The following is a 71,723-nucleotide window of genomic DNA, read 5'->3' as shown; positions in this document are numbered from 1 at the left end:
CTCTGAAGGATCCCGGAGGACCCAGACAATACATCAAAATAAAATGCAAGAACTAAACAATCAAAATAAACAAAAGAGAAGGCCATAAATGAGAATTGAAAACAAAGGGAAAAGACTCAGATCAAATTATGCTTCAAAATTGTTTAAAAGAAGGAAAAAAAGTATGATACAATAAAAACCCACAAAATTTCATAACTTCAATGGCTACTCTTCTAGGTTGCCAAGGAAGATAGGTAACATCAATTCTTCTAGATTGATGGTTGCAACTCTTCAAGGATGCAAACAATAGGGGAAAGCTCTTACTCTTCAAGGAATGAGTGAAACTCTTCTAGGTTTCAAGGAAGAACTCTTCAAGGTTCAAGGGAAAATGCACTAAGCAAATTTTCATTCAAATATTCAACTAACTCCATTACATATGTTTGATACTCTTTAAATAGAGAAATACATGAGAAAATTCGTTCAAACTAGTCCACTAACTAGTTTAGGGACTCACATACCTCATTAATAGTTTAGGAACTCTAAACACATTAACTAGTCAAAGCTAGCAAACACAGTCTACCAAAATAGCCATAACTCTTCAACCACTTAGCCAAATTAGGACCATGAATATCTGTTGGAAAGATAATTCAAAGACCTACAACTTCCTAGTTAAGCATTTTCTCTGATTCGTCCATCTAGAGGTCCAAAAATGGACTCCAAAAAGTGGTCAGACTCATTAATGCGGGACTCCAGCTCGATCAGCGTGTCCATGGTGGTCTTTATGCTTAATGGATTCAAGTTGGACATATGCCTTGTGTTGGGCTTGGATGCGGGCTGACCTTCTCACTTCCTTAGGATGGTTCATCTGGGCTTCAAACTTGTCAACCTCATGGGTGTGGGCTGCATCATTCCCCCATTGTTTGAAAGAATTCGTCTCTGAATTCGAGGTATCATCATCAGTGGAATTTCCCATATAAGGTGTCAAATGGCGGACGTTAAACACATCATGTATCTTCATATGGGAAGGAAGCTTGAGACGATACGCATTGGGATTGATGCGTTCAAGTACTTCAAGTGGACCAAGCTTTCTATCACTAAGCTTGTTGTAGCTTCCAACGGGGTGACGTTCTGGTGGCAAGTAAGCCCAAACAAAATCTCTGGGTTCAAATATGACTTCATGACGCCTCTTATCAACAGCCTTCTTATAGGTCTCAGATTTACTTTCCAGCTTACGATGAACATCTTCATGTATAAGCTTTATTTGAGATACAAAATCTTCAACTTGGGCAATGGGCTTTTCAGCAAATGGAATAGGTGCAAGATCTAGTGCTGACTTGGGTTGTTGCCCATAGATAACCAAGAAAGGGCTGCAACCTGTAGAACGGTTCACCGAACTGTTGTAAGCAAATTCTCCAAGTGATAGGCGGTCTTCCCAAGAGCGGGGATTGTCATCAATCAAGGTTCTCAACAAATTTCCCAATGATCGATTTACAACTTCGGTTTGCCCATCAGTTTGAGGGTGGAACACAGTGCTATACTGCAGTGTGGTCCCAATACTCTTCCATAATTGACGCCAAAAGTGACTAAGGAACTTCGTGTCTCCGTCTGAAGTGATGGTATTTGGTACTCCATGCATTCTGAAGATTTCTTTGAAAAATAAGCTAGCAATGCGTGAGGCATCCATAGTCTTTCGGCAAGGTATGAAATGTGCCATTTTTGAAAATCTATCAACGATCACAAATATGGAATCCATTCCTCGGTGTGTCCGTGGCAATCCAAGGACAAAATCCATGGATATATCCTCCCATGGTGCATGTGGTATAGGCAAAGGCAAATAGAGACCGGCATTTGTAATTTGTCCCTTACCAATTTAGCAATTTCGGCATCTCATAATATAACGATGTACATCCCGTTTCTGATGTGGCCAAAAGTACTTTGCTGAAACAAGCTGGAGAGTTTTGTCACGACCGAAATGACCTTCATTATGTATCTCACCAATCACCTTTTGCCGAAGAGAGCAATCTGGTACACATAAGCGATTTCCTTTGAAGAGAAAACCATCACATAAGGTGAAATCAGCAAGCTTATCATCTTGAGCATATGATATGAGTTTGGAGAAGTATTCATCTTCCATGTATAGCTGTTGGAATGAGTCAAAGCCGAGCACAGTAGTGCGCATGGTATTGAGCAAGCTTTTCTTTCGGCTGAGAGCATCGGCAACCTGATTTTGTACACCCGCCTTGTGCTTGATGTTGAAGGTGAAATCTTAAAGATATTCCGCCCATTTTGCACGCCGAGAATTTAGCTTTTGTTGACCTGAAATGTACTTCAATGCTTCATGGTCAGTGTACAAAATAAATTCTCTATGGATTAGGTATTGCCTCCAATGCTCAAGTGTGCGAAACAAGGCATAAAACTCCAAATCATAGGTACTATATTTGAGTTTGGCACCATTCAACTTCTCACTGAAGAATGCAATGGGACGTCCTCCTTGACTTAGAACTCCTCCTATGCCGGTTCCGGATGCATCACAATGAACCTCAAAAATGAGATCGAAGTTGGGAAGCGCAAGGACCGGGGCTGTACATAACTTTTCCTTGAGTTGTTCAAAGCTTCTTTGGGCTTCAATGGTCCACTCAAAAACACCTTTCTTCATACAAGAAGTGAGTGGGGCAGCAATAGAACTGAAGTGTGCAATGAATCGTCGGTAGAAGGAAGCTAGGTCATGGAAACTTCGAACTTCATGCACGTTTATTGGGGTTGGCCATTCTTGGATCACCTTGATCTTGGCATCATCAACTGAAATCCCTTCTCTTGAAATGTTAAATCCAAGGAATAGGATTTGTGGCACCATGAAGTAACACTTTTCAGGGGCTGCAAATAAGCGTGCTTGCCTTAGCAAGCGTAACACATCTTGAAGGTGCTGCAAGTGCTCATTAGTAGTCTTACTAAAAATCAAAATATCATCAAAATAAACAACCACAAAACGTCCAAGATACGGCTTTAGAACCTGTGTCATGAACCTCATGAAGGTAGAAGGTGCATTAAACAATCCAAATGGCATGACTAGCCACTCAAATAGTCCATCTTTGGTCTTGAATGCCGTCTTCCATTCATCTCCGGGCTTGATTCGGATTTGATGATATCCACTCTTTAAGTCTAACTTTGAGAAGATGGTGGCACCGAAAAGTTGATCCAAGAGATCATCAAGACGAGGGATCGAAAAGCGGTATTTGATAGTGATTTTGTTGATGGCTCTACTATCAACACACATTCTCCAAGTGCCATTTTTCTTCGGCACCAAAAGGGCTGGAACGGTACATGGGCTGAGGCTCTCCCTTATGAAACCTGTGTTCAATAGTTCCATGATTTGCCGTTGTAGTTCTTCATGCTCCACTGGACTCATTCGATAGTGAGCTAGGTTGGGTAAAGATGCACCAGGCAGCAAGTCAATTTGGTGCTGAATGTCTCTCATGGGGGGAAGGTCTAATGGAAATATATCTTTAAATTCTTCCAAAAGAGGCTTGACTTGGTTCGGAATGATTGGTGCAACCACATCTCCAATATCGGACTTGTTAAGTAAGATGTATATAACACTAACCCCTTCCATAGCACTCTTTATATCTTTCATCACAAGAAAATTAGAGGATGTGGAGTTTTCAACTAAAGGAGTTTGAATTGGTTCTTTACTAGGTGCTAAAGTAATCTTATTTCCTCCATAGTCAAAAGAGTAAGTGTTGCGATACCCGTCATGGATTGTTTTCTTATCAAATTGCTATGGACGGCCAAGGATGATATGACTACAATCCATAGGTATAACATCACACCATATCTTGTCAAAGTAGATGGAAGCAATAGAAAGATTGACAAGACAACGTTTGGAAACGGTTACCTCCATACCTCGCTTTAACCAAGACATCTTGTAAGGGGTTGGATGTTCTTTCAACTCCAATTTCAGCTTGCTTGCCGCCGTCTCAGAAATTACATTTTCACAACATCCGGAATCAATGATTAATCGACATACCTTTCCAGAAACAGTGCATGCTGAGTGGAAAATGTTGTTGCGCAACCAACGATTTCCAGCTTCTTGTTTTGGAGTTAGAAAAATTTTCCGCATTATAAGGAACTCACCGGTATCGGCATTAAGCACTTGCTCATCCTCCAAGTTACTCTCATCATCCTTTGGGTCAATATCAGTTTCTTCCTCACCCGGATCATCAGATTCATTTTCCACAAGTAATGCTTTACCCGCTTGTCGCTTCCGACAATTGCTAGCACGATGTCCTATCTCACCACATGAATAACAACGCATACCGGTTGTAGAGCTTTGACCGGTAGGAGGGGGTTGATTAGAACCCTTGGACGGGACAGAGGCTTTGTTAATGCTATTGGTGTGTGCAGTTGTGTTTCCGGCTTTGGTGGTGCCAACCGAACCTTGAACTGCTCGATTTGTGAAGGATGTGGCTTGTTACTTTCGAGAGCGTGAATGCTCCACCTTGAGAGCTCTTTGGTGTGCATCTCCCAAATCCCAGATGTCAAGAACATCAAGGGTATCTTGGATATGAAGTTTAAGGCCTCCCAAATACTTGTTCGCGAGCATCTCCTCCGGATCTTGAATATTGTTGCGAATTACCAACTCATTGAATTCATTGGTGTATTGTTCCACCGATCGCGTACCTTGCCTCAAATTTTGGTACCGTTGGTACAAATCCCTCTTATAACCTTTGGGAAGGAAGTACTTGCGGATCTTGTCCTCAATCTTTCTCCATCGAGTGATAGGATCCTTACCAGCAGAGTGGCGGGTTTGCTTCTCACGTCTCCACCGAGCTATGGCCTTGCCTCGGAATCGCATGGCAATGATGCCAACACGACGCTCTTCCGGGACATTTCTATGATCAAAAACTTCATTCACAAGTGTTAACCAATCAATGATTTCATCAGGGGAATTAGTTCCTATAAATTCTGGAATGTCTCTCTTGATTTCCTTTTCCCAATCCGGTTCTCGAACACCTTGTGTGTGGGGTTGAGAGCGCCTACTTTGTCGCAAAGATTGAACACTTTCTGAAGAAGAAGAATCACCATTGGTTCTTCCGGATCTGGAATGGGGTGGAGGATTGTTTGCTTCAGCACGAAGACGTTCAACTTCTTGAGTCAAATCATTTATTTGTTGTTGCATATGCTGCTGCAAGTTTTCAGCAAGTGTGTGTACTTCATCCAAGGGGATTGTTCTACCACCTCGACGTTGGGCTTGTCTTGGAGGCATTGTCCTCTCCTCCAAAGCTCTGATACCAAAATGATGCAAGCCTCTCCAAGGCTTCTTGGACTAAGGATCGGGAGAGTGACAGACACACACTCAAATGCTCAAGAATTCGGATTCAAGAAAAACAGATTTGCGCAAGTTCGGTAAAATGAGCGTATCTCCCTCGATATAGGTCGGAATGACTTGATTCAAAAGCCAAAATTTTAAGGACTCAAAGATCTACAACTTTACTGATAAAAGTTTGCTCAGAAAAATACTGGAAAGGGCTTGAAATGGTGATGGAAGTGGATGAATGCGAATGGACAGGTTTCTGGAAATAGAGCGGGGCAAAATAGAGAAAGATAACTTCAATGGCTACTCTTCTAGGTTGCCAAGGAAGATAGGTCACATCAATTCTTCTAAATTGATGGTTGCAACTCTTCAAGGATGCAAACAATAGGGGAAAGCTCCTGATCTTCAAGGAATGAGTGAAACTCTTCTAGGTTTCAAGGAAGAACTCTTCAAGGTTCAAGGGAAAATGCACTAAGCAAATTTTCATTCAAATATTCAACTAACTCCATTACATATGTTTGATACTCTTTAAATAGAGAAATGCATGAGAAAATTCGTTCAAACTAGTCCACTAACTAGTTTAAGGACTCACATACCTCATTAATAGTTTAGGAACTCTAAACACATTAACTAGTCAAAGCTAGCAAACACAGTCTACCAAAATAGCCATAACTCTTCAACCACTGAGCCAAATTAAGACCATGAATATCTGTTGGAAAGATAATGCAAAGACCTACAACTTCCTAGTTAAGCATTTTCTCTGATTCGTCCATCTAGAGGTCCAAAAACGGACTCCAAAAAGTGGTCAGACTCATTAATGCGGGACTCCAGCTCGATCAGTGTGTCCATGGTGGTCTTTATGCTTAATGGATTCAAGTTGGACATGGACCTTGTGTTGGGCTTGGATGCGGGCTGACCTTCTCACTTGCTTAGGATGGTTCATCTGGGCTTCAAACTTGTCAACCTCATGGGTGTGGGCTGCATCACAAAACCCACTAATCTCCAATCACAGGGATTATGGATAAGAAAGGAGGAACATAGAGTTTCACTTTGGCTTCATTGCATTAAGGATTGGCCTTATAAGTAGTACTTTCGAAGTAACCCCTATTTCTATCAATCCATGCATTATTGAGGACATTAACGACTCCATCTTCCTTGCACGTGTAGGTAGCTTTCATGTTAATGCAGCTTTTTGGTCTGAAACCTAGAAGGAAATGAAGCAATCTCGTACCGACGACCCATATACTAATTTTTATGCAATTACATTGTATCATCATCTGTTACAAAAGATACTAAAGATGCTGCATTTCTTCCAGGCATTTCCATTACACTCCAAGATGCCAATGTCATCATCCATGTGACATGCCTATACCATATCAATAAAGATACAGATGCAAGTGGTAAGCTTGCTCGTTGGACTGTAATTTCACTCCACAAACTCAATAAAAAGATGGATAGAAGGATGATCACTGTGAAGATGATACATAGTCGAACAACATGATCTTTGCAAACCCACAATTAAATGAATAAAAAATGGAACCCTCAAATGAGACGCCCACCTTCAACTGAAAATTGAGCTTCAATCCCAAATATAAATCATGCAGGTTTAAACTTTTAATGCAACAATTTACACCGTGCTAAAAGGATTGAGAGGGTTGGGAGAGACTCACCTGCCGACCAAATTAGAAGAAATCTAAATCTTCTGCCAATGTCATCGTCCAAGTGACATACACAAGTACTATAACAATAAAGATACAGATGCAAGAGGTAAGGTCACAAAAGTGCATTCGTTGGACTGTAATTTCACCTCACAAATTCAATGAAAAGATGTATGGAAGGATATCACTGCGAAGATGATACATAAATTGACAACATGATCTCTGACGAAGGTGGGTGTCATCCTTTAAGAACCCTCAAAGGATGACACCCACCTACAACTGAAAACTGAGTTTCAATCCCAACAACCAAAGACGAAGGTGGCTAGATAGAACCAAATCAATCTTATGTAAAAAGAGGATAGTAATATGATCATTTCAAGTCAAACATATTTTTTTTTGTCTGATACACACAGGATACACACAGAAAACTGGAAGGAAATAAAATAAGCAATGAACTCGCATGTATTGCTAGATATGTTACTCTGCTGAGAAACCATTGAAATTGTAAAACCAAAAACTATTCCCAAGGTTCTGCTATTCCCAAGGTTCTGTTCTTTGGATGTACACACAATTGCCATTTGGGGGCACAACCTTCATTGAGGATTTCTAAAATTTGGAATCAGAGGCCTTGGACTTGTATATTTGTGGACAAGCCTTAAAATCTTAAAACTCAGCATTGCCTTGATAAGGCTAGGATCCAACTTGGTTATAAATTTTGTGCAGCACTCCATAAATATTTCAAGTTTAAAAGCTTCTTCAGCACCACTTTTATAAAGATTACATTTAATACCCACTACCCATGGGCATTTCCCATTTTTTAGATGAACTTCATGAAAATTTCATCCTCCTTTCAAAGCTGCTAAGAAGAAAAGGGGAAAAAGTAATAGAAGTTTCCACAAACCATTGTCTATTGAAAATTATGTCACTCGAAAGTCAGTACCCAATTAAAAAACATTTTAATATTTTCATACAAAAAAAATTCATAACAAATTTTCTGAGCATGTAATGGTTTGTCAGAAAAAATGAAATGCAACATAATTTTCCAGGAGTTCAAATTTAATACCCACTTACTGTAGGCATTTCTTTTCATGACATGAATATTGCTCGTCCCGACACTTGAATGATACATAATCTCTTCTTATAAACCACATATTTTGACATCTGGATATTGCATTTGGCGTTTTATTAAAAAGACAGACATTTGAATTAAAAAAATTAATTAGAAAATATAAACTAAACAAATTAATTTAAATGAATTTAAATGAACAAATAAGAAACTTTACAGGAACTTAATTGCAAGGAGAAAAAAAATCTGTTGATAATCTTTATAACAAGGAAAATTTTCCACATCCATAAAAATATCAAATTATCGAATTTACAAACCTATTTGAGCACGCAAATAAGATCCAAATAAATTTATAAAATGCACAACGGCGAAGTTGTCCAACCCATCTGAATACTAAATTGAAACTCTTGGTCAAATCCGAATATTTGGTGAATTAAGGATACAGCCCATGGATTTTCCTTTTGAAACCAAAATCCCCACATTCAGATAATGACCAGAGTAACAAAAAACAACTAAACTGAGATATATGGAGCAGTTGCACCTTGGATTTTTAAATGCCCACCCTGTTTGGGTTTCCACATAAACATGAAAGTCAACTGGTTCACAGAAATGAAGTGGATAAAGATGGAGAGAGAGAGAGAGAGAGAGTACGTTGAGCAGTTTGGTAGAAGCAAAAATCACCAGAAACCGTATTTCCGAAAAGATTCAGGACTTCTCCTTGCATGTTCTCTAAAAAGCAGCAGACGGTATGCAGCGAAACCCCACTTGGCAAAGCATCCATAAGATGGCCAGACACCTGGTGGGACGGTTGATAAAGTCAAGAGAAGAGGCCAGCGGAAAGAAGGTGATTGGTTGAGAATGCGGTCATTGTTTGGACACTTCTGCAAGGGTAACTGGGGGGACAAAATCACGAAAATAGTATAGGGTCTAGAGGCGTGAGATTGTTTTCTATGAAATAAAGGATGAATCAAAGGCAGTTTGAGGGACAGGTGGTGGGAGAAATTCGTCTCATTCCGACGCATGCTGGGTTTGAGGGACAGGTCGTGGCAAAAAGCAAATCAAGTGAAATGACCAACATACCCTGTAACAATAGGGTATAGAGGTAACATATTTTAAAGCGTAGGCAAACCGGCTGACAATTTTTTCAAACTTCAGGCTTTAAGAGCAGTAGTATAGATGATCGAGACGTGTTATTTCTTTTAAGGGGCATTTACTGTCCAAAATACCCTCACAGGAAAGGTTTACAGGTAAAGGCATTTTGAGTCACGATACACTTTTATCAACACACTTAGTCTGATACATGGCGTCGTCCTAAACCTCATAAAGAAAAATCTTAAATCTCATAAAGAAACACACTTAACTCATAAAGAAATCAACTATGTAAATACTTTACTTTATATCTAAGAATTGCAATGGGGCGTAAAGTACAATTATGTTGTTTAATATACACCTTTTACCATCATCGTCCAATAACCATGTGCATTGTGTTGACCTACTGACTGCTTGGTCAGTCTGCTACCACATATTCATTCAGTCCAAAGATATCAAGTTCCAGAGAAACAGGCCAGTAGAGGCCCGTCCCTTTCAAATTCTGATTAGAAAATCCCTTGAATCTACATATTAGATGGGGAAATGTCACTTTTAGCTTTGAGTACCGACTTGGAAAATAAGACATTTTATGAACTACAATCCGAGAAAATTGTACTTGCAGTCATTTTACTTCTAATAAGTACATCATATGAAAAATTAAACAATGGCAATTTCAAAATTAATGGGTTTTCCAGACAACCAGAAATACAGATTACCAACATCCAAGTCTACATAAAATACCCTAGTAAGAAATAAACAACCCCATGTAATGCACTGGAGCAATAACCAAGCAAAAAAAATTATTGAGGATACTTCTTCATGCTGGTTTTCCAAGTAGATTTTCAGTTCCAACAAAAAAAATAGTTGTCTTATACTATAGGTGGTACTCCTTGTCATATTTTCCCACCAGGAGCTTCCACTCAAGCCGAAAGTGATAGCTGCCATAATCCCAACATGAGCTTTCCCAACAAATGCAATTTAAATATATGTTAGAAACATGAATATAAAAATCCATCTTACTGAAAGATAACAAAAACCGTTTAAATCATTACTTAATAAACAGTGTAGTGTAATTACAGTCACTATAAATAAGAGTAACCCATTTTTATAAACTAAAAAAAAAAAACTCATAGAAATATCAAAAACCAAATAAAAAAATCCTAAAAATCCATATAATACTCTAAACAAGGTCCATTAAAATGATATTTATGAAGTATTTGAAGCATATGTGGCACACTTACAGCTAGGAGTGGTTAGCTTGAGTGTTCTGAAGCAGGAGAAATTATCTGATGAAAGGGCCTACAAACATGTAAATTATATCATATATAGAGGACCTCATGATCCTCCATCGTTCACTTTTAGTGTTTGGGGGGATTAAAAAACCATCTCCCTTTTTTTAATTATTACTCATTGTCGTTGTAGTCGTTTAGTTTAGGCATTGTGTGTCTGTTCGGGATGGGACCAAGACCATGTTAATATGCTCAAGATGTTGTTCTAAACGGTCTTGGTTTCACACTCATACCCCGTATAGGACTCAAAATTTGCCCTTTATAATTGATAGTAAAAGCAGTTCTCCAGTCAAAAAAAAAATCCCAATTTGGGTTGCCTTTGCGTGGGATATTGCTTTTTAACTTATTAACATATTTTAGTGGAGATTTTTGTCATTTTGGGCGTTTGCATATTGAAATAAGGAAAATGATATGGTAACCTAGAATTGTGTACCTGTTAGAGATCAAATAACTTTACTACAGTGGAAATTTTCAGTTTGAAAGGATGTCTTTACTAAGCTTGTGATATTGAAATCTAAAGGATACGGTTGGCATTGGATGCTCCTTCCAAATTGAGCTTAATCAATCAGCGGGAGTAGAAATCCAGTCCATCACATTGGTTTTGGGTCCAGATACAAAATCTTAACACTGCATTTCCTGGAGATGAATATGCAATAGATGGACGTCTTTGGGCCATTCTCTTGGGCCCTGTTTTCTTAGGATTTTGAGGATTGATTTCGAGTCCAAAGCCACTTCTTCCAAAAATTGGGTGTTTGCTTCGCAGTTGTAGAATTAAATTTGGACTCAAATCTATTTGACATCCCAGCAACACCGGGTTTCCTCTATTTTTTTTCTGCAATGAAGGATTGATTTGAGCCCAAAATTGATTTTACACACCAAACCAATCACTCAACTTTGCCAAGAATTGGTTTTGGACCAAAATCGATTCTCAAAACCAAAACAAACAGCGGTTTAAGAATCGGTTGATTAGATCTCAGACTAAGAACCTGATACTAGGGGTGCAACTCGGCTGAACCCGAAAAAATCATGGTTCGGGTTCGGGTTCAGGTGACGGGTTGGCCCGACTCGCATCTAAATCCCACATTTTCAAATTTTTTTAGGGTTTTTCCGTTTTGTTTTTTTAGAACATAAAATCCTGAAGGGGAAAGTTATCACTATAACCGGGTCAACCCGACCCAACCCAACTCAACCCAACCCGAATTGGGAAATAGGGTCGGGTCCAGGTTGAGATATTAATTTTTCGGGTTGGGTCGGGTTAGCCTTCAACGGGTTGAGAGTCAGGTCGGGTTAAGGTTGACGGTTTAGAGTTTCGGGTCGGGTTTAGGTTGGCTTCAACCCGACCCAACCCAACCCAACCCAACCCAATCCGAGTTGCACCCCTACCTGATACTCGCTATGATTCTGAATCTAGAGAGTTCTTACCCTTCAAACTTGCACTCTGACCAGACTCGTCAAGCCGCATTACAGAACAAAATCATGCAAAATTTCGTTCTAGGAGAAGAGTAGCAGGGGCTGCATACCATGGAAGTCTCAAGTGTGGTCAAGGCAAGGGAGTTCAAATAGAGATTGATGAAAAGCTCAAATACCATATGAGACTCAGCGCGTAAATAGAAGGTGCCCCTCTCATCCTACTCATCGAACTGCAAACATAGCAGGGGAAACAAACCGGAAAAAAGTTCTTAACGATGCAAGCTTCTATTGTCAATCAATAACTTAAAATTAATTTGAGATGCTTCTATGGGATATCAGTTACTGTCAAGGATGCTACAGAAGGATCCTCTGGTTCTAGACTGTTATGGATCATGGTCTTGTTTTTATTTTATGCAAGGCCTTTCCAAAAGAAAATGATCCTAAGAAGAAAGTGATGCAGAAGCATTCCTTCGCCCACCGGCCTTGACTTTGCTCTACTAGTGTAGTTGATGTTATCCTTTGTGTTACTTGTGTTAGGTGGCATTTTACATGTTCATTTGTGTCTTTGCATCTTAGGAAGGGTATTTTCGTTATCTTTCTAGTACTTATGGCATTTTAGTCATTTTGCATTAGAGAGAGTTGTATTAGTCTTTTTACATTATAATTGCCTATAAAAGGCCATTTCCCACCATTTGTAACTAGACCTTGATTTGAATTAGAATTGAAAAAAGAAGAAGAGAGTTTTCTCTAGATCTTGGATCTAGTGGACTTTGGAGAGAAATTCTCTTGTAAAAGAGGATTTTTCTTGTGGAATTTTCATCCAAGGGAGAAATTGGTCTTGGAGATCAAGCTCCTCCATGGAATTTTAGCTTTTTTTTTACCTTGAAATTCAAGGTTTCATCTATCTTTACTAAAATTCAGCATCCCCTTGCTGAATTTCAAGTTTTTTTCAACAAGAATCCATCAAGAAGAGCTCACAAATCCAAGATCCAGCCCTAACTTTCAACGTTGCCGGAAATCCAAAGCTTCCGCGCATTTTATCCGGCATCAGAAAGGAATTGGAATACCTAGAAATAACAGAAAGCCTTAAAAAATATTGAGTGCCAATGCCACATATAAAAAATTCCTCAATCTACCAAGAGCAATGTTGCCAACCCTATAATTCATGTTCACCAGCACCATAATGAAACTATTAGATCTCAATAGTACCATTTTTTTCAAGCTTTCTTCAAACAGGGTAGGTAAATTATCAGTGTAATTAGCACTCTATAGAGCTGTTGCTGAGCTTCAGTAGACAATGTAAGCTGGAAAAGCATTGACCACTTAAGAAGTTAGTCAAAAATCCTGTACTTCAGCACAGTATATAGTTAGTACAAAGGAGATATTGGATACTCTTTCAGTGTTCCATTCATAGAAGAATACAGAAGTCTCCAGCCAGCTATTGATAATGTGGCTGACGAGATCAATGGTGTTGGATCAAATGTTGACGGCTCTGAATTTCTGATAATGACACATGCAGTGCCAAAGATGTATATGTAGTCTCTATAATCTAATTTTGGATCACAAATCAATAATTCAACATTTATGTGGTTCGTCACGTTATGTAACCGTGTCCATGGACAAAGGCGATCAAAGAGCTTTCACTATTCAAAGACTTCAAAGTTACATGATATGGTCTACAAGACCTTATATACAATCCCGATCCTAATCTCAATACAAAAGCTTCACTCAAACACTGAAATCATGCGATTTCCATATTAGATAAATACACTTGTTCTATGATTTCCCTCTCATCCCCCATCCAGGACCTCTTTGTCTCAAATCACAAGCGTGACCCCTAAGCATATCACTCTACTAAGTACTGCATCTATAATATCTTGAACAAAGTTTTGAGTGAAGTTTCTCTATACGATCATTGCATACAATATGATTTTCTTATCATCAAGGTGGAGAGTGCATTTTGACTTAAGAGACATTCTTATCACCTCCAAAGACTGAACGGAGAGGCATGGCATTGACCTGACATCTTTTGGACAAGGTGTACGTCAAGACAAAAAGTATATAACCCCATTATCGATGGATAATCCAATTAAAACATCGTTTCAAGGGTGATGGTGGACGTTACAATTGAAAGAAGGAAATTGTTCTCAATTATACAAGATACAATGGTTAACAAAAACAGGTGAGAGACAAAGCAGGCGAGATACGTGTTATGATGCATTTTCTATTTGACTTAAAGTAAAAGGAGGAAATGAGATAGTCCAATGCATGTCAGGTATTGCTAGGTAGACCCTGGCAATCTGATCACGATGCAACTCATAGCGGAAAGAAAAATACATTTTTGATGGGAAAAAATCATGTTTTTGCAGAAGAAGATTTTAAGCCTAAATCTTGTAAAGATGAGGTTTCGACTCTTAATTTGCAAAAGATAATGAAAGAAAGTAAAGAATCAAGAATTGAGAATACATTAATAGTAAGGATGATTTTCAATCAACATCAATTCTCAACTCTAGTCTCTTTTCAAAAAAGCATGAAACTTTTGATCCTGGAAAATAATAGAAAACATGAAAATAAGCCCTGCGAAATTGAAAGTGGTCGCACCTGTGATAGTGATAGAGAAGAAAATATAAAAGGTAGAATGGATGTGAATGAAAAAAAAAGCTGAACTCAAATTCAAGTACTATTTTGAAATTATGTCTCTTGAAATAGAAGTTGTTCCTGCATCAAGTACGATTTTTGAAGAAAATATATTTAGGGAAGGAAATTTCATGACTTGAGGAACTTTGATTTTTCAAGATTTGAAGAATTTTATCCTATCTAAAAAGTATTCCTTGTAAATCAAACAAAAAGTTGGAGTATTTTTAAAGGATGATAGGGATTATTTCTTACAATTGAAAAACAAGGAGGAGAATTGATTTTTTACTTTTGGGTGACAAAGCAAAACTACAAGGAAATATCATGATTGGTAACTCCTTAGTTATGCGTGGTCGATGAAACCTTGAGAAATTGGAAGCGTCATTGCTTAAACTTTTCCGAGATGGTTAGTTATCATGAATCGAGGACTAAACATGGAAGAACAAACTTACAATGAAAGTCGGTGGTTTTCACATAGGCCTTGCAATAGTGGGACTACTAAAATTCAGAAAAAGTGAGACTTGGCACTTGAAGATTCAAATTGGAGGGCGAGCTCTCCTCAACCCAAGGATAGCTTATGCAAGCAAAGCTCATGAAGCCCATAATTCATCAAAAGATCATTCAAGAGACGAAGAGGGTCAACTGAAATCCAAAAGTAGGCCCGAAGGTGTGAGAACCATCGTGTTAACATCAAATGTAGTCCCTACAAGATTTCTTTTGTAGCTCCTGCATCAAGCTAAGACCTGCTTGAGGATATGATCCCAGCTCATGTGAATGAATAAACAGCTGTCAATATTCAGACAAAAGCTTATATAATTAACTGAAAGTGGAGAAATCTGGAAAAATAAAAAAGAAATGAATACTAAACCAGATTTTGGAACCTAAATGAACTGGTGTAGTTTTATCGAAGCTAGAAAGCTAAAAAGCGAGCACAAAGATAAAGTAACACCAGAAGGCCCAATTGATAACCAGATGAATCAGCCATAAGTACAGTTCCAGTATTCAAGGTTTAAGCAAAATATCAACCTTAATTATCTACAGCAGAACTACAATTACCTCGACTCGATAATGTATAGTATTTTATTGAATCGCATTTGTGGAAAAACGCGAGTGAGTGAAAATGTATAATCAAGTAATGAATCATCTTTGGTATCATGATAAAAAGATATAATCATATTTATCAAAACACTAATAATAATAAGCATTCATATTCAAATGTAATCCAATAAGTATGATCACCCCATGCCTCATGTCCATGGCAATTGGAAACACTTTCCGGTGAACATATAAAGAGAGGGAAGTGTAGTAGAACCACTTGACCCAGCAGAGTTTGCAAATGAAACAATGAATGATCAACATGAACTTTGGCAAGTACACATGAACAACCTAAATTGAGCACCAATAAATGTCCTATAAACAACAGAAGGCTAATTATGTAACTAAACATTGACAAGCCATGCAGTCAACAAAATAAAAGTTTCTCGGTTTCTTTTTTTACTCAAAAGTGACAATCTTAGTGATCAATAGACCTCAATAATTTGCAATGTAATGCCATTTCATAGGACACGAGAAAATGATTAGTGAATGTCCACTGTATCAAAATTAAACAATTATCAACATGAGTTATCATACACAAAGCATGCAAGCAAATCCTTCATGCTCAATTCTCTTATTTATTAATTATTCATAAGCCGAAGGGCTACCTCTGCGTTCAAAGGGTAGATTTTCTAACCATGAATCATCCAAGAGAAGGGATGAAGATTCCGACTCTGTGGGCCATTCAGAACTAACATCTATTTCATCATAAATAACAGGTCTACATTTCCCATCCCTACTATGAATGATGGCCTGTAATCGGAGATTGCAATGAATAAAAACCAAATCATTTAATTTTTCCTGCTCCATTCTGTTGTGTTTTTTCGTGCGTATGTTCTCAAATGTGCTCCAATTCCATTTGCACCAATAAGAACTACAAGGTTGGCTCAGTACCCGTATTGCAGCCCTTTGCAGTGTAGGGACTTCATAACCATATGCAGCCCACCAGTCACCTAAGTATAATAAAAGAATGACAAGTCAAATAAGTTTAATGCCGCTCCAAGAATCTAACAAATATGTTTTTATTAGCTATAGAGTTTAAGAGTCAATATGAAAATAAAAGATAAGATTTGGGATACATACCAGGGGAGTTCAATGTCCTTCCCATGATAGCAAACTCACTCCCTAGAGCACCTTGTGCGTTTATATACATGGGATGTTCCTTAGTGAATTCAATCTTATCCTTTTCTTCAGTAACCATTTTCAACATTGCTTCTTGAAAGCCACTTCTCATCTTCAGATCAATCTTGAAATTAGGGTTGTAGAAAATAGAAGGATTAAGGAAAGCCGCAGCTGCGTGTAGTGGGGAATGAAGCTGCATATTCCATCTCCTATCAATTATTTCCCAAATTGGCATATATTTTTCTTCAATACCTTTATAGAATACCTTAATTGCAACTTTAGCCCTCTCTATTCCCTCATATATATAGCCCATAGCTGGCATGTCCCCATCTACAATCCTCAAAACTTTAACAAGCGGCTCCGACACACTAACGGCTTCATGTGCCAACTTCCAAAATCTCTCTAAATACAATAATGATTTAATAGCCTGGGCATCAGATCGCCTACTATATATAGATGATAACCACTCTGAATGAGTAAACATATGCTTCAAATTGTCCTCTTGAATCACAATGGATCTCAAGGAAAGAAAATTTGCTACAAATCTAGTAATTCTTGGGTGTATTAATTCCCTCCCCCCTGTAAATTTTCTCATCATATTCAATATCCATGCATGGCTATATACGTACCTTGTGAGGCTCCTTGCCTCCTCCATGACTGTACTCACCCATTCCAGCTTACCGATATCCTCCAACATTTTATCAATGCAAAATGAAGCACATGGAGACCAAAATAATGAAGGATACTTGTTTAAGAGAAGCCTTCCAGCATAAACATAACTTGCTGTACTATCCGTGATAACTTGAACAACATTTTCCAAACCAACCTCCATAACAACCGATTCTAGCAACTCAAACAAGTAAGAAGCATTTTCTTCATGAGATGATACGTCCACTGACTTAAGAAATAGTGTCCCTTTAGGGCATGTAACAGAAAAAACTACAAGTGATTTGGACCTACCATCTGTCCAGGAGTGTGAAAAAATTGTGCACCCGGTATCTTGCCACTCTTCCCTAAACTTTTTATAGGTGTCATTTATTTCCCCTTTCACTTTTTCTAAAAGGGTGGATCTCAACCTTTCATAACTTGGAGGTTTATAGCCTACTCCACACTCCATTACAGCATCCACCATTGACTGATAATATACAGATTTGGAAGCACTAAAAGGAATAGAATTATGGAAGAAAAACAAAGCGATTTTTTTATCAGCATCCTCGTGTTTTTGCCTCTGAGCGTCATCCAAATTTGGCTGTGCACTCGGTGAAGGATGTGGAAATAACAAAGATGGGCAGGTGCTGCCACGTTGTCCACTAGATCCAGCATTGGGATGCAATCTACCACTAGCTGAAGAGCTATTTTGTGGACCATTTTGTATACGATCTATCTTTGGTTTCTTCGGAGTCTTCTGCTTTTTAGGAGCATTTAATATGCTTTGAATCAAATCCCTAACATCATTTGGGACATCGGTACATGGGACAATGTCTTTGTTCTTGATTTGAGCCAGATGAAACTTCATCCTGTAAACCCCTCCACTAAACTCCCGTTCGCAATAATTACATCTAACTTTCTGTCTTGTTGCATCCACCAATACACAGTGCTCCCAACAGGCATCTCTTCCTCTGACCATGGTCCTGAAATACATAACAAATTTAACTCCATCTTCAACTTTTAACAAGCAGCAAAAGTCAATCTCAGAAGGAAAAAGATGAGTGCTACTACTTTAAACAATTAATAATAAAAGAAATTCCTTCTACACCATCTTAAAATTCCCCCAATGATATAGAGACCATAAAATGATAAGACAACCTTTTGAATCAGGGCAAACTAACAGCTCACCACCAGATAATAAGACTAAGATATAAAATAAAAAAAAATTTGGGTAGGCAACAAAGATATAAAAACCTAAGTATTCGCAAGTAATAATCTTAAGAAATATACATGACACACACACATTCATGTGTGTGTGTGTGTGTGTGTGAATACACACGTTTTCCCAGTACAACAGCATAGTGGGGGGTAATTCACTATCAAAACTTCTTCAAAATTAAACTTCTACATCTGCAACTCCTACATAAAGCATGGAAAACCTTGTTCTTCCTTGCTTGAGAATATAAATATTATCGGCATGGATGGTGCTCTGTACTTGACTAAACTTATGCTAAATAATTTCTCTCATTTGAAAACTACCCCCTTGCAATTTAACTATCCCATTTGACTCTAACAACATAGCATCAGAGCATGTTGCTCTCTCCACTGTAGCAACAATAATTATCTTCACAACATCAATGTTTTCTGTAGCCACTAATCAAGAATTCCACTATTTCTTACGTCCTATAATCTCCAAAGAAATGATGAAGAAAGAAAATGTGCAATAATTAGAACATCATTCATTCCCAATGTGGTGACGAAAGAATTACATCATTTAAGTATAGATGTTGGAGTAAATTAGTTTTAACACTGAATTGTAGGGTTGTGCTGGTTTCATTGACAATAGATTGTGTATCTTGATAAATGACTCTTCAAAATGTTAGATTGTAAAGTCCAGAGATCCAAGACAATGATCTGCTTTTCCTTTCATACTTGCTATTATATCATGCAATTCTAAGTGTACTAGATACTAGATAGCACTTTTTACTATGTCTGCAATTGTTGAACCATAAATGATTAAATAACGCCAACTCTAACAGCTTAAGCTTTTGGAGTAATTGGTTGTTTCACATGGTATCAAAGCTAATGCCTCAAGAAAGGTCCTGGTTTCAAACCCCAACAGAGTGAATAGACCCGCCATTTCTTGAAATCTCTCTTCTGATTCAAAATCGTGGTGTAACGTAACTCCTTGATATTGGCCAACCCAAAAGAGGGGTCACATGTGCCACGTGTACGGCCAACACGTGAGGAGGAGTGTTGAAGTATAAATGATTAAATAACAGAAACTCTAACACCTTAAGCTTTTGGATTAATTGGTTGTTTCACAGCAATGAATAACAGAATTCTATTTCTGCACTAGATTTGGTGATCCATTGGGTAGCTGAGTAGTAAGCATTGGGATTTTAGGCTGGTAAAAGCAATCCCTAATCGAGATTTCCCAATTTATGTCCAAATCATCATTAATCTATCACTACTAGTGACAAGCAACATTTTTTTTTGGGTGGCAGAAATTCTAACAAATGCCAATTTCCATCCACAGATGAAATTATAGGGTTACTTGAATGAAGAAAAGGGGTCAGAAATTCAAATTATGTGGCACTAGCTTCAACAGGTTTTGCATCAAAGAAACGAATTAATCATAGATAGAAATATTGCATAGAATTTCAGACCAAGCCCTAATTCAAAAGCTTATGGAAATGTAAATGGATAAGAAGTAGAGATTGGGGAAAGAGAGTGACCTGATTCAGAAGGATCTGTTTATTGAAGCTCCTTTTATTGTCAGCGCTCAGAGGGAGAGAGCTACGAGAAAGATGGGGCGAGGAATCGGAATCGGAATCGGAGAGAGAAAGAGAAGAAGAGCCGAGGAAATGTAACACCACGGCGATAAATTACATATCACTCGCGATGCTGGCTAGCGAGGAGAAGGCGTGGTAATGAAATCGTCTCCACGTGCAAAGCGAGTCACTTTTCCATGGAAAATTCAATGAATGAATTTTTTCCATGTTTTCACGGAAAACCTAGTAGATCCTGGAATATTTTTTCCATGGAATGTAATTTTCCTTAAAAAAAATAAAATATCCCATATTTTTTCCTTGCATCCGGACACTCCACAATGGTTCCACACAATATGGGAACGATTAATGGTGAGGATCAATTCTAGGGGCCCACACGGGGAACCCTAAAAAAAGGCTTCATCAATCTATGGGATCCCTAAAATAGGCTTGATCAATGAAAAAAAACTTTGGATCATCTAATCAAGTTGTTCTTAAATGGCATTTGGCGGGACTTGTGGTTACTTATTGGACCAACAGATCAGACCACATACAAGTGGCACAGGCAGGGACAATTGAGTGACAACAAACCTTTGAATCATGGCCCTTTTATTTTCATACACTGTATATAAGAAAACTTGAGTGGCCATGGAAAAGCCCCAGAGTAATTTAAAACTTTATGTGTGAGTTTATTGCAGTTGTCAGGCTTTCACATACGCAATAGTACTATTTGCTTTTCAAAAAAAAAAAAAAAGGTTTATTGTAGCCATTAAATATGTTACAAATGTAAATTTCCATTTTGAATACTAAAACTCTCACCTTTTCATTCCTTCGGAGTGGTCAACCATGACCAAGGTTCAAAAATTTTGGTTTCGGACCTTGGAATTTTGAAATTTCGGTCGAAATTTCTGTGAAATATTAAATTAATTTTTTAAAAATAGAATTTTTGGGTCAAATTTCGGAAAAACCAAAATTTTGATCGAAATTCCAAAATTTCGGCCGAAATAAATGACCGTTTTGGATTTTGGTGGTTTCGTTGTCGGTCTCCACCAAAATCCGAAATTTCGGATTTCAGTTGAAATTTAAAACCATGACCATGACTTGGGTAGGGATCACCAAGTTAACGAAATTATTGAAAACAACTGGGATGCCAATCGATTAAAATGTTTTAGGGAAAAATACAGACACACTCCCTCTAGTTTCTAACACATTCAATTCTAACCCTAACTTTCAAAACGTGACCAGTATACCCCTGAAGTTTTTTTAACGTGACGGAGTAGACCGCAAGGCAGCAATGACCAAAATGCCCTCGTCTTCCCCAACTGAAAATTAGGGTTTTCAAACTTGAAAACTGAAAATTTAGGGTTTGACAAACCCTTGTTTATTTATCAACATAAACCCTCGATTTAGGAGTGTTATTTGTCTTCATTCACACTATCATCATGATTTTTGCACATAAACTCTAACATTTTAGGGATTTTTGTTTTGTTTTTATCAATGTTTTTTTCTTGAAATGTGGGTTTGATGTAGCCATGGGGTGGGGTTTCATTGTCTGTGGTGGAAGTGACGGCGGTGGGCGGAGATGGTGACAGCGGCCGTGGGAAATGGCTTAACCCTAATCCCTCTGCAAATGAGGGTATTTCTGTCCTTAAAAATATTAACCATTCTTAGTTTCAGTCTTTCCGTCAGGTTAAACTGACTGGTCGCTGACGGAGGGGGTGTACTTGTTACGTTTTAAAACCTTAGGGGGTGTACTTGTCACGTTTTGAAAGTCAGGATTAGAGTTGAATGTGTCAGAAACTAGAGGGGGTGTAAATGTAATTTTTCTAATATTTAATGGAACCGTGACGTTGTGCGCAATGCCTCTTCTCAAGAATAGTTTGAATTTCCCAACATGCAAGGTATTTTGGAAACTCCATCTCTGGAATTCTATGGAAATTAACCTAGATCAATCACCCATAAATTTAAACAGCCCTAACTATTGTTATCTTTTACTTCTCTTTTTTAGAGGGGACAAAGGAGATGTAGCTCATCGCATCAGCCAATATTTAAAAATGTGCGGAATTTTAGCGAAGGAAATCCTAGTCGATTCGGCAAGACGCAATCGAGTACTCAGTTGACGCGGTCATAACTATGAAGAGTCAAATAAATTTTTATTGACTATGTAGGGCAAAATACAGAAAGCGAGAGTGAGAAGGGGTTCACTCGGGAGAGTCTAATGACATGAGGGAGTTTTAACACTATGGTATCGCCCATAAATTTAGAGTGGGCTCTGCTACAAGGCATGGGAGGTACCTACTCGCTACTAGTTTGAGCCATTTATTTCTGCCGACTGCCACAACCGACAATTCACGTTATAAGGGGTGTGAATTATCCTACACTACCGTGGTTACGACTTTATCATCTCCCTTATTAAAAACCACGGTAATTTTTGTTTTCTAACCACGGTGGGAACGGTGGGTTTTCTTAACCCAATAGACACTAGTTTATCATTAACCCAAGAGAGGAGAAGAGAGGGAAGCGGGGAATGGTGACAATTGACGGAGATTGACGGAGACGAACGAGACCTGGTACCTTTTCTTTTATCGTTCTCTTTCCGAAATTCCCAGCGCTTTATTTGTTTTAGGGTTTAGAGGTAAGACGATTGTCTCTTCCCAAAATCTATTTTCTGAACGAATATCACCTAAATTTCACATATTTTCTCTGATTTTCTTTTCCTTCTAGAATTTTTAGGTTGTATTTTTAATCCAAAACTCTCATCTGGTTTCATGTATTCTCTCCTATCTTTTATATGTCCATCTCTTACGCCATATATACTTGAGATTTCGTGTTTTTTGCAGAAATTCCGTTCTTCTTTTCTCATTTAATGGATACATGTGCGTTGAATTGACATCTTCTTGCTTGAATAATTTTTATTTCTTGCCTTCATTGTTGAATTTAATTTCCATTTGCTTGCTAATATGAGCCGAAAGTAATTAATTAGACGCTGTAAATTAGGGCATGATTCCTGGATTCATCTACCGAATAAATTTCAATCCTTTTTATATCCGAACCCTAGGGTTCTTGATGTACTACCTTATCCAAGTTTGATCCAACCTGTATCGGTCATCGGTGTTCTGGTGTTTGTGTTTCCCCCTTATAATTACTGTTTCTGTGGTTTTTAGTAAAGATTCACGCGCCCTTTTTATGTGCTCCCTTTAAATTTCATTTTCATATTCGTAATTGGGGAATTTTAATCAATTTCACAGGTGTGCTCTGCGCTCCTCAAGATTCTAGATAGGTGGGATGAAAAAGTGCATTTTTTATGCAGCTGTGAATTTGTTATGCTTTGACTGCTTTTTGGTTATGTTCTTCTGTTTTATAAGAATCTGATGATTATAAAGATGGAACGAAGACACTTTCGCTGATGATCAAAGATGATTGAATGCAATAATTTAATTTGGAAATTGAATGCAATAATTTAATCTGGAAATGTGCATTTTTTTTGTGTTTTATTCTCTTATAAAAGATGGGTAGAAGAAAAGACAATACAATCACAAAAATAAATAAATAAAGGAAATGCTTTGCTTCTAAAATAATCTCTCTCTCTCTCTTGAATGATTCACACAATATTCTCTTACAACAATATCATACCAAATGAGGTGTATATATTTTTCCTGGGCCCCTATTTATCATCAATTTTGGACATGCATTGCCTCTGTGAATTGGTAAAGATTGTACCTGGACACCGGCATCTATTTGAGTGGGTGTTGCTGAGCTGTTAATCTCGAGGGAAGAGTTTGAACTGGGTGAATGCGGTGGACCACATTGATTATGCCTCTTTGATCCTTTATGACTGACATTAGCTCTCTTTCCTCATAAGAGGCCAAGGTCCTTGCGCAAGATTTTAGATTCACACTAGTTGATTGTTGAAAGATTGAAAGTAGTCTTGCTCAGCACAGGTTGTGGGGATTATAGTATGGCGAAGTTTCCATATGAGGTTCTACTCCGGAACCAACATCCATTGAGACATGAATGGTGTTTTTGATAGTTTGGTCAGTCACAAGCATCGATGTCTTGAATTAGGATTTGGGATCTCATTTACTTTTGCTGATTAAATTGTAGGTGTGTGGAAATTTTACTCTCTCTCCATCTGCAATGCACCCCACTTCACTCAAAGATCTGTTTTTCTTTTGTTGTTATCAAACTTAATTGTCTTTCATCTGAAACATATGCAAGTTCAACATCTCGCTGCATTCCTAAAATCAAGAGGCACAGTTTGATATTTGCAAAGTCTGTGTGTGTGTGAGGAACGTGTTTCTAGTCGGTCGGCTAGAAAACCTTCTCTAGTCCGCCGACCAAAAACACAGTGGGCCCATGTTGTTTGGATGATCCAAAGCATTCATTTGATGGGCCCTGGCATAGATAGGGTGTGCCCAAAAATTCAGTTGCATAGGATCATCCTAGCCCTTCGATTTGTGGAGGTTAAAAATGGACAGTGGAGGTTAAAAACACAGTGAGCCCACATTGTTTTGATGATCCAAAGCATTCATTTGATGGGCCTTGACATAGATAGGATGTGCCTAAAAAATTATCTCCATAGGATCATCCTAACCCTTCAATTTTTGGAGGTTAAAATGGACGGGTATAAACTCCACAAATCTGTCCATTTTCAACCTCCACAAATCAAAGGGTTAGGATGATCCTCTGCAGCTGATTTTTTGGGCACACCCTATCTATGCCAGGGCCTAACAAATGAATGTTTTGGATTATCCAAATAATGTGGGCCCACTGTGTTTTTTGGTCGGTGGACTAGAGAAGGTTCTCTAGCCGACCGACTAGAAACACTTTCCTCATATGTACATATATAAGCCGTATCTGAGCTAGCCACTATAAATACACCATCTCCCATGTTGTTTGACTCATCCAACCCATTAATTCCATAGCACTTGACATAGATAGGGTGTTAGTAAGAAACCATCTCCATACAATCATCCTAACTATTCGATCTGTATAGGCACAAAATGGACCCATTTTCTAGCCGTCCATTTTAAACCTCCACAAATCAACGTTTCCCATGATCCTATGGAGATGATTTCTTAGGACACCCTATCTATGTTAGGTCCTATAGAACCAATATCTAACATAACCCAAACAACATAGGCACCCATCCTATTCAGAGTCTCTAGCTCAGAAAAGCTCAGATACCATATATATATATATATATCCAAAACATTGCTGCCCAATCTGAACATTAGTATGTCCTAATATAATCCTTCCATGTCTTCAATTATAGGTTATGTATTTCTTTCCTTTACCACATTCCTTTTACTCACCCTTTTCCTTTCTTGGCCTCATCACCTTGCCCATTTCTCACTAGTTAATTAGAGTGTATTACTTTATTTGAAAACTCCAGTTCTCCTACTTGTTGGTAGTGACTTGCGTCATATCAACAAAAGTACAATACTTATTAGTTTCCTTTTGTCTAGATTAGGATTTTAGCAAGTTTAGATTGAAATTCAACCTGCCTTTCGAGTTGGCTGCACCATGATGAATTGTTACTAAATTGGTCAGATGCCCCCTTCTTTGAAGTGGTTTATGGTTATATTCCCAAGGCAAGTGGGCTTTAAAATTAACTAGCAACTACCATAACCCATAGGAAGATGCCCTTGTTCTGTCATCCTAGGTTTCTAACTTATCCAAGGGTTTATGATTATCCTACTCCCATACATTGTTCTATTTTGATTGTAATCACAGAATGTTTCAGGCCTCAAGACATTGCCTTGTATCACTCTTTTTGGTGCTTTAGAAATGACCAAAATGCTAACATGTGTGTTACCCAGACACCAATATTTGATTGAGTTCTGATGTCTGACACATATCAGATAATGGTACTTCTTACACATCATATCCATGCTGTATCCAATTCAAAACAGATACACTTTTTAATTGCTAACCAACTTCATTTCTAACCTTCAAAACTTTGGCTTATGCACCTTCATGTAATGCTTTACTAGGTCCATTCTCTTGTGATAACTCTAAAAAGAAATGTTGCAACCCCACATTTGATATATGCTAATAGTGGAAAACATAGTTTTTTTTTCCTCTTGGATAGCACCTAAATAGGTTATGAGTCTATGTTTTTCTTTCATTTGTGTAGATTCTTGTCCAGCTTATACACTAGAATTAAATGTCTTTGTTATACCGTTTATGAGTAGCCTCCAACCTAGCTCTGATCTTCTTCTTAGGGCCTCTTTCCAAAATTATTTCACTCCACTTCCATGCATAGTCTCCGATGAATAGCATCTGAAATCTTCACGGACCCCAACTTACCATTATGAACCTGATTTTCCATGGCAATGACGTGTAGTTGCAAGATTTTTCTTCAAACGTTTGAGCATTGCATTCATTCCACATTAACTACCTCTCGTCATTCTTGAAAAGAATCTCAAAATTTTCAGATATGATTTACTATTTTTCGAGATTGGACCGAATTCGTTTACTCTTGAAATATCAAAATTCATGGTAAGTAATGGAATTCTCAAATAATACTAGAGTCTTAGGAAGTTTTGATTGAACATCCTTACTATCTAACACACACTCATTTCCCTGTTCATTGCTATCTTCTATGATCTTTTGCAAACTAAGAAAAAAATCAGCCACTTTACAAGGCTTGGGTTTTAAATCTTCCATCATGGGTGAAAGTGTTATTCTTTCACCATCCTTTACAGAGCAATGCATTTTCTTTTCCCCATAGGTTGAGATCTGTATTTTTCTGTTCCCTACACACTGCAGATTGAATCCCAATCATATTGCCATGGTCTCCCGAGAAATATATGATACCCATCCATCGGTACGCATCACACCGTAGTTTCTCTTTTTACTTGGGTCCAATAGAGAATGTAAGTATGAAACTAAGCAACAAGTGGTTAAAAGTACCCCATCTCCCTTCATGAACCATTTTGTCTTATATGGTTGAGAGTGCTTTTCTTTCAATTGTAATTTATCTACCATCTCGCTCAAAAGAATTTTTTCATCGAATTCTCCAATAATAAGATGACGTATCTTTCCTCCTAATGAACACTTTTTTCGATAGTCATTTTTGTTCATTGATGTTCTTTGGAGGTGATAAGAGTATCTTTTGAATCAACAGACACTCTACTTTGATCTTTGATAAGAGAATTGTCTCCATGTATAGAAACTTCTACACACAATTTTATCATGGGATTTGGGTCTTCCTACTTGTATTCCAGAGTCTTGAATCCGTTGTTGCGCTCGAACAAATTGATCCTCATCATAATTTCTTCCTTGGTCTCAATCATCTTGAGCTTAATGTTGAACTTCATGCACTTGAGCCCCACTTCAATTCCTTCTCAACATATTCTGTGCTTCCCAATTTCCCTCCACCCAGTGAATCCCACAGCCTACATGAGAGAATCTAGCCTTTGCAATTCACTTTGGAGAATTTGCTCTGCCCGATCAAGCCTTTCATGTAGACAAATAACATTCTTCGATGCCAACCACATGAATCCACAATTGTTTTTCTAAATGGAACTTGCTATGATACCAATTTGATGCAGGTAAAATACTAAGAATCCACCAAAAGTGAAACTCTTTCTAAAGAACTGAAGAATCACACGAACAACCCAATAGATCTTCACAAACAACACTAGAGAGAGATCAAATGATAAGAAATTTGTTCAAAACATGATCAAAGAAGGGTAAAGCCCAAAACCCAAAGTGAAAACTCACCACTATTTTTTTATTGGAAAAAACTTTTCACTATTCATTAACCTCTTGAAAAGTACATTAAAACTTCATACATTTGTAGGCCCAAAACACCTTAAAATCGTAGTTTAAATCCTAACCATCAGTCCCCTAGATCAATTTTCATGATGAATGGAGTCTTGTAGGGCCCACTATTGATGTTAGCATGCTCTTTTGGATGCCTTTGGGCGCACTTTTGGATCTCAGTCGACTTTTCTTCTCCTCTTGAAACATCATTTCTTTGAACTAGACTTGTTCATGAACTTTGCTTGCATCACACGAGCATGAAGTTTTTTGGCATCATGTGGCCATCACAATTGTCCTATGCGACCATGTCAACCATTGGTTTTATTTGGGGAGGGTAGGTTGGGTTTTTTTGCAGTGCAGGCCTGCATGGTAACAGATTAAAAGACCTAGTGAAATAAAGGGACTCGTAACATGTAAACAAAGACTAGGGTAGATTGGTGAAGACAAGATAAATGCAAAACAAATGTTCATTGTTTTTATCTTTGTTCACGAGTTTTGCTTATTCATTACTCAACTTACCTGGCAGACTTATATTGCTTTTGTATAGGGTCAATGGATTTGGAGACAGAGAATCGCATCTCTGCATTACTGATGCAAGAGGCATCAAAACTGCGGCTACAAGCTGAAAAAGAAGGCGTTCATGCTTACCTTCTCCAGCCCAAAGTTAGAGGTCGACCCAACTCACGTTTTCTTACTGCAACTGTTCTTGGGGTGCAACAAGGTAAGTGCTGTATCATAATCCCTATCTTAAGGCTATTATAAGTAATTTGTAAAAGTTTCCCAAAAAAATGGCTGATACCTTGTCAATGAAGCTAGAGCCATCTATATTACTTACAAACTTGTACTATTTCTTAATCAAACTGTTGACATCCAGATTAAACATACCAGTCATGTAAAGATCTCTAGTTTTTTTTTTTTTCCCAGTGCAAACTGCTAACAAACTCTTACATGTATTCATCATATGTATATCCTGCCATACCTAGAATCAGTGCTGTTTTTCCTTATCTAGTACCAGTGTCATCCTCTGAACAACTATGTCATGATTTGTTCATTTCTCCATAAAGGGCGGCCCAGTGCATGAGGCTCCTGCCATTGCGGGGTCTGGGGAGGATTATATTTTCTTCTCTTCTTCTTGCTTGCTGCCTTCTGTTTCTTCTTGGTTGATGCTTCTAAAATCAGTTCCTCTTTTCAGCAAATCGAGCTGTAGAAGTTAATGAAATGTGGCGAGTTCGACAGAAAGAGCTTGAGCTAGACAATAGGCTGATGGGTAGATCAAGAGATCAGAACAGAGATAGGAGCGACAGGCATCATGGTGACACCTCAGAAAGAACTCCAAGGTGCGAGGAATTTGACAAAGATGCTTCGGGTTTATGCACATCAAGCAAGCGTGGAAATGAAGACTGCTACTCCGGTGGGGACGGCGGTTTGAGGGATGAAGAGGTCGAAGAATTTCTGCACTCAAGGTAATCAGTGAGTTTCTCAGTGTGTATCGTTGTGCATGATTGTGTCATTCTGCTCCCGCATTGCTTTCAAAGTGCTTAAGCTAAGAAGAAAGTTGTACTCATTGCAGAGTAAAGAGGGGTAGAGGTGCCATAGGCTCAAGGATGGACGAACCAGGCCCTTATCTTCTTCCTTCTTCATCCCAGAGTTCCGATATGAGGGTGGTGGAGGAATGGGAACAGCGTGTTTTTGGGCCAGAAAAGCCTTCTTTCCTGAAATCTCATCAACCTGCAGCAGAAAGTATGCTTCCTCGTGTTAGGAACAAGGTCAAGAAAGTGGATGGAGTGAGCTCAGAGAAGCGTCATTCAAAGGATGGCCACAGATCGGAAAAGGACAAGTCTCTGGATAATAAAAAGAAAGAAAAGAAATCCAAACATCGCCATCGCAGATGAAAAGACCTCGAGTTTTCATTGGTAGCAGAATACTTGTGATTATTTTTCAGGCTTCAGCATGCTTGGGTGCTTTGTTGCCGTTCGGACCAACAACTGCCTTATCATTCAAGTATGGAAGCTAAATCTTTCATTTTAGAATAACATCTGTACCTGTACCTTGCTGAGGGTTGCCAATATCAATAGAAGGGAGTGTTAGCCTGTCCTGATATTGTTAGTATTTTGATCTTACCTGATTGGCAGTTGATAGCTTGTATGTGAGGGGAAATGAGAAAAGGTGCTGACTTAAAAGTGTAACTCAACAGTGAAAAAGAGTTATATTGCAAAATGCAAATTCCTCCCCATTTACAAGCAACTTTAAAATGAATTTGAGCTAAGAAAATTTCAGCTTCCAATTTGAATTCCTGTCCATTCTTTTATTTTTCTTTCTCGTTTAGTTACTTATGTAATGATAACTCTAGCAAATTTGCTTGGAGAGAAAAAGAAGAAGAAAAAAGCCCTCCGGCTAACAAAATCGATCAATTCCAAAGTGGCACATGTAGCCTCAAAATGAGGTAATTTGGAAAGAGCATTATTTTCAGGCCCATTTTGCCTTGCCTATGAAACCGAGAATGAGAAGTAGAGGCATGTATAAGTATCAGCTCCCTTTCTCTTAAATCTGTATTACTGCAACTGTTTCTCCGCCGGGGGTTATAAGTCCTTGGTTGGATAACATAATCTTGAATAAATCCTTCTAGGGATTGGCTATGTATAGTGTAGTATTAGCCTAACTACCACTTTCCACCCGGGCGATAAATCGAGGGCGATTAATCCTCTCCGCCTCGCTCCCTCGCCTGGGAAACGAGGAACTGAGTTCCCGAGGAGTACGGCCGAGTCTACGACGGCGATTCATGCGATTCCGACGTTCAAAATATATCTTCCCCGCTCCTTTTTTTTAAACAAAAGCCCTTCTCACACAAACCTACGCACGGTGCGTAATACGCTCAAACCCCACTTTTAGGTTTTAAGTTTTTAACCACTTTTCTACCTCTCTCGTCTCTCTTTTCTATCCTGCGCACTGTGCGTCCCCTCTAGAACTCTCACTCTCTGCTGTCGTGGTGCATTCGTCTCCTCAACAAAAGCCCTCACACCACAAAATCACAAATCTCCATGCGAAAAATAACAAAACGAAATCCCTTCCCTTCCCTCCTTTTTTTCTCTTCCACAAATTTCTGCCCCAGCGACAATGTAAAAATTAAAAAAAAAAAAAACCCTAGATTGTATAAAACCCCACACTCAGTTAATGGATATCATCTCCACTAGGCCATCTCTCCACCATGACGCTCGTTCTGTGCCCGCGCATTCACCCTTCCCCCAAAAGACGTTCTTTTTTCCCGGCCCCACGAGGAGCCATGACCATGACGGTGGCCGAGAGGCGAGAAGAAGTGAAAAACAGCAGCGACGTGGCATTGGTTTGGTTCAAGCAGGATCTACGGACCGATGATCATCCTGGCCTTGTAGCCGCATCTCGGTATCGGACGGTCGTTCCTTTTTATGTCTTTGATCATCGCATCCTCTCCCGTAAGTTGATTGTTGTGATTGCTTTGTTGTTCAATCAGCAAGGTCGAATATGAAGTAAACCCTAATGCGGTGAATTATCGATTCACTGTAAGATAAATTGATGAAACTGGGCTTAGAGTAAGGATTGAGTAAATTTAGGTTTTAAATGTTTCTTTCCTAGGCGAAATCTAGTTCCATGGCCTTAATTGAGACAATCTATTTAGTTCATGACTTCTGGAAGACTCTTAAAACTCCAATTGATAAGAAAGAAACTCAAAGTACATCAAAACTTCAATTGATAAGAAAGAAACTCAAAAGACATCATTTTGATGTGTTAGATGGAATGAATCATACTTGGAAAGCAGAAATTTGAAAAACAGAGTGCTTGTTGAAGCGTATAGTGTGTGATTAGAAGTAGAAAATTCGAGAATTAAATGAAGTTTGTACTAACATCCATTTAACATTTTAAGGGACTGACTGGAATTGTTGGCTATTCACTACTCAGTGTCGCATTGTCTTTTTACTTTATAATGTGCCATGTAAATATGTGGTTATGGTTTTCTATTTGACCGGCCACCATGTTCTATTTAAGTCTACTGTCCTGCTTTAGGTCACAAGTGTATCCGATAACATCATTGAGAGAGTTCATGGCTAGCGCATGCAATGTATCCTTGATCTATTTAAGTACTTCTCCATGATTTTATTGATTTTAATATATTAAACCGGGGTCTTAGGGTCACCAGGATTATCATTTATTACATCAGCATTTTAAAAAAAAGGGGAAATTGTGCCCATTTGAGACAAACTGTAGAGGGTTTCCTGTAGATATGAAATCAAAGATTGTGATAGTTTCTTGGCCTGATTCTGTTTAAAGTTTAAAACCTTATTGGATTGCAGCTACCATCTGAATCATTGACCATGTTGATAGTTCAGTTAAATGTGTTTCTGTTAACTATGAGACATCCAGCACTGAATGTGTTTTCAGAAACATGGACGACATTGTTTCCAAACAATGCTGTTCAGAGTGTCTTATTGAATCCTTTCTGTAATTTGCTAAATAACTATTAAGCTTAATAGTTTATTGGATATTTATCCTGTTCTCATGGTGATTGTATTATACATCTGCATCCTGGTTAGCTTGAAACTTGACCTTCAAGCCTAAAAAACCCGCTTGTAGGCTTGGTCCTTTTGAATTGTCCAACGAACCACAAATGTATATGTTTTTTCTCGCCTAAAGGGCACTGAATATTTTGTTGACTAGGTCTGATAAATTTGGTCTATTCTCTTTATTTGAACTGTACACTATTGTATAAGCTTTATGTTCTCATTCACATGATAAAATTGTACTGTCAACTGTCATATGCTTTGTTTGAATTTTTTTACTTTTCGCAGATTTCCCTGATGAAATGCTAGAACTGGTTCTGTTTGCCCTGAAAGATTTAAGAAATTCACTGAAGGACCAAGGGTCTGATTTGCTGATTGGGTTTGGGAGTGCAGAAGATGTCATATTGAAACTTATAAAAGAGGTCGTCACACATAGGTTACTTTTGATATTTAAAACTGAAGCTATAATTGCATGCAAATGAGCCATTCTATTGTCTATGTATGAGCAGAACTTCATATATACTAGTCGCCTGGTTGAACTCATCACCTAGGATTGAAACAGGTGAAAGCAACCCATATATTTGCAGAAGAGGAGGTAGAGTATTATCTTCGTAGGATCATCGATATTGTTGAAGAATCTTTATCAACTGTACCTTTTTCGTGGGGAAGCCCTCAGTTTTTGTTTTGGCAAACTCCATTTTATGATATCAAGGTAGTTCATTTCAGTTGTTGTTCAGTCACCTGAATATGCTGTCAGCCCCATGGATGTGTAACCCCTTCATAAATATGAATGTCTACTTAGAACTTGAAGGAGCTACCTGCATCATACCGTGATTTCCAAAAGCTGCGATTCTCATTGACCACACCGCTTGTATCCCCGACCTTACCTCGGTTGCTTATTCCATTAGACAGAGGTACGCATCCAAGTTATTTAAAATTCAAATTGTATTCCTTCTGCAGTTTTTTTTTTTTGAATGGTATTCCTTCCACAGTTTTAAGATTGAATATCATTATATTCCAATTTTCTTATCAAATTTTCATGCAATAATAGGGAAATAATCATTATTAACTGTAATGATTGCTTTATGCTATAGGTACCCTACCTACTTTTGATGATGTGAAGAGATACATGAATGGAAATCCAGGAAAATTAGATGAGAATTGGACTTCAATCAAGGCAATTTCATCTGAAACCATATTAAGGAAGGAGCAGATCAGTGAAGCTGGAATGACAAGTGATCCAATTGAAGGTTTTGAAAATTCAAGCTTGGGAAAAAGTAATCAAATCATTTTGACTCCCGGAACTACCCAAAGGAAGAGGCTGGAAAATTCTGCTTTCCTGTCAAGAAAAGAAAATCTAGTGGGAGGTGGAACTAATCTTGTCCTGAATGCATTAGCTGCTTACTTGAGATATCTGGAGGGGACGGCTAGAGATGACTGGCAAGAGTATGTGATGATTCCTTGCTCATTTGACATTTGCCTCTGGCTTAGTTTAAGATCTTTACTCAGCTGGAGGCTTCATTTCTATTGCATATCTTCAACTTAGGTGATTTTTTTTTTATATCAAATTTAAGGACATTTTGTTGATAAGTTTATGTGTGTTGAGAAAATCAGCCAGGCAAATCCGTTCACAAATAAACAGAAAAGTAGAAACAAGCAAGCCACAAGATGAACACCTAGAATGACGTGCTTTGGCCACGATGCCTACTTCCACGGATGAGACAACGATCATCCACTATGACACTATGAGAAAAACAATATACAAGGATTACAATGGATTAACCCAAACCCACAAACCCACAACCCTTTCCTTGCCCTCTCAACCAATACCGTACACAGAGTAACCCAAGAAAAATCCCAAGAGAAAAACCTGAGAAGAATCACCCTTCTCTCTCACTTTCTCTCTTTCTCTTTCCTTTTCTCTCTGTTTCTCACGTTCTCACGCCCTTGTCTTGCCGCCACACTTTCTTCCCACTCTAGGTTGTAGGTTAAAAGTGCCATGGGTTTAGAAAACCTTATAAACCCTAAAATCTTGTTTCCTATTTTGCTTCCCACCTTAAATTAGCTATGTGGGAAATAGGGCAACTTTCCCTACAATGTGAAAATAAATTTTGGGACAACTCCCTTAGGTTCTGATTTCAAAGAGTGGGCTTCATTCCCATATAGACTGGATATGCGCAGAAGCTGCTGCTTATATTCATGGATGTATTATGTCATGGTTATTTTGGTGATTAAACAAATAGCCAACACTCACACACAACTAAGAAAATAAGGTTGGCCAGTGATATTGCCTTTTGAAAATCCTACACTGGGTAGTTAACTTGGACCAATGATACTAAGAAAAATAGGTTGGCCAAATGATACTGCCTTCGGAAAATCCTACACTGGGCACATAACTTGGACCAATGATACTAAGAAAAATTTGTTGGCCAAATGATACTGTCTTCAGAAAAATAGGTTGGCTATATGATACAGCCTTCACACACAACTAAGAAAATAGGATGGCCAAATGATACTGCCTTCAGAAAATTCTAAACTGGGTTAAACTGGGCAGTTAACCTGGAATCAATTCAGATTACAATCTACTTCATAAATTCTTGTTCCAAGACATGAGCTCAGATCTCACACTGTTAAATGAATTTCTGGATGGAGCTCAAGTTATATTTGTCCTAGAAAGCATTCCTGGTTTCTAATTTGTTTGAAACAACTCATTGGACATGGACATCCGATGAATATAAAAGTAGGTACAGCCATTTATCTCCCTCAAGTTCCAGCTAGAGAGATCATTCTAGAAGGAAGTTCAGTGTCTGCTCCTTTTTTTTCACATAAACCAAGAACGCCTAAACAAAACAACAATTAATATTCTAAATGGTTCCACCAAAAATAGCAAGGAACTCCAAACATCAAAATCCACCTCCTTCTCCTGCTAATCCTTACAGGATGGGTGGTAGTTGACTTGAGACAATTGACCTGTAGAGTAATCGGTACTTGCAAGGAATAGCAAACCTGAAAACAACAGTCCCATTCCCACATAAATCATATTGGATGGATAGTAGTTTTGACATGTAGGGTCATCACTGTTTGGGTTGCTCTTCTTTTTCTGTTATTTTTTTTTTGAATGACAAAGAATTATATTAATGATAAAAAAGAGAAAACGGGGAGACCCTGGCAATCGAGATGATCTAAGCTACATAAGCACCCAAAACAAAGCAAGGAACATACACCTCAAGGGGGAAGAAAATCAAAGATTTCTAGATCCGCCCTGGGCCAACCTTCCCTTGCTAATCTATCGGCCGCCAACCTCCTTACATGATGATATGTGATAGAGGAACCGTCACCCAATCTGATATTTTATCAATCCATCTAGCAAATTTCGAAGGAGGAGATGATCTACCCTCTAACCATTTAATCACATTTAAATAGTCTCCCTCTATTTTAACTTTATCCAAATAATCTTTCTCCAACATCATTATGCTTTGGCGCCACCCTCAACTCGGCCTCATTGGAGTCTGTAATCCCAATAGGGCCTGAAAATGCCCACATAGTGTTGCCATCCTCATTTCTTAGAAGACCTATCCGTGCCGGTCCCAGGTTACCCAAACTTGATCCATCAAAGTTCAACTTTAACATTTCAGTGCTGCCATTCAAAAAAAATAAAAATAAAAATCCACTACTAGGTGGCTCCCTTGCCTGAGAAACAATCGGGCTTTCCTCCCTGAAATTACAAACAATTGATCAACCGTGCCATAGGTCAAGAGCTGTAACAAATCGAAAGCTTGGCAAGGCTCTAGCCCAAGCAATTGTGAGAGCAATTACCTTTATGAAAAGAAAGTGTGTGGATTTCACCAATCCTCTAGACACCCGTGCATTTCTCTCTTTCCAAAGTATCCAGATTACGGCTAGCAGGATCATATTCCATAGAATCTTCCCTTTACTCCGGCATAGTGCCAAAGTCTATCCTTCTAAAAGCTTCGAAAGCTTAGAAGGGAAAACCCAAGATATTCCGAATCTACAAAGACCCCTGCTCCATACATACCTTGCTGTTTTACAATGAAGGAAGATATGGTACACTGTTTCTCCCTGTTCTTATTCTTTCTTCTTTTGTGATTACCACTTCGACTATGGTTGCTAAGCGGAAAGACGCAAAAGTGTGATTCACATGTACCCCAGAACACCCATGGGTAGCAATTATAGATGGAATTACCAATGCAGCACTTATTATTACCAATTCACCATGATACACACCAAGAAGGAAGTTGTCTCTTCATTTACATTCACCCTTGGTTAAGTTTTATTTTCTCTAAATTTTTCTACAAGCTACTAGTTTTATATTGTTTTTTTTTTCAATGTATGAGAATACTCGAATGTCTTAAGAATCAATAGTAGTTTCGTTATAAATAGAATTGGATAGAACATATACTGTCTAAAAGAAGTAACATTCAAAATCTTATCATCATGATAACCATTTTCTCTTTTTTTTTTCGTATCTGTTAAAAAAGAAAAAAAATACCACGTTTTATTTTGGAATGGAACATGAAACCCACTTCTCCATTCAATTGTTTCTCTTGAAAGACTCTTCACAAATATTCACAACTTGGGCAGATGCATTGTTATCACTAAAATTGTAAAGGGGGAAAATTAACAGGATCAAAACTATGATTGAGAAGTCAATTACATATATTTTGGAGCTTTAAAAATGGTCTTTTCTGCTTGGTACGGTGACAGGGTGCACGAAAAGTTGCGTAGTTCTGAAAGCAGGGATGGAGCTTCATTTGGTGCTCTATTTGGTTCTGCACTTTATCTTGGCATTGTATCCAGGAGGAGAGTACATTATGAAGCTATCAAATATGAGAAAGAACGTAACGCAGGCTTTCTATCTCCATTTGGATACTCAGCAGCCACTGTTGCCGCGGCAGTTGATGGTGTCACCTCAATGGAGGTACATGTGAGAGAACATTATTGAGGAAGGAGTGAGGTGCTTTATATCGGTGCTGCTTAGATCATTTGATTATTTATCCATTTTGTTTTAGAACTATATCTTTCACCACACCATGGTTTAATTTCCACATTATTTTCCAATGTCAAGCCTTCATTTAATGTTGCAACTGATTATTTGTGGCAGTGGTATTGGCTTATGGCTTTAAAAAGCCAGATAAGCAATGAAGGGAAATATCCTATTAGGATATGGAGATGGAAAGGATATCTGATTCAGGTATTTAATGTGAAGTTGTTTATGAAATTGGTGATTCAAGTCTATTTAAAGGAATTTAATAATGGTTTATTACTCTCATTTTTTTCTATGTGGAGTTCTTTCTTGTTTTCTTTTCTTGCATCATTACATCAAACCATTCTTTACCCTTTTCCTTCACTCAAGGAATGACTAAACTAGTGCTTAAGAAACTAAATGTTCTAATTCATTCATATAGTTCCAAAAGCTATGGTCAATGATTAAAAGGTATTGCCGATGCTGCTTGATGAAATTTTGGCATGCCAATCTATCTGCGATATCATCTTCCAATATGCATTAAGAATCAAAAAGATATCTGTCAAAGTCATCATAAATTAGCTATCCTCCTTTTACACTACTTACGGCCTGGCACTTAAGATGTTTAATCCTTAGTTGCCTGAAGTGGGAGTGGGAGTAGGAACGAGTAGTAGAAAAAAGCCATTTTATGACCTGAATTGCCCAGGTATCATGAGATATAAATCTGGCGGGGCACCCTAACTGGAAGATATGTGCAACTATAGTTTAATCTAGTATTGTTTTTCTATATTAATAAAGTCTCTTGTTACCGTATCATTAAAAAAAAGTCTCTTTTGTTACCACAAATAATAAAAAAGTTATAGATTAACAACCATTTTCCTAATCACTGATTTATGCTATCTTTCCTGATGGTCGGATTTGATTTAAATTGTTGTGAGCAGATTTGTAACTATAGCTACAAAAACAAAATCCTTGAGTGTTCCAACTTGTGTTTTTTGTGAAATTTCACACGGATGCTTAGTTATTTTGCTTTTATAATTTTATTTGATACCTGCCACTAAATATGTCAATAATTAAAAAGTTCAGTAAGGATTTGCTCTCGTAATTGGACCAACAACGACAACAATGTCATAAATAAGGTTTACTTTAAAAAAATAAAAATAAAAATTGTTGCCATTCAAAAAAACATTTTAAAAAAAAAATTCTGTTGCTTTAATCAGCAATGCCTGTTTGTCAAATATCACCTCATCATGTTTCTTGGCATATATCTCTAAGACCTTAAGATGAACAATTTTTTTACAAATACTTAGCACTGAGAGGGATCTTAAGAAATTTAACCTAGAGGGATTAACTGTTTAGCCAGATGGAATGGCTGGGAAAGAATCAGAAATGAGTTGCTTCAATCAGTGGGAAGACACGGATGAGAAGGAGCTAATTGACGTAATCAGCTGATTAGATTTGTTAATTCCTACTTTATGAGGAGATTTTTTTTATGTGTTAAGATTTATAGATTATTCTTTTGACCAAGTGTAACATGTAGACTGTTGTGATTTCACTTGCACTAAGAGTTCTTCTACTTTCAGTACACGGCAGTTGGCAATGAAGGTCCTGCTGTTCTTCTCGTTCATGGTTTTGGAGCCTTCTTGGAGCATTTCCGTGACAATGTATCTGGCATAGCTGATGGTGGGAATCGAGTTTGGGCAATTACACTCTTAGGATTTGGAAAATCAGAAAAGCCAAATATTGTGTATAAAGAGTTTGTGTGGGCAGAATTGTTGAGAGATTTTATTGTTGATGTTGTTGGTGAGCCGGTCCATCTTGTTGGGAACTCAATTGGCGGTAATTCCTGAGACTGCCTGAATTCTCCATTCCTTGATAACTGAATTTGTTTTCTCAAGTTTTCATTCCATGTATTACACTAAATTTTTATTCTTTCTACTTTAACTAATGCTTACCCATTGTTGTTTCCCAGGCTATTTTGTTGCTATTGTAGCTGGTCTTTGGCCTGCCCTGGCGAAGTCCATTGTTCTAATCAACTCTGCTGGTTCGGTCACACCGGGCTATTCTTCTGTTCAATTCACTGAAGTAAGTCAACCTTAATTCTGTTCGAACTCTCCGACCGCATTTGATAACCGAAATAATTTCAGTTATCAAATTTCGATAACCGAACCGAAATTTCTAAAAACTGAACCGAAACCGAACCGATTAAGAATTTGGTTATAACCGAATAACCGAATAGTAGGAGAAAAAGAGGGAAAAAGCAAAATCTCGGTTTGGATCGGAGGGCTAGGATCATCCTATCGAAATGATTTTTTGAGCACAACCAAATTAAGTTGTCATCAATCAAACGGTTTTGATCATCCTACGGAGTGCCCATATAGCACTTTTTTTTGAAAAGAATAATGGTTTTTATCATAATTTCGGTTTATTCGGTTAACCGTTTTTTTTTAATGAGATAACCAAAACCAAAACCGAATAACCGAATTTCCAAAAAAAATAACCCAAACCGAACCGAAAAGGAAAAAAACCGAACCGAACCGACCAAACCAATTCGGTTCGGTTCGGTTATTCGGTTATAACCGAATAATGAACACCCCTATATACCTGTATGCTTTGGCATGTATGCCTCAAAACCCTGAATTGTACTGAGTCACATAAAATGTATGATTCAATATGCCTCAAGCCTGAAGCGTAAGCCTCAAAGGACCATCTGCGAGGGTGGAACTGTGACTTAACTTGTTTTCCTCTTTTCTTTTTTCAACTTTGACATATTCTAATGTTTAAGCTGCCTATACGAACATTTCAAATAAAACGCTGCCTGTAAGGAATGTATAAACCTGCTTTATGAACCAAACCAGTCTCATTTTAGATCTAAAAAGTATTTGGGATTTTAGAGGTGAGGTTTTCGGAGATTGAATATTTTTCACAATTATTCTGTCGGCAGCCATTGATTAGAATTGAAACCTAATACTTTTGGGCGATATATTTTTGAAGAAAATGATAATAAAAACCGTAAAATCATAACCTTTCAAAAAACACCCAATATTCTTTCCTGGCTCTGTGTTCTAAAACATTCTTCCATGTGGAACATACATATTCCTTATGTCCATGTTTGGCAGCCATGAAAGTTTTTCCCATCGGATATTGGTTTATCAAGTGGTGTGAGAAGAGCAAGGAGGGTGAGGGAGGAAGAGAATGGAGAGGGCATGAATGAGAAGGTGAGATGTGGCATAAAAATAGGGAAAAGAAAATTTCTATTCAAAAGAATTTTATTATTCCTTATTTTTATGTCACTTACTTCGCATCATCTCCTCACTCATGCCCTCTCAATTCTCCCACTCTCCCCACCCGTCTCTCAATACTTCAAGTTAATATTCCATGACAAAGAAAAAAAATCACGGTTGCCAAACATGGCCTAGAAGTAATTTTTTTACGTGAAATCACAAAGATATGAAGCTTGTTCAATTTTATATGTACGGATTGTTCTTTCTAAGAATACATAACATCTGGAAGTATTTGTTTGAAAAATGTTTCAGGCAGGTCAAACTTCGGGGGCTGCATGGCTAGGTGCACGACTCCTGTTGCTGTACTTGAGGTTAAGAGCTGGGAACATACTGAAGAATTGCTACCCCAACGTAAATTCATCTCTTAGGCACTGTTTGTTTGGGACTGTGGCAACCGATTGCCACATCCAATCCGATTATTGGATCCATAATTAATGTAATTTTGGGTCCAATAATCGGATCGGGGGATGTCAATCAGTTGTCATAATCCCAAACGAACAGGGCATTACTCTATTGGTCTGATCTATTCTTTCTCGATGTTGTTCGTAGTATTCTCGGGAAAGAGATGAGCTTTTCATGTTACCATTTATCTTGCAGAATACAGAGCGAGCTGATGATTGGCTTGTCAATGAGATACTAAGAGCTGTATCCTCAATTATAAATGCAATATATATATATATATATATATATATATATATATATATATATATATATATATATATAGAGAGAGAGAGAGAGAGAGAGAGAGAGAGAGAGAGAGAGAGAGAGAACATTTCCTACACACTTGTGTAGGTAAGTTACCTACGCACTACCTTAAAATACAGTGGGGGCCCACATTGTTTGGGTGATCCAAACAATTCATTTGAATGGTCCTCACATAGATAGGGTGTCTACAAAAAATCAGATCCATAGGATCATCCTAACCATTCAAACTATGGAGACAAAAAATGGACTAATTTGTGAAGGTTTATACACGTCCATTTTACCTCCACAAATCATAGGGTTGGGATGATCCTATGGATCTGATTTTTTGTGGACACCCTATCTATGTGAGGACCATTCAAATGAATTGTTTGGATCACCCAAACAATGTGGGCCCCCACTGTATTTTAAGGTAGTGCGTAGGTAACTTACCTACACAAGTGTGTAGGAAATGTTTTCTCATATATATATATATATATATATATAGAGAGAGAGAGAGAGAGAGAGAGGAAAGTGTCTCTAGTCTCTCCCCTAGATAAGCTTATCTACTCCTCCCTTTAAAAAAACACAGTGGGCCCACGCTGTTTGGATGATCCAAAGCATTCATTTGATAGGTCCTAACATAGATAGGGTGTGCCCAAAAAATCAGCACCAAAGGGTCATCCTAGAACTTCGTTTTGTGGTGCCTTGTGGTACCCAGAATGGACACATATAAACGTCCACCTTTATATGCGTCCATTTTGGACACGGTGTGCCCAACAAAATGAAGTTCTAGGATGACCCTTTGGTGCTGATTTTTTGGGCACACCCTATCTATGTTAGGACCCATCAAATGAATGCTTTGGATCATCCAAACAGCGTGGGCCCACTGTGTTTTTTTAAAGGGAGGAGTAGATAAGCTTATCTGGGGGAGAGACTAGAGACACTTTCCTCATATATATATATATATATATATATATATATATATATAGAGAGAGAGAGAGAGAGAGAGAGAGAGAGAGAGAAAACATTTCCTACACACTCGTGTAGGTAAGTTACCTACACACTAGCTTAAAATACAGTGGGGGCCCACATTATTTGGGTGATCCAAACCATTCATTTGAATGGTCCTCACATAGATAGGGTGTCCACAAAAAATCAGATCCATAGGATCATCCCAACCATTCAAACTATGGAGGCAAAAAATGGACTAATTTGTGAAGGTTTATTATACACGTCCATTTTACCTCCACAAATCGTAGGGTTGGGATGATCCTATGGATCTGATTTTTTGTGGACACCCTATCTCTGTGAGGACCATTCAAATGAATGGTTTGGATCACCCAAACAATGTGGGCCCCCACTGTATTTTAAGCTAGTGTATAGGTAACTTATCTACACAAGTGTGTAGGAAATGTTTTCTCATATATATATATATAAGGGAAATGATTTCTGTGCTCCAGTGTTTTGATAAACATGCGCTCCACTTGTTTGTCGTGTAGTATTTAAAGGGATGTCAGAGGATATTACGGTTCTCAAAAAGCTCTTAAAACCCTTTAAATACTACATGACAAACAAGGGAGCGCATGTTTATCAAAACACTGGATTGCTGAAATCATTTCCCTATATATATATATATATGAGAAAACTGTTGGTGAGCTTAAGCGCACCATTTTTTTGGTCCGCTTAAGTTGTTATAACGCCTCTCATTAGTGCGCTTAAGCGGGACCCAAACATTTAAACGAATGGGAGGCGTTATAACAACTTAAGTGCACCAAAAAAATGGTGAACTTAAGCGCACCAACAGTTATCTCTCTCTCTCTCTCTCTCTATATATATATATATATATATATATATATATATATATATATATATATATATATATATATAGAGAGAGAGAGAGAGAGAGAGAGAGAGAGAGAGGTGTTCTTGAGCTCGAGCTCAGATAAGCTTATCTGACCTCAAGCTAAAAAACACATGTGGCCCCACATTTTTTGGGGGATCCAAAGCATTCATTTGGAAGGCCTTTCCATGGATAGGGTGTGTACCAAAAATCAGCCCTATATGATCATCCTAACCCGATCAAATGTGGAGGGGAAAATGGACAGACACTGTGTGTCCATGTTTCTGCCCATTTTTTCCTTCCACAAATGGCAGGGTTAGGATGATCCTATAGGGCTGATTCTTGGTACACACCCTATCCATGGAAGGGCCTTCCAAATGAATGCTTTGGATCCCCCAAAAAATGGGGGGCCACATGTGTTTTTGTGCTCGAGCTCAGGAACACTTTCTTCACACACATGTATGTATGTATATGGGTAGAGAAGTTCCTATCTATGTGCATGTCGGAGAAACTTAATAATGGTCTGAAATGCTATGGATCGTTGGCCAATACAAAGTTACAAACTGATATGGGTGAAATTTCTGTTCATGCCATCTGTACCATCAATTGTGCCTCCAAATTTTCCTTTTTTTTAAATCCTAAACTAATATTGTGTAGAGTTTATTGCTGACTACTCTAAATTCACATTGGAAGTTGCAATTTATTATTATTATTATTTTTTGATATGGTCGTTAGTGTTTAGAATGAACCAACTATCATCATAATTTCCCTAAAATGGACAAGGTACTCTTCTCGTTGCCGGATTAAAGTGTGAAAAAAATGGTTGCATGCATTCATTGTTTGTGCATTCCTTAACATGCATTGTAGTCATATGATCCCGGTGTGCTAGTGGTTCTTGAAACTGTATTCAATTTGAGCCTTTCAATTCCACTTAATTATCTCTTGGACGCATTTGGAGGAAACGTCTTGGTTTTACAGGTAAAGTGAACGCAGAAAAAAACTTAAGTTTCATAGAGAATGGGTAGTTACTGCTGTCAACAAGCATAGATTGGTTTGTTTTTAGGCTTACATTTTCTTAATAAAACCAGGGAACGAAGGATCCACTTTCGAAATCAAAGTCAAGACTGTCCATGCTTAGGGAGCATTGCGGCAAGGTCACAATCAGAGAATTGGACGCAGGTATGGGTGTGCAGACATTTGTTTTCCTGTTCTATCTTAAGTTTGTTTTTCTTCTACTTGAGTCTATTGAGTTCATGGGTTTGATGTTCTATTACTTCAGGCCATTGCCCCCACGACGAGCAACCAGAGGAAGTGAATTCCATCATACGTGAGTGGACAATGACCACCGAAAGTAAGCTTCTTTCCAATTGAAAGCATTTTAATGGCATATTTGTTTACTGCCGGATTGCTGGGCACCGTAAAATTTAAGAGAAATTAATGGAAAAGGCGGGGAAATTGTACGAGAGCAATGGGTACTAGGTTCAATAACCGTCTTTGACCTTGAAACGTGGTGCCGTTCTGCTTGTCTGTTTACTAAAATTTTCTCTAAAATTTGATAACCTTGAAGCACCTTACTAGAAAGAAGCACCTCTACTACGCACTCCTGGGGGTTACCATTGGTAAACTTAATCACATGATGACAAAGTTAACCCCATTTATTTGATAATTAACAATTGTAGATGCTTAAATAAGTCTTTCTCTTGAATCACAATAACTTACGACCTGGGGGTTACCATTGGCCGTACGGGTGCAACTTGGGTTTATTTTTAGCAAACTTAATCATATGATTACAGAGTTAACCCCACTCATTTGATGATTAAATATCGTAGATGCTTAAATAAGTCTTTCTATTGAATCACAATAACTTACGACCTGGGGGTTACCATTGGGCCTATGGGTGCAACTTGGGTTTATTTTTACCAAACTCAATCATATGATTACAGAGTTAACCACATTCATTTGGGTGCAACGTTAGTCTTGATCTGAGGGCCTACATATCTTTGCCCACTTCCATTCTAAATCTGTTATTTTCTGCTCTCTTTGTGTCATCTTTCTTGGCTTTTCACCACCGATCAATCTATAATTCAATGGCAACGCACCTGGTGTCATGTGCATGCCTCCAGGCTACTTAAAATCTTATGAAACCATTTGTGTTTGTGTAGTTAGGAAATTATGTACTGTTAAAGTCCTTACAACTGTGTCTAGACTATATATTATGGGAAAATGCGGGTGGTTCCTTACAACCGTGTCCACAAAAAATCAGATCCATAGGATCATCCTAACCATTCAAACTGTGGAAGCAAAAAATGGACTAATTTGTGAAGGTTTATACACTTCCATTTTACCTCCACAAATCGTAGGGTTGGGATGATCCTATGGATCTGATTTTTTGTGAACACCCTATCTATGTGAGGGCCTTTCAGATGAATGGTTTGGATCACCCAAACAATGCGGGCCCCCACTGTATCTACACGAACAAGTGTGTAGGAACCCTTTTTCATATGAAAATATATAAATCTCTTTTCCATCAAACTTATATTTTTAAGAAATTTATATTTTTTGGCAATTTGATGGAAAAGAAATTTATATTTTTAAGCCATTTAATGGACACAGAGAAATGTACATTTATATACAACATAAGATATTCAGTAACTAAAAGAAAGTTCACATTTGTAAAGTTTTAAATAACCTTGGCACCATGTCAGTTTTATCTAATCTCATTATTAATTACTTTATAGATGAAATTTTTATAGCAATTAAATACCTTGCATTTCAAAGCTTTGGCCCTATTTTCATCTCATCAAAATTTAGCCAAACAGTGCCATATTTTTGTATGAATATAATGTTCATGCATAATGCCTGCTTAATGCTAAAGTCAAGGTTACCCTTGCAAAATACCTGGTAGAAGAGTGCTTTCATGGGACAATCTCACCAATGTGCGTTTATAAAGGCACAGAAAATTATAAAGTTAAAGGAATAATAAATGCGTCTTGGGGAGATTGTCAAATGGGGGCACCCTTGTTACTGTTTTCTTGCAAGGGTGCCCTTCACTTTTAGAATTCTTGTTACTGATAGTGTGATTAGATATAAAATATCAGGGAAATCATAAATTCTCCCTTTTATTTTCATGGGCCACCCCTCCTAGCGGTTTCATAACTATGGAAAGAAGTAATAAAAGCACTGAAAAAGGTAGCCATTGTTAAAACAGGGGGGCTCGTTTATCACGACCTAATATTTTTCATGATTGCCAGACATGCACTGAGTGTTCTGGTGAAGAACAAAAAATGGATCATCGACCAATGATCTTTGCATCGTACAATCCTGACCCTTCGATTGGTAGTACAATTGAGAGTTAGCTGTTCAATGATCCACCAATCATTTATTGCGCTTCACAATGGAAGGGGGTACAAACCCTATTTATGTTGGGCCCAATAAATGAATGGTCTGGATCTTCTAAGTTCTAACAAGACGAACCCCACTGTATTTTACTCCATATAAAAGTGTTAACAGTACCAATTATTTTTATAGTAGATAGGTCTCACGAAAAGGCAACAAATAATAAGGTGTTGGCAGCCATGTTTATTTTGTTAACCTTGACTGATTACCTCAAAAACAAAAATATGATAAAACTTGGGAAGTGATATATATTTGCCCCTTTATTTTACTTGGGACAGCCCCCTCTAGTGTTTGGGAAATGATATTTACGCCCCTTTTCATCACCAGGGCGCCAGTGTATGAATGACTAAAGGAGGGCTAATGTACTTGACGCTAGAAGAATTCAGTGGGCGCCAGTGCATGAATGACTAAAGGAGGGCTAATGTACTTGAAGTGGCCTTGATTGCCATGTACACTGGCGCTGAGTGTCCCTAGTGATGAAAAGGCCAAAAGGGGCGTAAATATCACTTCCCCAGTGTTTTTATGACTAGCATTTTACACTAGTGGGCTGTCATTTTCCTAAACTTAGCACCGAACCACCTGTTAGATTTGAGTCACCAATCCACCTCCATGAGATCCCACCTCCAACAATCGGGCTTCAACATTAACCCGTCTCCTCAATCCCAAAGCAATAGCTGATCGTGCAACACTTTTTTTCCACAATCAAATCATTTCCAACTTGTGAAATCCTTCTCTCTCCTCTTCCATCTCAAATAAACCACAAGCTAATTCTCCATACTTGGTATTTGCTTCTTTTTCTTTGCTCCTTTCAAAAGGTACAATAATTTGGTGTAGGAAAATGATATCCCTGCACTCTTACTTTACTAAACACTTCAATGATTGGTGTTTGAAAGAGAGCTATAAATCTTTTAACAACTACTATTAGGGCTCTAATAATAAATAATATTGCTCACGATTATACTATATATTAGTGAGTATTAATTATCAGATAAGCGTTGTTCATTGTCCATCACCCTGCCCCTTATTCCAAGCCATGTGACACTCTTTTGTCTCACCACTGGCCGAGTGATTAATGTGCTAAGATTGGATTCGATGCCCCTCTGCACGATCTTGGAACTCATCCAACAATTCGGTGAATCTCCATGGGAGAGCCCTGCTACCAACCATCTAATGTTGTTTAAGAATCATCCTCAACAATTACCGAGAATCCTGATATCTTGAAAAACATGATAAATTAGGAGATTTTCACTAAACTTGGATTTCTTAGATGCTTTACAAAGAGCCCTAATGTGTGTTTATATAAAACACCCACAGGGATAAACATAGAAAGAGATCATGATAAGAAGGGAAAGAGATAAACCTAATCTAATTCACTAGCCTAATCTAACCCAACTACTGAATATAGCACAATCAAATCAAATCTGAGGAGATTTGATTTAATTTGATTTTACTCCCTAACACGCCCCCTCAAACGTATATGGATTGAAAATCGATATACGTTTGATTACAATAGATATCCCCAAAAAGAAATGTAAATTTTTTTGATGCACACTGTTGCGATTGATGTCTGCTTGTTGTTGATATTGCTAAAGATGAATTGCCGCCTGTTGTTGAAGAATGTGTCGTATGAAAGATGAACCGCGCAGAGCCTCAAAGAACTGAATTGGACTCAAGCCGGAATGAGCGAGTCTTTAGGCCGGTTTTGAAAACCGAACCTTCTGGAAATGGGTCACAATGGACCAAAGCCTCGATGAGCAAAAGGGTGCCTCGATGGGTGAGAATGGGCCTCAATGGGCCAGACACATGGGTCGGCAAGTATTGATCCTCATGGAAGTTGACTCTCTCAGGCACGAACCTTAAAGAATCGAGGCCCCTCAACTGAGTAGAGCGATTTATTTCAGGCACTCACCTCGACTGAAATGGAAAATCAAATATTGAAATAGAAGTTCAAAGATAAAGAGAATGAAAATGAAGAGAAGATAAAGAGAAACGACAACTAGCGGCTTTTGATAGCAAATAGCAATTGTGAACAAAAAATGACATTGACAATATATTGTTCCAATAGAAGGAAAATGATGGTGCGGATATCAAATATTGGGGGTGATTTCACTTTGAAGAAGAGGAAGGGGTGTGCAAATATCACATTGGGGATATACCCTTTTTTTTGGCATAAGATGACGTGGGCAGCAGAAAATATGAGAGAGTCCACACAATGCAAAGAAGGTATGGGAAATTGAAATATAGAGATTGCCTTTATCATTTTTTTTTTGGTAGGGTTATGCTTAGGAAACCAAGAGCAGATATCAAAAGAAGGAAGGGTGAGACATTTCATTAATGGCAGTATGGACCTTGGTTGTTGTGAAGGGACTAGGCAATGAGACTGCAGACTTTAGAAACCACGGATCACACCTTCACACAATAATAATAATAATAAAAGTAAGTGGAGAATAAACTAAGATCTTATCACTGCTCCTTGATATCTTCTCATCACGTCATCCAAAAAGCCCCTCTTTCTTTGCTATTTTTGATTCAAAACTCGTGTTTGAGAAAGGATACCAAAACAATAGCACATGTGCAAAGGAAAAGGGCATTTGTGGAAGAGGAATGGTTATGAGGCAGCCTAAGTAGTGGTAGAAGAGGAAGGGCAGAAAAAAGCCTAAGAAACCGGTGAAACATAAAATGATGAATAAGAAGAGATGACTAGGAGAACGGAAGCCTTACTTGGGCCAGGCGGACGGCAAGGATGGCGAGCAAGTTCAGGGTTGTCCGCCCGAAAAAGAAATCACCAAACGTGTGATCAAGGTCTACACCATTGGCACTGATACCATGATAAATTAGGAGATTTTCACTAAACTTGGATTTCTTAGATGCTTTACAAAGAGCCCTAATGTGTGTTTATATAAAACAGCCATAGGGATAAACATAGAAAGAGATCATGATAAGAAGGGAAAGAGATAAACCTAATCTAATTCACTAGCCTAATCTAACCCAACTACTCAATATAGCCCAATCAAATCAGATTTGATCTTAAACTGATTTTACTCTCTAATAATAAAAACCTCCACTTGAAATTCCCATAGGAAAATAGAATCCTATGATTTGAGCATGCTGACGAATTTTGATAATGAATATCCCTTGATGTTATAATATCCTGATGTTGATGATGAAACACCGCTTGTTGATATGCCGCCAAGATGGCTTATAAAAGCCAATGGATCATAGATCCTAGAGAAGACTCAAGCCTCGATGGGCGAGTAATAATGAGTCACTACGAACCAATGCCGGAATGGGCAAGAAATGGTGGCTCACTATGAATCAATGCCGGAATGGGCAAGAAAAGGGTGGGTCACTACCGACCGATGCCGGAATGGGCAAGAAATGATGGGTCACTATGGACCAATGCCAGAATTGGCAAGAAAAGGGTCACTATGGACCAATGCCAGAATGGGTAAGATTGCCGGATGGGCAAAAAATGGGTCACTATGGACCAATGCCGAAATGGGCAAGAAATGGGTCCTGATGGACCAATGCCGGAATGGGCAACAAAGAAGAGAAAAAAGAAGAAGAGATTGATGGCAATTAATGGCTTGAGGCAAATACGAAACTTTGCAAAAGAAAAATTGGGACATTGGAAGGAATTTTTTTATTTTTTTATCAAGAGGATGTGTGCATATCAAATATGGGGGTATGCATTTTTCACATATGATAAGGCAAGAGGGAAGTGGAAAAAGAAAAGGAATTGGAATAGGTGCCACCATCAAAAGCATATGGATTGGAAAAAGGTAAATGATAAGGGAAGGGGGTGCTATCACCAAATCAAGGTTTATTGCATAAAAGCTGTGAGTGAAAATACCTGCCGTCAAACCCACTCATTTCTTTGGGAAGTCGCATATATTTTTTTAGCATCTAAATGATTTCTATCCCCTTCTCTTTTCACATGCCTCATATCATCATTTCCCAAATTTTTTTTTTTGAGGGTTTGCAACGATGGTGGCGGGGAAAGATGGACTTGTAGGAAGAGATCATGTCATGAGAGGTAGTCCTGTCAATTGTTTTCCCTTTTTTTTTGTGTAACACTTGGCCCTCTAAGACAGAGAATAGGTGGGCATGCTCTTCTGAGTTTGGGATTCAAAGAAGAATTGTTGAGGTCAACAAGGGCTGATGGTGTTTTGGGGTGCAGGATAAAAAAAAGAAAATAAAGCAATGGTTGAATTAAAGTTAAAGAAAAATCAATGAGATCGAACAAGACCGGGCCGACGGCCGACGGCTATAGCGGCCGTCCGCCGGAGAATGAAATCAACACTGTTGTGTTCAGGCCCGGATTGGATCTTCTTGCTTTGATACCATGAAGAATTTTGGAGATTTTCACTAATCTTGGATGATTTACAATAGAGCTGAAGGTGTGCTTATATTGAGCACTTACATGATAAACTTAGAAAGAGATCAAGCAGACTATGGAAAGAGATAATGATGGAATATTCTAATATAATTTACTTACTAATTAAATCTAGCTGCCTATTCAAGTGGGTTGCCTCATTAACCAACTTGCCTAATCTCCCACAAGAAGATCTAACGGTGAGATCTACACCTAATCCAACGGTGGATCTCACATATTCTAACAAAACAACTCTCAGCTCTTCCTCATCGAAGTTTTTAATACCGATGGTTCCTGAGAAAGCCCATCCCCTTGCTCACTTATCGGGAGTATAAGTTGTATACTATTATTTGGTGGATAGTTATAATTACAACATGAAGGAACATTTTAATTGTCTGATTTACATGTAAGCTTGCATTTTATCTCTTTGTTTTGTCTTTTTTTTTTTTTTTTTTTAACTGAGTAAAAAAGACTAAAAGAGAATGATGCAACCGTTGCGTCACTATGGTTATTACTTGTGTTAATTAGTGAAGAGAAAGGAGGTGTGGTTAATTTAAACATTATCACCATATGATTAGCACCCTTGTTAGAGGTTTGGTGTAATCACAACATCATACAAGTTGAAAGAATATTACAAAAGATTTTAGGCACTATGATTGAGACAAGAGGACCCCAACTAAAATATATTAATAATATTATGGAGTGCCGATACTTGAGCTATACATATTCTCTCGGAGTATATGACAAGATTGACGAGAAGACGTTGCGTAAAATTCTAATCATGCTGTTCTCAGCTCGTCATCCTGTTGTTGGGCATTGTATTTTCATGTCTGAGTTTCAAGCAGTGTATTTCTCTCCATATCAGTCTTTGTATCACCATGTAGAAAATGATATAAAGAATCAACGTTAAGTTGTGAGGTGTTACAAACCTGAGAACACTGCTCGCAATCTAAGTTTTGGAAATCGTTTTAACTTTAGTTTTTCAGAATTTTTAACTTTGCTTGCCGGAAGCAATAGACGTTCACGGGCTGTTGACAACGAATTATTTCCTCTCCCCTTAATATTTTCTCCTCACTTCACATCCTCACGGTGATGGGGACTGAAGCTTAAAAAATGGGTAGTCATCGATAGGCATTAGGTAGTTTGTTTTATTATTTTTTTGACCCGGAATTTCGCATGGTGATTTTATTTGAAAAGTCCAAAGGATAAGACCCAAACCGGCTTACAAGACAATGAGGACATGTACAGTCTAAAGCTTGCATAAAAACAAGAAACATGATCAACCCTTAAGACGGAGACTACGTAGTTTGTTTTAAATTAAACACTATATGGTTTCAATATCACAGGGCCCATTGATCTCGGCGGTCGATCTTTGCATAAACCACTTAACGGTTAGGATCAACCTTAACATAGGTATCACATGTTACTTGTGGGTGTGATCCGATCCACTGATATGGTGGACCATCATGAAAGGGCCTAAATGGTCCTACTCATTTGGTGAATAGAGATCTTATCCATAAGATTAATTCCTAAAAAATGAATAGTTTAAATTATCTCATCCGTATGATTAATTTTGAAGAAAAAAATGAATAGTTTGAATTGCTCCCAAGGGCTATTTGGATGCAAGAAAATTCTTTCATGCAAAATGAGTTTTTCAACATTTGAATAACTAGTTTTACACCCATTTTTTTAGGGAATTGATATTTCCGCTCTCCTTTTAGACCAATCCACTCCAACTTGGAGTGGATTGGTCTAAAAAGGGAGCGGAAATATCCAAAACATAGGGGAATTGATATTTCCGCTCCACTTTTAGACCAATCCACTCAAACTTGGAGTGGATTGGTCTAAAAGTGGAGCGGAAATATCAGCTCTCTTTTTTTTATTACGTTGTTTTGATAATAAGATGAAGAGTCACTTGTTGTTACTCATTTCATTGGCTGCAGAGAGCTATAAGAACATGGAACTGTTTGGTTTAGGGAAAATTATTCTTGGAAAAAGTCTCCCTTGAAGAAGAGAATTCCAGTATGGCGCCTCATCCTCGCTAATTAACAATCCCTGTACTAACTGGGATTTGGGCATCCAAACAATTCCTAAAAATTCTTAAACCAAGTAGTCCTGAATTTTTTATAAAAATTTTCCGGGATCAAATTTCAAGCGGCCATTAAATGATGTCATACAGATGAAGGGGCAGGGATCATAAATTCAGAATACGACACAAAGGCAATGGGCGATGATTGTTACTAAAGATTCTTATGGGTAATCACAGGGTGAGCATTTTTCAGACTAAACGCAATGGATTTATCACTTTCCTCTCACAATTCTCCTCGTTTTTTCTCTTTCATATGTCCCACTGTGTCTTTTCCACACAAGCGTTATGACTTGTCCTTAAAGCCTTTTTCAGGAAAAGACAGACAAAAAGGGGTGTAAATGTCATGCCATTACCCATTAGAATAAAATATGAGTCACCTTATGGACGGTCTAGATCACCCGATTACGCATCCAGACATTACCAATCCCTTTCCCTTTCCCACCACTCCACTCCTTGTTTGAGTTTTCATCAAAATAAAATCTTTTTTAGGAGAGGACAAACCAAAGGAATGGGAAATATCATTACCTGGCCGTGTAGCATTCCTTATTTGTACCTCTCTCTCTCTCTCATTTCGCACTTCACAACCTCTAGTGTAACAGTTTTGATTTTCAGACAAATATTTACGATTACAACAGTCTTTGCGAAGACCCATATAAACCTCTAAATCCACTATTATTACAAAGTCCAATCTCTTATAATATTACTCTATGCTCATGGAATCAATTGGTTGCTTATAATAACATAAAAAAAGATTAACTGAGGAACTAAAATTTATGAAATCACTATTCACTTTCTTTCTTGTTGTAATCTTTTCCATAATTTAATAATCACAGAAAATTCTAATGTGAGCCGTAAGTGGGATTCGTTTCATAACCGGCACCCAGATCAAGCTCATGTTCCTAAACTCGACCCTATAGCGCGCATGTTAGCGTTTGTCCCCCATATCTATAGTGCTATCCAAACAACCATAACCCAAGTCCCCAATCCCAATTTCAATATAGTCTAACAACCATGAACAATTCTCCTCCCAAACAGGCGCTGCGGCTTTGTCGTAGTCATCTCCGGCGATCGGAAACTTCCACAATGTGTCAATGAAAGGGACCTCCTCCCCGCACAAGCAACCCATTAGTGGATCATCATTGTCCCCATTGTTCTCCGATAATTGCAACTCTTCTGTGGACGAATTCTCCGGTGGACTTGAGCTCTCTGCGGTGGGTAATGGCCCGTCGATTTCGGGCAATTGGAATAGATGGTCATCGGATTCCGGCAAAGAAATGGAGGGGGATGCTCCTTGGATAGATTGTTTGTGGAGGGGTTGATGGGTGACTGGATCTATTCCCATCTTGGTGAGCTTTTTCTTGATGTGGGTGTTCCAATGGTTCTTTATCTCGTTATCAGTCCTTCCCGGCAATCTTGCTGCAATCTTGGACCATCTGCACACACCCAAGACAATATAAGTGGGATGAAATATAAATAAGTCCAAGTCAAAATGGCCATTTGTGTTGATAATTGAAACTTCCATTTGGTAATAATAGCTTGTTGAGAAATGCAGAAAAAGAGGTGGTGTATATATCAAAACAACTTCAAGGAAAAATCCTAGATGTGGCTACTCAGAGGGAGAACTAAACTGGGAGAAACTATATGATGGTGGCTGTACAAACCAGTATTTTTTTTATTTTTTATTTTCGAAAATTACAGTACGGCCCACTCTATAGACTGATCCAAACCGTCCATTTGCTGTACCACAACCTAATTCGGTTGTACGCTAAAATTCATTTCCATACGATGATCCTAACCCTATGATCTTTGGATCATCCTAAAAAAATAGGTTTAAAATCTCCACTTTTCCAAATGAGGCCCACTTGCTAGTCATCTAGTCCAATAATCTTGTGGGGCCTAATGGGATCATGCCCGGCCCCAACATCTCTAGCCATCAGATTGGACATCTTTTCCTTGCAAGTAGGATTTTGCATTTTCAATTGTTCAATTATTTCAGATGGTCAGCGTGATCTGGATGGAGAGATTTTTGGAGCACAACCCAATTATGGTGGGGACCACCTGCAACTGGATAGCATAAAACCACGGGATTTGCTAGGCAATTCTGCGGAAAGCCATTTCGCAGCTCACTTTTGCAGAAGAGAACAACCAGACGCTATCCAGTTTAGCATATTTGTCTTATTCTTCTTATTCACCTGAGGTGGATGTTCTCTCCTGCAAAAGTGAGCCGCGAAATTGCCTAGGAAATCCCTTTTTTGTGACTGGATAGAGAAGAAGAGGAACCTATTTCCAAGGAGGGCATGGAGATCGATGACCAATTGTTCCTCTTCATCGGTGAGAAGGCCCCGTTTGAGATCGGGTCTAAGGTAATTGGTCCAACGAAGCCTACAACTCTTGCCACAGCGAAGGAGGCCCGCGAGCTTAGGCACAGCTCGCCAACAACACTGCCCATTGTTTAGTATGAAATTTATGAGCTTCTTGTCTTCCTCCGCTGTCCATGGTCCCTTCTTCACGCCTAGCTTATCACAACAAGGTTGTCTTCCCATCACTAACACCAAAACTCCAAGTTCACAACACTTTTTTTTTTTTTTTGAATGGCCACAAGTTTACAACTTCGAACACCCAAAATCCCCCACACCCACCTTTAAATAAGTCTCCGAACACCCAAAATCCCCCACACCCACCTTTAAATAAGTCTCTCTCTCTCTCTCTCTCTCTCACACACACACACACACAATACCCTGGTCCACCAACGCATGAAAGGGGCTTGGGACCTAGAATCATCTCTCCATGCCTTTTTACTCTATTTATGATTGCGATTGTCTATGATGGGTGACCCTACCACAATGCTACCTCCAAGACTCTTGTTCTTCCCCATTTTTCCCACCTTTCACACCCTAATTGCACTCTTACTCAACCCTTTCATCATCCATTTCGTCATCACTTTATTTTAATAACTCCGTTCCTGTAGTATTTTATATACACGTCGTACATCCAGGTATGTGATTGTATAGCCATAATTATCCATCGTGGAAACCATGACTATTATCCAAATCTATTTTAACCATTGATATACAAAATAAAACATGGGCGTTTGAATTTCAGAAAAATGTCACCTGCAATCTAGTGTTTTCTGTTTAAAGATTGAATTGTTAGGAAATTTTTAGATGTAAACGCCCTCTCCTCTGTACCTCTTGTTAGTATTTTAAGATTAATATTAAAAAGTCTTTTGCTTTTGGAAAGATTCCCTTTAATTTTGAAACTTCTCACCCAAAATTTGAAGTTTTCAAATTGCTTTTCACCTTTGTACTTTTCCCACTTAAACTTTTGAAACCCTTGCAGTGGCTCTCTTTTCTACTTGAAAAGATAGTCCAAGATGGGAAAGTAAGAAAGATTTCTACATGCATATAAGAGGGATTGTTGAGCAAAGGCTTGAGCCTTTCAAGGGCATTCAATTTGGTTGCCTTGGGAATTTTACAAAGAGAACCATGTCGGGTCGGGGTGGGGGCGCGGGTGTGGTTTGGATTTGGCCTAAACGAGATTTTTTAATACCAAGAGTCGTGTCTCTTTGATTTAAATAATGTGACCGTTAAAACCCTCTTAATAACATTTTAACAAACGACTCTAATTTTGAAATAACGTTTAAAGGGTTGTGTCTTTACACATTAAAGGAAAAGGCATGCTTACTGTTCTAAAAGGGTGTCTTAAACAGACACGTTTAGTCTATAAAGACAGATGATTACCAACATTTTTAAAACACACTATCTTTATCTGTCTTCTCTCTCTCTTCTTAACAGAACATTACTTTTACTGTTCTTAACAGAACATTGCTTTCGTTCCCTCTGTTGATTATATCTACAGTGTTCTGTTGTTTTCTTCCTTCTCTATTTTACTATAATTGTTGGGCATCAGAGTGTTCGCCGTTTGGTTCGGTTTATCTGATCGTGCAGTTCGGATAAATAGCGACGGTGTCTCTTTGATTTAAATAATGTGACCGTTAAAACCCTCTTAATAACGTTTTAACAAACGACTCTAATTTTGAAATAACTTTTAAAGGGTTGTGTCTTTACACATTAAAGGAAAAGGCATGCTTACTGTTCTAAAAGGGTGTCTTAAACAGACACGTTTAGTCTATAAAGACAGATGATTACCAACGTTTTTAAAACACACTATCTTTATCTGTCTTCTCTCTCTCTTCTTAACAGAACATTACTTTTACTGTTCTTAACAGAACATTGCTTTCGTTCCCTCTGTTGATTATATCTACAGTGTTCTGTTGTTTTCTTCCTTCTCTATTTTACTATAATTGTTGGGCATTCGGAGTGTTCGCCGTTTGGTTCGGTTTATCTGATCGTTCAGTTCGGATAAATAGCGACGGTGCGTCGGGTTGTTGTATCCTGGGGGTGATTGCGTTCGGATCTGTTGCACCGGAGATTTTTTCGCAGAGGCACAAAATCACCTTAAAGAGAGTGACCTAGTCCGTGCCTCATCTCGCCGCATTGAAAATGTTTCATCTAATCATTTTTTTTCTGTTTTTTCCGAAAATTCAGAAATCAGGTACGCCATAATTTTATATTTAGAGAAAAATTTCACAACAATTTTAAGGTGAATTTCGTTTCTGTTTTCCTCTTTCTAAAATATGGCATCCCATGATAAGCTTATTTCGGATTCTTCAAATCTGAACAAGCCTTTTCGATTCAGTAATGCTAATTTTAAGAGATAGAAGAAGAAAATATTTTTTTATTTATCCACTAAGAAAGTAGCCCATGTTTTAGATGACCCAAGGCCTTGGAGATCAGAACTTGAACCCGTTAGGTCTGTCATGAAAAAGAATTGGACAGACTGTGATTTTCTTTGCCAAAATTTCATTCTAAATTGCCTCTCTGATGAACTATATGATTTTTATAGTGACTGTAAGGATTCCATTACACTTTGGGAAGCCTTACAGAAAGTATGATACAGAAGAGGCAGGGTCTAAGAAATATGCGGTTAGTAAGTATTTAGATATTATATGGTGGATGAGAAGACGGTGATTTCTCAAACCCACGATTTGCAAAAACTTGTTCATGACATCCTTGCAGAAGGAATGACTATAAGTGAACAATTTTAAGTTGCAGCCGTGATTGACAAATTACCTTCTTCTTGGAAAGAATTTAGAAATTCACTTCTTCATAAAACTAAAGAACTATCGATGGAGGGTCTTCTTGTTCGTCTTCGGATCGAAGAAGAAAACCGTAACCAAGATAAGAAAGAAGGGAATACTGAAAATGTAACTAATGCGAATGACATTTCTGTTGTTAATAATCAAAACCAGAAACCGCAAGTGAATCTGAAGCCCAAAAAGAAGTTGAAGAAAAAGCAACAGAACCAAAACCGGGGTACCTTTAAACGTCAGAACCAAAACATAACTTCTGAAAAGAATGACTATTCCAAAGTTGTGTGTTATATTTGTGGTCTCAAAGGTTATATTGCACGGATGTGTCGACGTAAGAAGAATGCGCTAGCCCCTCATGCCAACGTGACAGAAGAGCCACTTGTGGCTATGATCACTGAAGTTAATATCATTGGAGGATCTGAAGGGTGGTGGGTCGACACTGGTGCGTTCCGTCATGTGTGTTTTGACAGGAAGTGGTTCAAGACGTATGCTCCTGCAGATAATGAGAAGAAGCTGCTTCTAGGGGACTCGCATACTACAAAGGTACTCGGTGTTGGGGACGTTGAGCTTTGCTTCACTTTAGAGCGTAAAGTGATGCTGAATGATGTTCTTCATACTCAAGACATGAGGAAGAACTTAGTTTCTGGTTTTCTTCTTAACAAGGCTGGTTTTAAATAAACCATAGAGTCTGACCAGTATGTTGTAACCAAGTTTGGATCATTTGTTGGTAAAGGATATGCATGTGATGGAATGTTCAAACTAAATGTTAAAATAATGAATGAAAGTGATTCTTCTGCTTACATGCTTTCTTGTGTTAATTCATGGCATGCTAGGTTGTGTCATATAAATAGAAAATATGTACACAATATGAGTGTATTAGGTATGATTCCTAAAGTAGTCTTAGAAGACTTTCAAAAATGTGAAACATGTAGTAGGGCTAAAATTTCTAGAAAACCTTTCAAAAGTGTTGAAAGGAATGCAGAACTTTTAGACTTAGTCCATAGTGACATATGTGAATTAGATGGTATCTTGACCCGTAGTGGTAAAAGATATTTTATAACCTTTATAGATGATTTCTCTAAGTATACTATCATCTATTTAATTAGACAGAAGAGTGAAGCCTTAAAAATGTTTAGTGAATACCTATTAGAAGTTGAAAACCAATTCAATAGGAAGATTAAGAGACTAAGAAGTGATAGATGAGGTGAATATGAATCATTAGAATTCACTGACTTTGTTAAATCATTAGGAATTATACATGAAACAACTGCTCCTTACTCCCCCGCCTCAAATGGGATTGCAGAGAGGAAAAATAGAACGTTAGTGGAACTTATGAATGCTTTACTCCTAAGTTCAGGAGCCCCCTCTAACTTATGGGGAGAACAATTTTAACTTCCTACTATGTTCTTAATAGAATTCCTAATTATAAAACTAAAGTCTCACCTTTTGAATTATGGAAAAATAGGAAACCCAATGTGAGTTATTTTAGAGTTTGGGGCTGTTTAGCCTATGTAAGACTTCCTGATATTAAAAAACCAAAACTAGGAAGTAGAGCTATAGAGTGTGCCTTTATGGGTTACTCTCTTACAAGCAAAAGATATAGGTTTTTAGACCTTAATAACAGTGCAATAATAGAGTCGGTGGATGCTGAATTCTTTGAAGATAAGTTTCCTTTTAAATCTAGACATAGTGGGGGTACTGTGACTATTGGAGATAGTGGGGGTACCAAGCCTAGGTTAGAGGCAAACCTTGAAGTTGAGCCTAGGCGAAGTAAAAGACCTAAAATAGCCAAGGATTTTGGCTCTGATTTCTATGTCTTTAGTTTAGAGGGAGATCCTTTTTCTTTAGAGGAAGCCTTATCTTCTTCAGATGCCGATTTTTAGAGAGAAGCCATCAATGACGGGATAGAGTCATTGATGTCAAACCAGACTTGAAAACTAGTAGATTTACTACTAGGGTTTAAGACTATAGGATGAAATGGGTTCTTAGAAGGAAATTAAAACCAGATGGAACCATAGACAAATAAAAAGCTAGGCTTGTTGCTAAAGGCTTTAGACAAAAAGAAAATATAGATTTCTTTGATACATACTCTCCAGTTACTAGGATTACATCCATTAGAGTTTTGATTGCAGTGGTTGCAATTCATAACTTAGTAATTCATCAAATGGATGTAAAGATAGCCTTTTTAAATGGTAGTCTAGAAGATGAGATATATATGGACCAACCTAGTGGTTTCATATCTCTATGTCAAGAAAATAAAGTATGTAAGTTGATGACGTCACTGTATGGTCTTAAACAAGCACCAAAACAGTGGCATGAGAAATTTGATAATGTCATTATATCAAATGGTTTTAAAATCAATGAAAGTGATAAATGTATATATTATAAGTATTTTGATACTTATTGTATTATTATTTGCTTATATGTGGATGATCTTTTAATTTTTGGTTCAAACTTAAGAGTGGTTAAAGAAACCAAAAATTTGTTAATGCAAAACTTTGACATGAAAGATCTAGGAGAAGCTAATGTAATTTTAGGGATTAAAATTACAAGAACTAATAGTGGTATATCTTTAGATCAGTCTCATTATATAGAAAAGATACTTAAAAAGTATAAGTACTTTGATTGTAATCCTGTATGTACTCCTTTTGATCATAGTATTAGACTATATTCAAATGAAGGTGAAAGTGTTAATAAAAAAGATTATGCTAGTATTATTAGTAGTTTAAGGTATGCTACAGACTGTACCAGACCTAATATAGTATATGCAGTAGGTATATTATGTAGATATACTAGTAATCATAATATAGAACACTGGAATGCTATATCAAGAGTCATGAGATATCTTAAACGAACCATTAATAATGGGATTCACTACCAGAGATTTCCTGCTGTCTTAGAGGGTTTCAGTGATGCCGATTGGAATACTTTGTCAGAAGATTCCAAGGCTACCAGTGGTTATGTTTTCACTATTGGTAGTGGTGCAGTTTCTTGGAGATTCAAGAAACAAACTATCATTGCTCAGTCCACTATGGAATCTGAGCTGATTGCTCTAACCTCTGCATGTGAAGAGGCTAGTTGGTTAAGAAATTTTTTATCTGATATACCCATTTGGGAAAGACCTGTTCCTGCTGTTTTGATTCATTGTGACAACACAGCTGCTATTGGAAGAGTACATAATAAGTATTATAATGGAAAGTCGTGACAGATACGTCGAAAGCACAGTACTGTGAGAGAGTTGATCTCTAATGGATCGGTCACCATTGACTTTGTGAAATCTGGTGATAATTTGGCAGATCCCTTAACTAAGGCCTTGTCAAGGGAGAAAATTTGCAATACATCGAGGGGGATGGGACTAAAGCCCATATGTAAATAGTTATCTATGATGGATATCCAACCTAGGGACTGGAGATCCCAAGAACTAGGTTTTCAATGGGAAAAACGAGTCATAGTGTAACTTGTGGACGATCATGCTGATTTCGAGTTTATCTCAATGTCCATCCCTATGGTGTAAACTAAGCATGATATCCTGAAGCATTAGTAAGGTTGAGTTATTACTCTTAATGAGATCTATAGCTCGTATGAGTGGGATGTCTAGGCTACATGAGCATCCTTGATAGACTCACCTACATGTTAGTGCGAAAGTGGGCCGCTTCCAAAAGAGAATAGGGCTTATTCTCTTATGCTTACATGGATACTGAGATGTAGCACATGGCCGTAATGTGCGAGCTCTTTGGAACCAATTGAACACTTTAGTATCATGTGTATAGTGCACGTCTCTCTGTATCTAAGGATTGTAGTTCAAGACATAGTCACTATCAATTCCTTACAGTTAGAATGCACTAACACTAAGTAAAGGTTCAAGACATAGTCACCTTTATTATACGTGATACTTTGTTGATTGCCCAGAGTTAAGTTTTTCTAGTAATTTTTCTATTAAAATAAGTGGGGGATTGCTAGTATTTTAAGATTAATAGTAAAAAGTCTTTTGCTTTTGGAAAGATTCCCTTTAATTTTGAAACTTCTCACCCAAAATTTGAAGTTTTCAAATTGCTTTTCACCTTTGTACTTTTCCCACTTAAACTTTTGAAACCCTTTCAGTGTGCTCTCTTTTCTACTTGAAAAGATAGTCCAAGATCGGAAAGTAAGAAAGATTTCTACATGCATATAAGAGGGATTGTTGAGCAAAGGCTTGAGCCTTTCAAGGGCATTCAATTTGGTTGCCTTGGGAATTTTACAAAGAGAACCAAGAACAAATTAAAACACACACGCGCCGAGCCGAGCCGAGCCGTGTCGGGTTGGGGCGCAGGCGCGGGTATGGTTTGGGTTTGGGTTTGGCCTAAACGAGATTTTTTAATACCAAGAGTCGTGTCTCTTTGATTTAAATAATGTGACCGTTAAAACCCTCTTAATAACGTTTTAACAAATGACTCTAATTTTGAAATAACGTTTAAAGGGTTGTGTCTTTACGCATTAACGGAAAAGGCATGTTTACTGTTCTAAAAGGGTGTCTTAAACAGACACGTTTAGTCTATAAAAACAGATGATTACAAACGTTTTTAAAACACACTATCTTTATCTGTCTTCTCTCTCTCTCTTCTTAACAGAACATTACTTTTACTGTTCTTAACAGAACATTGCTTTCGTTCCCTCTGTTGATTATATCTACAGTGTTCTGTTGTTTTCTTCCTTCTCTATTTTACTATAATTGTTGGGCATTCAGAGTGTTCGCCGTTTGGTTCGGTTTATCTGATCGTGCAGTTCGGATAAATAGCGACGGTGCGTCGGGCAGTTGCATCATGGGGGTGATTGCGTTCGGATCTGTTGCACGGGAGATTTTTCCGCAGAAGCGTAAAATCACCTTAAAGAGAGCGACCTAGTCCGTGCCTCATCTCGCCGCATCGAAAAGGTTTCATCTAATCATTTATTTTCTGTTTTTCCGAAAATTCAGAAATCAGGTACACCATAATTTTATATTTAGAGGAAAATTTCACAGCACGTCTTTTGGATGGGGTTTAGTAAATAGGCTATTATACGATGGATTCACATGTAGAAAAATACAAGCAGGGCAAAGTGCACGTGTGGGTCTATTTGTCCAATGATCTAAACCATTTATCTCTTAGGCCTTGCTCTCTGGATGGGCTATATATCCTATTGGTTGATTATGACCTCCAATTAGACTCCAATTAGTGGGTGAGAACACAAAGTAACAAAGAAGCAACTGTCTGAATTCATGGCCACAAATCAAAGGGTTAGAATTGTCCGATGGGAGCATATTTTGATGTATGGCCCATCCTTAGCAAGGCATAACAGATAAATAGTTTGGATGCTGAAATGTAGAAATGTAGAATACTCAAATACCCTCTTCTTGTGTAGAAATGTAGAACATTGAAACAAGGACCAATTTTGGATGTCACCAAAATTGGTCCTTATTTGTAAAAAAAATTGTTTTAAACTAATTTTATTTTCAAATGGGACGTTCAGAACTTTTTTTAAGCAGTTAATTGTATAATTTCTAAAACTATAATTATTATTTTCAAATAATCATATTTAACTTAAAATGTATTTAGATATAAGATTATATGCAAATAATTTTTAGAGGTATCCTTAGAGGCCCAAAGGCTGTGTTTGCATTGCCGGAATCACCAATTGAAATCGGCATCTTATTCAGTGAATGAAAAAAAAAAAAAATTAAAAACTCAAGTAAAAAAATCTAATAAAAATTTCATTCTGACTGAGGTGGAATCAGAACACCAGCTCTTTAGGTGGGACACAGATTCTGGCATTTTCTCCCTTTAATTCTGCCCCGATGTCATTTATGCCCCTTATTCCAAGGGAAATGATATCCCCCCCCCCTTCTCCCCTTAAACTGATAAAATCCCCCATTTAACGGTTTCTGTCAGAATGGTTCACTGCCTGAGGACAAATTCACCCCCTTTAATGTTTTTCTCTGCCTTTAAACTTAACTAATAACATGGGCTGGGGGGGGGGGGGGGGGGGTGGATTCCTTGGATAGACTAGTTGTGGAGGGGGATTCCTTAAATACCATTAGATGTTTAAATGGTAGCAGGAATCATCCGTGGAGATTCGTGGAGTTGTTTGATGAATTCCCTGACCATGTGAGGGGCATCTAATCCTATTCCAACATGTTTGTCGCTCGGCCAATATTGAGGCAGACTATCATGCCAGAGATTAGGTGACCTGAGCGAATATGGAATTTTTTTACTATCTTCCCCCTTACCTTTCCATTGCCTCTACATTTCTTATTTCTTTTGCTCTAATCGAGGTCCTTGGTCTGGGATTTTCCCCTCTTCAGTAATATATCTTGACCCAAACAAGAAAAAAGAACCTTCATTTATCATGCTCGACTGTCGGTAGGCATCAACCTCCCCAATCGGATGATCTTAACCGCATATTTGTGTCACGATAGGTCATCATTTATTGGAGCTCTGGCGCGACGGGGCTTAGACCAGCTCTAAATGGATAGTCAAAAATAAAAGCCCAGAAATGCATGTTCATTGAGAAAACCTCTATTGATAAAAGCCTAAAAGGGTTAGAATTGTCAAAATTAGGGATATGTTGGGAGATTGTGTGTGTGTGTGTATTTTTTAAAATACAGTGGAGCCCATATTATTTGATAAGGCAAAACATTCATTTGTTAGGCACCAGCGTAAATAGGCCGTGCCCTTAAAATCATCTTCATAGACGATCTAACCCTCGAATATATAGGGGACAGACACAGATCAAGGGTTAGGATCATCCTACATACGTGGGGCCAAACAAATTACTAGCTTGAATCATCGAATATTGTGGGCCTCACTTTATTTATTTATTTTAAAATGCACTTGCAAAGAGTATATAAAAACTAAGTATACCATAGTAATATCTGTTGTGTCATTGAACCAGTGGCCCATAATTTGTGTTTCACAGTGACTTACATATTTCATGTTAAGGACAACGAAGTGCATAGAGGAAAGTCGTATACCCAAAATTATTTAGGAATTCTAAATGTCACAATTGCTAGCTAGTTTCACTAGGGAAGGTCTAGGCAACTTTGAATAACCAGCTCATAGCTGGAAAATAAGAGCGGCCCTTGCTTGCGTGTCTTGGATTTTGAGCACCGATTGTGTATCGAACACTGATTATTGGACTCAAATTTACATGGACTCAAATTTACATGTAATTTTAAGTCCAATAATCCGTTTTGGACTCAATCGGTTCTCAAAATCCAAAACAAACACGACCTAGGTGGAGAAACTAGATCGATGATTGAACCGGCCATGTTTACAGCATCAATCTAGCTTCTATTTTAAATTTTGAATTGAAAGTCAAAGAACACCCAAAGAAGTTACAATAAGCCACGATTGTGGATTGATCCCATGACCTTCTCTCCACTTCATCAAAGTCGTGGGTTGGATTCCAGCTTACATAGAAAAAAGAAGAAAAAAGAAGGTTACTCAGTATATAAAGCTTTTTTCACAACCTTTTGTCATTATTATTGATGTTACCTTCACGTGGTCTGTTATGTACTTGGGAGCTGGTCTTGCAGCACATCTCCACCTATCTCTTTTCTTTTACTCTGACCTAGTGTACTACCTTCAAATGGGTGGCAATATCATTTCATTGAATTCTTTGGGCCCCCCACCTTCTTGGATTTACTGGTTGTGGCTTTTTTCTTTCTGAATACTGAAAAAAACGTATTGGAAACTAGCTCCTAGATACATTTGTTTTGGTAGAGTCCATAAGGCCTTATGTGGGCAATCTTTAATCTTCGAACAACCTTGAAGAGGAATGTTAAGTGTGAAAATAATTGGATTTACCTATTGATTGAGTAATTAATAAGAGAAATAAAGGTAATCAGTACATCTTAAGTGTTCTAGTGGAACATGAATATTATAGTATAGCCTAGATTAAATTCATAAGGATTAGTAGTTGTTTATATTAATTTGTAATCTGATTAGATCAGATCAATTGATTGATTAGACTTATGTCATGGGTTTTTAGTTTGAAAACAATGTAAACCATTTTTTTATTATTTTTTTGATAGGATCCAAATTCCAAACCATTTATTGTCCTTGCTATTGATGGATCATCCATCACAATCTAATCTTTTCCTATGATTCTAATTAACCCTCCAATTTATAGCCTTGACTATAGACTGCTGCAACATTGTTTTCTCACAGTCCATTTTAACAGGCTCAAATTGGAGGTTTAGAATCATCCGACGGCAGTACGGATTTTGATGCATGACCCATCCAAAGCAAGACTTGATAGGCAAATGGTTTGGATCATTGAACAGGTGTGACTCACTTGTTATTTTCACGGCTGATATTTTTCCATGGAAAAAATATGCTCATACTACATGTAAGAATCTCTTTTACTTTTCCTTTCCACGTGATTAACATGTACGAATTGGATTATCACATGATTTTCATTTCTTAGCTATGTTTGTCTTTTTATCTTTAACTTTGGAAGCATAAGACATCTTTAACTTTCCAAATTTTATATGTCCAAAATATTAAATGGAACAAGTACACGCGTGAGCCTTGTATGTGGGTCAGACCACCGTGCCGTTCGGTCTGGACCACATTCAAGGCCTAAGAAGTGGCAGCAATCTGACGGACGGTCCAATTTGAAATTAGTTAAGAAACAAAAGAAAAAGAAAAAAAGAAGTGATATATTCGCCCCTTTTCTTTTTCTTTTTTTTTGAATTCGGACAGCCCCCTCTAGTGACCGACACGGTACAACGTGTTTGTTGTCGTCTTGCTTGACATTTGAGTGACGAGGCGGCAACGTATTGTCTTGCTTTTGTCGTCCCCCTTCCCGTCTTTGTCGTCTTCAAGAAATACTGTATGACCAGAACTCGAGGCATGTACTATTAACAATGTATATGAATACATAGGCTCTCATCACCACCATAAAAAGAAGGGGGGCCACTGCACGAGGCTCCTGCAATAGCAGGGTCTGGTGAGGACTAGATGTACGCAGCCTTATCTTTGTTTTGAAGAGAGGCTGTTTACATGACTCGAATCCGTAACCATCATATCACAATGGATCAACCTTACCGTTGCGCCAAGGCTCGCCCTCTTCATCACCATAGGATGATCAAGATGGTTCGTAAAAGTGTGGCCTGACATGCCTAAGAGGCATCCGGTAACACTCTTTCAATGGTCTATGTTAAAAGAATAATAGTAAAGTAGATAGGTAGGTCTGTCCTATCATTGTGATTTTTGTATAATATTCCTTTTACATTGGGTTATGGACTGCCCAGATCATTCGAGCATATATGCGACCTGTTGTACGAGTGATTATAGGATTGATACTTCTTATATACAGATAGGGAGAAAGCAGGTGAAAATCTGGGATGCCCAAGAAACTGAAGAACAATTTTTGTCTTGGTAGGTAAGCTAGGGTTTGGCGGAACATTTAAAAAAAAAAAAATGATAGTAAATTTATCAATAAAAAAGAGATGACCTAGATGGTCAATACAAGAAACAAAAGTGAGTAAGAACCCCTACAAGTCAAAAATCAACAAATCAAGGGGAAGAAAGTCATAGAACTCTAGACTAGCTCGGTCCACCCTCAAATCGGCCTATTGGTCAGTCTCACTATTGACCGATCTCCTAACATGATCAAAACAAACCTGGGATCCCACTCACTAATCTGAATCTCCTCAACCTCCAGGATAAGGGCTTCTACCCTAGAGCTAAATTTTCGTCACTTCATTTTTTTTACCCGGAATTTGTTTGTCACTTCACTTGAAACAAATTTGAATCAGCATCTTCAGAGCATGGTTACAAAAATCCGTATGTCACACTATCCGGAAAAACTTCATATGTTCATTAAAAAATAGGATTTAAACAAGAACATGCTATAATTGAAAATATCACAATTTTTTGGTCAGCATTATAACCTTTTTCAAAGCCATTTCATTTAGTAAGGTTTTAAAAATAAATTAAACAGCTTTTTTCCTATATAAATATAAATAGAGAAACGCAGCGGAATCCAAACATTTAAACGAATGGAAGGCATTATAACAACTTAAGCGCACCAAAACAAAGGTGCGCCATCGGTTTATTCATGTAAAAAATATGAAATACTAAACCCGATAGAGCTAGAATTTTCTTTACCAAAAAAATCCCAAGTCATATATTTGTGTCCATAAGTCGACGTGATTATATGAATAAAAACAAAGTGAAGTTCCGTCATGAGGAAGCGATCGTTACTTTATCTTCTTTTGACATTTGTCCTAGATAATGACCAGAAATAATCTAAATAATGTATTTTCAGGCGCATGTGGTGTTGGTTTTTTCCAACATTCAACTCTTTATCTACCAAACAAAAAGTCGTAGGGTCCATTAAGCTTGTCACGTTGGTTGGTTGTACTATCAAAGTTATAGATTGGCACTACTTGATATTGCCACCACGTGGGCAGATTGTCCTTACCAAACTTGTGTTCCCCTGAATAGAAACCATAGGTGTCTCTACTTATAGTATTATTTTAGTTCTTTAGTTTGATCTTTTTCTTCCACGGTGTCCTTCACAATCAAAGTTAGAATGGTTTTAAGTGACACTTCATTAGCATTTTTGGTTACTTCAGAGCAAGTGTCAACACAAGACAGAAACCTGATTTTGTTTCCAAACACGAAAGTTGTTTTTCGTAGCTTCAACTGCTTCTCTCAGAAAGAGCCGTGTTGAGACTTGAAACTAATTCTCTTGTCTTTTTTCAGTGATCTCAAATTCAAGATCCTGAAGGCAGGTGGAAATTGAGTCAATATGAGAAAACCCGGCCATAGTTAGGTGAGAAAAAGATTTTCTTGGTGAGGGCAGGAAGCAAAGATCAGAGCTGTGGTAGATAGTGATGCATATTTAGCAATTGTAAAAGGCTCAATTGGAGCAAAACTTTATAGTGGGGTCCATCTTTTGGTGATCTAGACTGTGTTCATGTGTGTGGGATCAACCTATTGGTTAAGGCTAATTGGATCCAAAATTTATCTTGTATTCAGATGGGATTCAGATTCGTACTATTCATTTTTCAGCCAAACCCGTGATTGTATGGCACAAACTGGGGATTAGCAGGCTAATAGTATCCAAATTTTTTTTTCATGATAGGATCCAGATTCGGGCTATTCATTTTTCAGCCAAACCACCAAACTCATGATTCAGTCCGGCCCATTACACTACTACTGTTGATGGCCCATGCCCACAAACCTGACATGATGTGATGTATGCATGGCTCTTTGCAATAAGGGCCGAGTCTGATAAATGGGTGACAGAGAGATTTTTGGGGGCAGAAATCCCATCTTTTGGCGATCTGGACCGTTTATCTGTTGGATTAAAATATGAAACGCCATATATATAACGAAAAACTGCGATTCCTACTTTTAGATTACTGTTAGGCATGTGATGATTTATAGAGCCAGCACATGAAAAAGAAAGAAAGGAAAAAACAAAATGGCATCTTTGGGGCTCTGGACTGTTCATCTATAGGATCAAACTATAGTAGGCCCATGCCCAAGGTTCCCAAAAAAATTATTTAATCACACTCTAAACACTTGGACAGCCAAATTACATGTTAGACGCGACTTTTCATCCAAAATTAACCCGAAAACTCCATGACTACATCTATAAGAATGATGATTCATAAGTAGGTGAAGAGAGAGGTTTGGATTAGTATAGAATTTTTGGTAGGATTAGTTTAGAATTTCTTGAAAAGTAGCTATATATAGTTAGGAAATAATCTCCCACTCAGGTGGTTAAAAGAATTCAAAACGCTCATCATCAGCCATTGTGAAATCACCATGGTACAAAACATGGCGCCCTAAGAAATGTCTTGAAATTCAAGACGCAAGCCTTCTTCAATGGACAACTTGCTTTGAGTTCGTACAAATGTGGCTTTAGCCACTAGTGCAGTTTGTGTTTGTCTCACTTTTGCAGGAGAGAATAGCCATATAGGCTCATTTTTCAGCTGATTTTGTCTTATTCATTAATTCATATGACTATATGAGGTGGTTGTTCTCTTATGCGAAAGTGAGCATGAAATTGCCTAGCAAATCACCTATAATATACAAGTAAAAAACCCCACATCACGGGTTGATCCAAACCGTCAATGTGATGGAACACAACATAAATAGGTTGTGCCCCAAAAATCATTTCCATAGGGTGATCCTAGCCCTCCAATCTATAGAGGTTTCCATAATATGTTGTTCCTCTTAAATCGGATGGTTAAGATCACCCTATAGATTTTTTATTAGAAAAGCATAAAGGAGGGGGGTAGGATTGAAATTATTTGGCTTTAATGGGTGCCTTTCTTAAAAAGCATAAAGGAGGGGGTATGATTGAAAATATGTGTGTTGAATGGGTGCCTTTGTTAAAAAAAGTAAAAAAGAGTGACGTGTAATTCTACAAAAAATTCTCTTATTTTCTCTTCTACTATATAGATACTAGTAAAAAACCTGTGCGATGCACGGGTCGACAAAGAACTGTACGGACCACGTCATAGGTTGATCTAAACCGTCCATGTGATGGAACACAACATAAATAAGTTGTGCCCCAAAAATCATTTCCATAGGCTGATCCTAGCCTTCCAATCTATAGATGTTTCCATAATTCCTCTTAAATCGGATGGTTAAGATCACCCTATAGATTTTTTATTAAAAAACCAACGGACCACGTCATAGGTTGATCCAAACTGTCCATGTGATGGAACACAACATAAATAGGTTGTGCCTCAAAAATCATTTCCATAGGCCGATCCTAGCCCTCCAATCTATAGATGTTTCCATAATTCCTCTTATCTTAAATCGGATGGTCAAGATCACCCTATAGTTTTTTAATTAAAAAACCATAAAAGGAGGGGGGTAAGATCGAAATTATATGGCTTTAATGGGTGCCTTTGTTAAAAGCATAAAGGAAGGGGTAGGATTGAAATTATATGATTTATTGGGTGCCTTTGTTAAAAGCATAAAGGGAGGGGGGGGGGGTAGGATTGAAATTATATGAGTTGAATGGGTACATTTGTTCAAAAAAGTCAAAAAATATGACGTGTAATTCTCATGTGATTTTCAAAAAAATGGAAAAACTCTTCTTTTCATCCAGCTTATTATATTAGATAATAACCGTGATTTTTTCCAATGTCATTTGTTTTCTTTCCACTGAGATTTTTAATAGAAAACTTTTTCGTTGGAAAATTTCTTACTGAAAATTTGTTTACGTCGGTTTTTTTTACACCACATGCATAATAAGGCTGGGGCTCATAATCTTACAACACATGTTCTGATAAGGTGAGGCCCATCATTTTACACACATATGTAGCATTGGTTGAGCCCACCATTTTATACATCATATTTTGCGGTAGTAGGACCTTCTCACACAATGTATTAGGGGCGATGGCACATGAAAGGGAAGGGGGACAATTGCCCCCCTTAATTTTTGGGAAAAAAAATACCTTTATTTTTTAGAGGAATGCTAGCATCAAGTGGCTAATTAGCAGCTTGAATGTACTCTGGATATGATTGGTTACAAATTCGCCAAGCTAGCATT

General features: G+C 37.9%; 4 protein-coding genes and 1 long non-coding RNA gene across 11 annotated transcripts in view; 2 read left to right on the top strand and 3 right to left on the bottom strand.

Moving 5' to 3' along the window:
• The window catches only part of LOC143876569 (uncharacterized), an 11,065-nt gene extending 2,170 nt beyond the window's left edge, over window positions 1-8,895 (bottom strand). Inside the window, exon 1 of the long non-coding RNA XR_013250419.1 lies at window positions 8,666-8,895. This is a non-coding gene — a long non-coding RNA (uncharacterized LOC143876569). The remainder of the gene's footprint in view (window positions 1-8,665) is intronic.
• Window positions 8,896-13,321: 4,426 nt separating this feature from the next.
• Window positions 13,322-20,222, bottom strand: LOC143877364 (uncharacterized). 5 transcript variants are annotated; one of them, XR_013250605.1, is made up of 5 exons: window positions 20,040-20,222; window positions 16,615-18,284; window positions 16,169-16,484; window positions 14,889-15,222; window positions 13,322-13,828 (listed from the first exon to the last, which is right to left on the bottom strand). XR_013250605.1 is itself a non-coding variant. In XM_077379374.1 (4 exons), exons 2-4 carry the CDS (start codon window positions 18,278-18,280, stop codon window positions 15,203-15,205), a joined length of 2,031 nt encoding a protein of 676 aa, XP_077235489.1. In that variant the 5' UTR covers window positions 18,281-18,284; window positions 20,040-20,222; the 3' UTR covers window positions 13,322-15,202. The 5 variants fall into 5 exon arrangements, 4 of the variants coding, with proteins under 4 accessions (XP_077235489.1, XP_077235486.1, XP_077235490.1 ...); XM_077379374.1 differs by having other exon boundaries at window positions 13,322-15,222; window positions 16,140-16,484; XM_077379371.1 differs by having other exon boundaries at window positions 13,322-15,222.
• A 2,260-nt stretch (window positions 20,223-22,482) lies between these two features.
• LOC143877363 (uncharacterized) lies at window positions 22,483-30,129 on the top strand. 3 transcript variants are annotated; one of them, XM_077379369.1, is made up of 5 exons: window positions 22,528-22,642; window positions 23,321-23,352; window positions 28,393-28,566; window positions 29,038-29,308; window positions 29,416-30,129. In XM_077379369.1, exons 3-5 carry the CDS (start codon window positions 28,398-28,400, stop codon window positions 29,735-29,737), a joined length of 762 nt encoding a protein of 253 aa, XP_077235484.1. In that variant the 5' UTR covers window positions 22,528-22,642; window positions 23,321-23,352; window positions 28,393-28,397; the 3' UTR covers window positions 29,738-30,129. The 3 variants fall into 3 exon arrangements, with proteins under 3 accessions (XP_077235483.1, XP_077235484.1, XP_077235485.1); XM_077379368.1 differs by lacking the exon at window positions 23,321-23,352 and having other exon boundaries at window positions 22,483-22,642; XM_077379370.1 differs by lacking the exon at window positions 23,321-23,352 and having other exon boundaries at window positions 22,571-22,707.
• Window positions 30,130-30,765: 636 nt separating this feature from the next.
• LOC143877362 (DNA photolyase) lies at window positions 30,766-44,675 on the top strand. The gene is made up of 14 exons (XM_077379367.1): window positions 30,766-31,294; window positions 32,666-32,799; window positions 32,940-33,089; window positions 33,180-33,291; window positions 33,472-33,823; window positions 37,103-37,316; window positions 37,500-37,589; window positions 38,945-39,200; window positions 39,334-39,446; window positions 40,898-40,996; window positions 41,243-41,290; window positions 44,037-44,147; window positions 44,258-44,348; window positions 44,449-44,675. Exons 1-14 carry the CDS (start codon window positions 31,051-31,053, stop codon window positions 44,538-44,540), a joined length of 2,106 nt encoding a protein of 701 aa, XP_077235482.1. The 5' UTR covers window positions 30,766-31,050; the 3' UTR covers window positions 44,541-44,675.
• Window positions 44,676-53,680: 9,005 nt separating this feature from the next.
• Window positions 53,681-55,690, bottom strand: LOC143876568 (MYB-like transcription factor ODO1). The gene is made up of 2 exons (XM_077378278.1): window positions 55,310-55,690; window positions 53,681-54,462 (listed from the first exon to the last, which is right to left on the bottom strand). The coding sequence occupies exons 1-2, from the start codon at window positions 55,570-55,572 to the stop codon at window positions 53,955-53,957; spliced, it is 771 nt and encodes a 256-aa protein (XP_077234393.1). The 5' UTR covers window positions 55,573-55,690; the 3' UTR covers window positions 53,681-53,954.
• Window positions 55,691-71,723: the final 16,033 nt, after the last annotated feature.

The sequence above is a fragment of the Tasmannia lanceolata genome, unplaced genomic scaffold, assembly GCF_043159265.1.
Source record: "Tasmannia lanceolata isolate RefF3 unplaced genomic scaffold, GAP_Taslan_0.1 ptg000005l, whole genome shotgun sequence".
Classification (NCBI taxonomy): Eukaryota; Viridiplantae; Streptophyta; class Magnoliopsida; order Canellales; family Winteraceae; genus Tasmannia; species Tasmannia lanceolata.
Note: the sequence above shows the minus strand (reverse complement) of the source record. Positions and strands in the feature narration are given on the sequence as shown.

Bases quoted from the DNA above. Each gene is read 5' to 3' on its own strand.
- LOC143877364 (XM_077379371.1), bottom strand. From the start codon at position 18,280: ATGGTCAGAGGAAGAGATGCCTGTTGGGAGCACTGTGTATTGGTGGAT. The intron at 16,485-16,614 runs GTATGTATCCCA...TATTATACTTAG, and splicing joins AAGGACATTGAACTCCCCTG to GTGACTGGTGGGCTGCATAT. The intron at 15,223-16,168 runs GTTAGAAAATCT...GAATATTGACAG, and splicing joins CTTCTCTTGGATGATTCATG to CTGTTTATTCATTCACATGA.
- LOC143877363 (XM_077379368.1), top strand. From the start codon at position 28,398: ATGGATTTGGAGACAGAGAATCGCATCTCTGCATTACTGATGCAAGAG. The intron at 28,567-29,037 runs GTAAGTGCTGTA...TCCTCTTTTCAG, and splicing joins TGTTCTTGGGGTGCAACAAG to CAAATCGAGCTGTAGAAGTT. The intron at 29,309-29,415 runs GTAATCAGTGAG...TACTCATTGCAG, and splicing joins GAAGAATTTCTGCACTCAAG to AGTAAAGAGGGGTAGAGGTG.
- LOC143877362 (XM_077379367.1), top strand. From the start codon at position 31,051: ATGACGCTCGTTCTGTGCCCGCGCATTCACCCTTCCCCCAAAAGACGT. The intron at 39,201-39,333 runs GTAATTCCTGAG...GTTGTTTCCCAG, and splicing joins TGTTGGGAACTCAATTGGCG to GCTATTTTGTTGCTATTGTA. The intron at 40,997-41,242 runs GTAAATTCATCT...TTTATCTTGCAG, and splicing joins TGAAGAATTGCTACCCCAAC to AATACAGAGCGAGCTGATGA.
- LOC143876568 (XM_077378278.1), bottom strand. From the start codon at position 55,572: ATGGGAAGACAACCTTGTTGTGATAAGCTAGGCGTGAAGAAGGGACCA. The intron at 54,463-55,309 runs GTTCCTCTTCTT...GGGTGTGTGCAG, and splicing joins CATGCCCTCCTTGGAAATAG to ATGGTCCAAGATTGCAGCAA.